The sequence below is a fragment of the Equus przewalskii genome, unplaced genomic scaffold, assembly GCF_037783145.1.
Source record: "Equus przewalskii isolate Varuska unplaced genomic scaffold, EquPr2 ChrUn-12, whole genome shotgun sequence".
Lineage (NCBI taxonomy): Eukaryota > Metazoa > Chordata > Mammalia > Perissodactyla > Equidae > Equus > Equus przewalskii.
This window is the reverse complement of record NW_027228749.1, coordinates 82,674-153,825: the sequence shown is the minus strand read 5'-3', so window position 1 is coordinate 153,825 and position 71,152 is coordinate 82,674. Positions and strand designations below refer to the sequence as shown.

Here is a 71,152-nt window from a genome sequence, read left to right as displayed (position 1 = left end):
TCCATCTCTGATGAAATTCTTCCTCTTGTTCATGCATGTCGTCCACCTTTCCCACTCCATCAGCATTTATGATCAATGGCTTTTTTGGCATTTTGGACGGGACAATTCTTTGTTGCAGGGGACAGTCCTCTGCATTATAGGATGTTTTGAGGCATCCTTGGAGTCTACCTATTAAACGCCAATAGCACCCCCTTTCCAGTTATGACAATTGAAAATGTCTCTAGACATTGCCAAATGTTCCAACAGAGAGCATGCTCACTCTGCTTAAGAACGACAGTATTAGAGTCTTAAAATATTATTGTATAGTATTTTAAAATCCCTGTCCAACATCTAGGCATCTCATTCTAATGACTGCTTTACCTCATGACATAGTAATCTCTGTGTGTATGTGTGTGTGTATTATAAGTTTTTATAGAATGCTAAACGCTGTGTGTAAAAAGAAAATTGAGAGCTATGTTAACAGTATTTATACCTGTAAGTAATTGTGCCTATTCTTCTGTCAGGCCTTTAGTATAGGTGTTTGAATAAATCAAGCAAGCAGTTGAGATGGCATTGGATTTTATTGCTGCCCTAGTTAGCTGCTGTGCACCACAGGCTTCTAGTTCCTTCTTCAGTGCATGGCTTTTACTGTGGGCTTAGTGTGAGACCGGAGGTACTGCAGGGCTTTTTCTCGGCATTTCTGCTCCACTCAGCTCTAATACGCCTGCATTATAGAGGGGTCTCTTGCTGCACTCTTGCCTCTCCTCTAGAAGTAGATTTGATTACTTTTGCTTGTTTTTCAGTCCAAGGCTTCTGCAGGAAAGGGGAGGATTCAGTTCTCCTGTTTTAGCCTCGGTCTTGGGCAGGCTCTGTGTACCAAAACCAAGGCACGTGTGCCTGAACCTCAGAGTTTCTGTGACCTCCCTCTTGTCATAATATAGCCCCTCCACCTTTCAAAGATTGGAAGACTTGAGCAAGAACAAGTCTCCTGCCCCTTATCCAGTGGTAGACAGCTTTACTTCTAACCCTGCCCCAAGCAGGAGCTTGACCTATACTTGGGACCAAGGTTGGTAGAGTTTCTTGCTCCAGCATCAATGGTAGATGACTTTCATGTCATATGAGAGAAATGGCCAGGTTTTGTACCTCTACCACAGTGGTGGCTGATAACGATCTGCATGCGTGCACCACTGGGGGCGACCTTGCGAGAGTCTCTTGCCCTGCCCCCCACTTTTTTTGTGTGTGTGAGCCCTTGGTGGAGGCCTGAGAGAAAGCCCTGGTAAATGGGCAGAAACCTACCTAGTAGCTGGGCCTCTCAGAGATTGTAAACTGTCATGATAGCCCACACTTGCTCTTTCTAGAAAATAGTTAAAATTCCAGTTATTTTCTCCTTAATAACTTATATAGCCACCATCTTTTACTTCCATTATCTGCCAAAGATGAAACGGTTCATGTGTGTGTCCCTCCTTGGAGAGGTTTGTCATGCTTTGGACTTCAGTTTACCCAGTGGCCTTCCAACCTCAGCCATCTGGTGGGCTCGAAATGGGTATGATTTTGTAGCTCATCCAGCTTTTGTCTTGTTTAGAGTGGAAACAACTTTCTCTTACTTACAACTTTCCATATCTTAAGCACATGTGGAATTACACTTCTGTTTCATAGAATGCTCACCTTTTCATCTACTTCAGGACTGATTTTCCCTCAGTACACCACTTAAATCCCTTTAACTCATGACAACTTTTTAGGAGTTTCTTGGGTGGGGATAATGAGCACCTTGAAGATCCCTGCCAATTAGCCTAGCCCTATACACTTAGTGTGGAAGAGAAACCTTGGTACAAGCCAGTCAACAGTTACAATTATCACCCATGGCTCTCATTGAGTTTGTGTAATGGGGCTCTTTTCCTTAATTACCATACTAATCTTTGTACATGGGCAATTGGGGTTAGGTTAGGTGAGATTTTCCAGAGGCAGTTGAGATTTTCTGAGATTCCAGTTTGTGGTCAAATGCGGACTAGCAGAATGAAGAGGACACTCTGGGCATGGAGAAAAGACAAAGAAACATAATATTACATGGACACACCACATCTTTATCATCCTCAGAGAAGTGGTCTGGATGAAAATGGGACTGGTTAAGTGAAATACTCGTTTCTCCAAGCGCGTGATGGTGAAAATTGGAAAAATTGGCTTCATTGTTTAAATGATTGTGCACTCAGATTGCATCTGAAGGTACACATAAGGTGCAGACTCCACTGAAAAAGTTGCTGAGATGTGAAGGTGAGGACAGGATGCAATTATGCAAATTTATATCTTTCCCATCTTCCAGGCTTTTTCATTTTGCCTGGTCTTATGGTCCCAGGCCCAGGCTTAAATGTACATGTAACTAAGGAAGGCAATATCAGTGCAAAAGACACAGTATTCACACCAGCCAATTTGATAGTGCTTATTCCTAAAGGTACTTTCACTTCCCATTATGTAGCCAAATTAGGTGAATGCAGTGCAATTATCAATTATATTAGTCTGCGTGGGCTGCATGACAAGAAGCCACCACCTAGGTGGCTTAAACAACAGACATTTATTTGCTCACAGTTCTAGAGACCAGACATCCAACATCAACGTTCTGGTAGAGTTGATTTCTGGTGGGCCTCTCTTTCTGGCATTTGACAGGTCATACTCACTGTATGCTTCCAGGGCCTTTTCTCTGTGTGTGGAGGTCTCTGGTGTCCCTTAGTCTTCTTATATTGACACCAGTCCTATTGGATTAGGGCCCCATCCTTATCACCTCATTGAACCATGATCACCTACTTAAAGGCACTACCTCCAAATGCAGACACATTGAGAATTAGAGCTGCAACATAGGAATTTGAAAGGGGACACAATTCAGTCCATAACGCCAAGGAATGGGGACAGTGCTATGATCCTTTACCTGTCAAATCCTATGAGATTTGCCTGGTGATGTGTCCAAGAGTTAGCAAAAAGTCTTAGCAAGGCTGCTGTTATTGCTAGTTTTATGTTTAGAAAAGCATCCCTGAGCTGAAAAGCACGGCCATACAGAAAAGAGTGTAGGTCACATAGGTAACAAATGGCAATAGGAAGATTGTAGCCAATAAATGGTGCTCATAAATGGATTGTGATTCCCGGGAAAATTGTCATCACGCTATTTCTAGAAAAGTGTATTTGAGGAAGGGAATAATGCTCTTAGATGATCTCTTTCAGATCTGGCACTGATTAATGCTGGGAGAAACCTATGGACCTTTTTGTCTGGAAAACAAAAATTAGATTCTTGGGGATTTAGGAACAATGCCTAAAATCTCCGGAAGGAGCAAGAGCAGCCCTGCCTGGTGAATCTTGTCCATACCTCTACTTTGATCTTGAGGATAAGCCTGGAAAGGCTCACTTTGAGCCAAGGAAAAGGCACAGAGGATGTCCAACCCAACGATCCTGTGATCAAGAGTGTCAAACCCTAAAGGCTGAGTGAACCCAGAGTCCTGAGTTGAATTAATCTCTTGGCCTTTATCAGAATTGTTTACCAAAGTTCAGAGAGCAGGAAAAGAGATTGTACAGGTCAAAGTCGGCACCTGAGGGCCCAGGAAGACAGAAATCCCTGACTAATTGGATGTAGAGTCTGGTTAAAGACCAGTCGTCAAGGAAAATTGTAACATTTTTTGGCCTGAGTGTATGGAAGTGTGTAATTGGCATCAAGTAGGGTGGGAAAGTTGCAGGTGCAGCAGGCTGCAGGGAGGAAATTGAGAGTCCGGTTGAGGGCCGGGAGCCTTGCTTGAAAGCTTTCTCTCTCCAGACATCTCCATTCCTGCATCTGCCTGAATCCTTTTGGAGGTTGGAGATGCCTTGATCTCTGTGTTTGGCCCCTTGTCGCCCTGGATGCCTCCCCTCCCACCTCCTCCAGGCAACTTGGTCCACCCCATGATGGGCCCTCCACACGTGGAGGCCTCGCAAAGGTGTGTCTCTAGGGCAGTTTTGAGGTGCTGTGGGGATGTGGCAACTCGCTCTGGGAGTGGGACTGGTGGACTTGGTGGGCCTCTTGGCATGTCACTGTCCTGCAGAGCACAGGGTCTTTCGTGTGGGACTCCCTTTTGGAGAAAGCAAGGAAAGAATGGCCTGTGTGGAGGGAAGAGGGGTTGGCACCAGGGAGCCCAGACAAGCAGGATAGTGCCAACTTCTGATGCAACGGACTCAGTTTTTAGGGTTAATTTTGAATTTTATAGATAAAAACTTCATGAAAATATGATTTCTTTCTCGTTATGTAAAGATCTACATAGTATCCTTGATTTTGCCTCTTGGCCCACAAGCCTGCTTTTGTTCACTATCTGGCCCTTACAATCACATTTGCTGAACTCTGCACTAAACAATGCCCAACACTTCCGAGAAAGGACACCCAGGAATCTCTTTTACTCACTTCTGTGTCTTGGACCACTGACCTGACAGCTAGTAAATTCTCTTTCTTGGCTTGAGATGATTAGTATTTGGATTGCTGTCATCTGCAATGAAACATTAATACATACTAGGTAAAATAAATATGTACTTAAAGTGTTTGATTATTAGACATAAAGGGCAATATTGAGATAGAAAATCGTACTGAATCTGAGCTGGGAAGATCTTGTGATCTGGTGTGATCATCTACCTCTTCTGGGAATACATCAGCATTCTTGATAAAACGCTGACAGAGTACAATAAGTTTAAGAGTTCCATCTGGAAACCCTGCTCAGTTGATTATTAATTTTGGGTGGAACCAAATAACCTTGAAGCATTTTCACAAGAAACGTAATTGTCTTTACCCAGACATTCTTCTGCTGTATTCAGGTTCATAATGATTTGCAATGAATCTTTTCATCATCTCTATCTATCAAAACAGAAATATTTGAATTGGCTTAGGTATAAATTTCTTCTCTTGAGATAGGCTTGAAATAAACCTTTGACACATGCCCGTAACCAAATTGTAGGTGAGACTTTTTAAGGAAAAATATTTGACTATATGAAAATGGAGAATGAATCTATGCACATTTAAAACTGGATACCCATTTACAGGGAAAGTACATGTAGCATATAAAAGAAAAACTAATTCGCATCTAGAATACATTTTTCAAACTCCAACAAATCAATAAAACCCAAAGGCTTATATCCACTCAAACTGAAATTTAGGAGTTAGAGATGCTGGGTGATTTGATCTGTTGTTTGAAGTATTTCATCTTCTGACATATGCCAGAGGCTGCAGGTGCCAGAAGAGCCCCACATTGCTTTACTGCTCCTGTAGTGATGTTATTCCTTAAAGGCAAGCACATTAAGGCTAATTTTCAGTCAGGGAAAGCAGTGGTATCATAGATTCCATTGCACAATGTGCACAGACAGATGATGCCTCAAAAACTCCATTAAAAGAAATTTTCCAACATCTCTTGAAGGGTAGGAAACACATTCCACTTTCTGCTGTCTGCACAAGTGTACTGATTTCAGCAAGTTCCAAGGACACAAGAGGGTAGAGAGAAAAAACACTGAAATCTTGTCCAGAACTAAATATGACACTTTTAGCAGGGTATTGGGATTGGTTAACATTTCTGGAAACAACCCTTGGAAAATTATGGAGTGAGGGTGAAAATGAGCTCCTCCGTTACAATCCCTCCTTCGGTTTCTCTTCAGAGTTTGGGGTGTTTCTCTGTGTGCATGTTCTATAATTTGGTTTCTTGTAATAATTTCCATAGGACAGCAAATCAATATTTCTCATGGAAAAAAACATGGTTTCTTGTTACGAGGGTATAATAAACCACTCCCAATGGAAACCGATTTTCTCACCTGCTGAGAAAAAAAAGGAGAGGAAATTATCCACTAATCATGATGAGAAAATATCCTGCACCTTAAACACATACGGTCTCTCATTGAAAGGCTGATGGTGTGCCCAACCAAAGGAGGAGAAAGGAGTCAGAGTAAAATACATCACATAGGACTATCAGAACTTCAGGGATGAAGAAAAGATCCTAACAGCCTCTAAGAAAGAAAAAACAAGACTCCACAGAAAAGTTTAGGTCTCAGAATGTCATCAAAATACTTGATAACGTTAATGCTAGGAAACAAAATCTAGGAATATGACTATTCAGTTACAGTTTTACCCACAGCAGAACTGCAGACATGTGTCAGGGTGTATGACAGATGTTTACTTAAAGTAAAATGAGAGTGGGAACAAAAAGGAAGATGTGACATCTAGTGTTTAGTATTCTCAAGCCTGCTGTGTTCAGGAAATGAATCTGAGATGAACCATAGGTCTAAAAGTGGAAATTAACTATCTATGGCTCCCAGAATTAAATGCAGGATATATATTTATGATCCTGAGGCAGGAGAGATTTCTCAGAGACGAAGGCCTTAACAATAAAAGAAAAAACTGTATAGGTCAATTGGATTTCACAAAAATAATAAAAACTTACACTCATAAAAAATCATGATAAGAAAGTGAAAAGGCGGGGCCGGCTCCGTGGCCGAGTGGATAAGTTTGCACGTTCCGCTGCGGCGGCCCAAGGTTCGGATCCTGGGCGCGGACATAGGCACCACTCCTCAGGCCACCTTGAGGCGGCGTCCACATCCCACAACTAAGAAGGACCTGCAACTAAGATATACAACTGTGTACGGGGGGGGGGGGGGGTTGGGGAGATAAAGCAGGAAAAAAAAAAAAGCTTGGCAACAATTGTTAACCCAGGTGCCAAGTCTTTGAAAAAAAAAAAAAAAGAAGAAGAAAGTGAAAAGGCAAGCCAGACTGGAAGAAATTATTTGTATTACATTTGTCTAACAAATGACTCAAGTTCTGAATATAAAATATTTTCAGACACCAATAATAAAAAATCAAGCCACCAATAAAAGGAATCAGGCCTCTTTGGAGGAGTGGCTGAGATCTAATTTGGGGCAGGAAATACACAAGGTCAGCCCGGAGCATCTTGCAGTGCCAGAAAGCAGACAGAAGAAAACCAAACTCAACCAACAAAAAAACCTCTCCACTACAAAGGGAGTATGTCTAAGGGACACAGAAGGCAACTGAAAGAGCCCATAGTGCCCGAAACTGGAACAATTTGAGCAAGAAAATAAATAAAATAGTATAGATGACGAATGAAATATGCCAATTGTCCATCAACTGTAGTGTATTCACATATTGGTGTAACACTCATCAGTAATACCAAAATGAGGTATTGACACATACAACAAAATGGATGCATCTCAAAAGTGTTATGTTGCAGAAAAAGAAAAAATGAAGCCAGGCAAAAAAGCATATTCATTTACGGGAAGTTCAAGGACAGGCAAATCAGACAGAAATCAGAATATCAATTGCCTAAGTGAGGGTGGTGTGAAGATTGCCGAGAAAGGAGGTCTAATTTTTGGACTGACGTAAATCTTCTACAAATTGACCTAGATAATGGTAACTTTCATGAAAATTCATCAGGTTGTGCACTTAAGATTTGTGCACTTTACCTGAAGTATACTTCCATCACTTACTTGGAGTCAAAAACTTGCAGGAGGGTGATGTTATCAAGTTTCTATTTTACTACATTCTATTTAAAGGATTCAGTTGGAGTGCGAACTGTGTGTGAAGATTGTCTCTGAGCTAACACCTGTGCCAATCTTCCTCTACTTTATGTGGGACGCTGCCACAGCGTGGCTTGATGAGCGGTGCTAGGTCCGCTATATTTGTTATATTTTATTTAAAGTATCCAGTTTGAGTGGGAACTGTCATTTAATCTCATTTGGTCTAAAAAGGCCCTACTGATATTTGAAATATATCAACCAGAAAAATGGGTGTGGAAAGATGCCAATACAAGGTGGCACCATTTGGCGTAGGTCCTGTCCATATTCAGACTTGGAGCAAGTTCAGCGTTTCTCATGAATACTCAAGGTGGGCGCACGGTGGGGTTTCCTTTCTGTTCTCAGTGCAGAGAGCCCCGGTGTCACAAGTAACTGCTCTCTCGCCTCAGGTAAACAGGTAGGGCTTTTTAAAGGTTAGGAATGCGGCTGTTTGTAGGGGGCCAGGGGGCCAGGGCCATGGCCTTGCTGGTCAGCATTTTGCCATTGGCCTGTGTCTGGGGTTGCTTCCAGCCCCAGCAGAGGAGATAAAGGATTTCGAAGATGAGCGTTCTTGGCTGTTTATCTCCATGGTGGATGGCAGACTCTGGCATCAGGAAGCTGAGGAGTTGGGGCCTGGGAAGCTTTAGTTTCTCGATATTCTCTGGACCTTAGGTTCCCTGTAATAGACTTCAAGGTCCTGTGACTAGTTACAACTTTAGTGGGGGCCCAGCGTGTGAAGCCCTCTGGACTTTAACAATTTGTAATTTCTACTTGGTTGTGTAAGACTCAGGGAGTCAGAGAGGTTAAAGAAACAAATATTTACATATGAGTGTAACTAAAGAAGCAGGGAATGGGTTGTGCTTTTGGTTTTAATCCCATATTTGCAGGGTTCAGTGTAGGGGAACCCATATCGGGGCTGGTATTAATTAAGTCTGTAATATCAGGAATTCAACAAGACCTAATAGAGTGCCCTGGTGAGTGCCAGCCCCTGTGTTCAGCAAGGGGGCCCACGGGTGACCATCACCATGACCTTTGCACTCAAGGAGCTCTGTGCTGGACCCAGGAATCTGAAGAAGGAAGCGGCAGCACCCCACTGGCCCGAAGCCCTCTGGGAAGGGTGGGCAAATGCTCCTTCTCTGACTGCTGTATGTCCTTCCCACTCATTCCAGCCCACACATCCACCCCGGGCCTGGGGAGTGCTGGCAATGAAGGGCAGTGGGTGAACAGGGAAGAGCCATCACAGGAGCCCACAGGGTGTTCAGATTTCCTTGGGGCCCACTCGGCTCAGTCCCGGGAGTGTCGTGGTCCTGGGTGACCCCAGGGGTGCCAGCTTTTGAGTCAAGTCATGGGCAAGGAGAGTTCAGGGGAGGCTATTCAGCTGCCCTTCTGCCTTCGCATGGTGGAAGGCACAGGTGTCAAATGAGACGAACAACGCGATTCATTATGGTAGTCTGTGTGGTTTTCTGAGCCTTGGAGCTTGAGGTTTCCCCTCTTCCCTTCTAGGTTCTTTGGCTGGTCTAATGATTAAATTGACACAAGACAGATTAACAGGGGGAAAAACAAATTTTGTACTTTCAGGAGACCCTTAAAAATATGAGACTCAAAGGCAGTTGGGCAACTGAGGCTTATATGTCATCCTGAGCTAAGGGACTGGGATGGGGCCAGGGGCTTCAAAGGAGAGGAGGCTCATTCACAAGACAGTAAGAAGAACAGATGTTTGGTAATCAGTTGTTTGCCCTGCCATACAGATAAGTCTTTCAGATAAAACAGTTCTCTCTGGTAATAGCTCTCTTTCTGGTACAGGCCCCTATTTAAATTCTTTTAGGCAGTTAAGGGAGAGGTAGGTTTCTCCTGAGTCTGCTGAGCAACAACTGCCTTCAGCTCAAAACAATCCACATGCCAGAGTGGCACATTTTAGAGTGGCACACTCTGCCCCTGTCGCCCAGAGAAGTCCCTAAAACATTTTCCATGTCTAATGCTGTGTTTTCAAGTTGTGCTTGCTTATAGGAGCTAAGGCAGAACACTGCCAGATGGCCAAACCGCAGAACCGGTCCAAACCAGAAAGGTCCAAGATAGTAATGGGGGGCCGGGAGCAAGAGGAAATGTGTGCAAAGGTGCTGTCTGCAAGTAGGGAAGATCTGCCCATGCCCCAAATGCCCCCGCCCTGAGTGATGATGCAGAGACCTCCCTCTCCCTTCATACCCCATAAGAACCCTGCTCAGCTTCCCTTTGAGGAAAAGGTGTTTTAGAGCATGAACTCTGCCTCCTCCATTCATTAATCAATAAATAAAGTTTCTGCTCTGCTATTCCGAACCTGGTCTAGTTCTATTGGCAGCAGGGACTCCAAGAAGTCACCAATCCCTTAGGGTTCGGTAACATTCCCTTTCAAGGGGCAGAGACAAGGGGAGAGGGAGTTCTCTGGTGTCTCTTACAAGGGCACGAATCCCATCATGAGTGCCCCACCTTCCAGACCTCATCTAATTCTGATCACCTCCCAAAGGCCCTATCTACAAATACTGTTACACTGGGGGAGGGGAGGGCCTCTGTATGAACGTTAGGGGGATACATTTGAGTCCATAGCAATGGGAAGTAGCCACCAGACCCAAGGAGACCTGCCATCTCAGGGAGGATCACTAGACAGGACCACGGTCTTTGGAGGAGGAATCTCCGAGTGACACCAACCTGAGGCCTGGCAGGGAGGTTGCTGGGGGCTTTAAAAATGCCCTGGCTTCTCTCCCTCCTCTCTGATCTCCTTGCACTGGCTGCACGCACCTGGATCCAGAGGACAAGGAAGACCAGGAAATGCTGGCTGTGGGGGTCAGCCTCAGGCACTCAGATCAGAGGAGAAAGGTAGAGAGGGAATCCGGAAGGGCAGAGAATATCCAGTACAAATGTAGTATGTGTAATACGACAGAGAGAACTTTCCAAAACGTGCAGCTGGTAACATAGGGAACACATGCAAGGAGAAGTGTTGAAAAGCAATTTTCAGGGAAAGGTAAAACCATGACTCGCATAGTTACAACGATGAACACATGTTAAAGGATGTATTTTACTCATACATAGAGGGTAGCAGACGGATGTTAAAAATCCGTCCAAAGGGAGAGTCAAAACAACACAAAGTAAAGTGCTTGGGAGTAAAGGACTACGGAGAGGAATTGCAAATGGAGACTGAACTCTTTCATTCTCTGGCTGGAGGAAGTAAATTATGATAACTGCCAGGAAGGACAAATTTACATATCCATCAGTAACCCACAATTTCCAAAGAATTACTAAAAAGCTCAAGGTCAATGTACAGAGCTAGAATCTGATAACCTGGAAGGATGTGCTGTAGCAGACGCTTACTTCTCCTTGGAAACAAATTTTTTTTTCTCCAGGAGACAACTTAACAATGACGACAACAACAACAACAAGACACCCTATAGTTTAACAGTCTCAGAGGTGATGAAACTATGAAACAAGAACTGGTTGCAAGAAAGAAAGGAACACTTAAGAGAAAAACATAACAGTTGGCTATTAAAGCCATAATAGTAGAAACAGGACAAAACAATTAGAGTTGGAGGATAACGTCAAGAGCGTTTCCCAGAAAGCAAAGCAAGAGCAAGGAAGTAAAAACAGGCATTCAGTTTGATGCCAAACCCCTTAATCTCAAGTTCGTGTGCACACTAAGCCAATCACTGAGACACCAGCGCTTGGAGATGGAGAAAGGTTTATTCGAATTGGCGGAGAAGGCGGGAGGATAGGTTCTCTCAAATCCACCTGAACGAGAGAAGAAAGCAGGGGGTTTTACAGAGCTAAGGGGCTTGGCAGGAGCAGTTTCTCAGGAGAAACCAAGGGGTCACGCGTGTTTCTTTCACTCCTGATAAGCCCTTGGGCAGTCTCACTTCTGGGCATCAACAGCAGCTGAGGGCCGGTTATCTGCTGAGTGGTGATCTCTGGTGATTGGTGATCGTAACTTCCTTGAAGGCATTCTCTTCCTTCTGTGAAACAAGCTCATAAATCCTTGTGAGCCTTGAGTCACCCCTCTGGTTAAACCAAGAAAACGGCAAATTGACAAGACTGACTTCCTTTCAGCTAGGTCTGTGTTGGGGACAAGGTCGAAAGGTCACATTGACTATTGACGGTGACCCTCGGGTCCCCGGGTTCAAGTTCAGGAAAGTGGATGAGCCCAGGAGGTGCAAACATGAATAATGTCAACTGAAATAAAGAATCGTGATAAAAGTTACTTGAAAGAGTTCGTTCAATAACCAAAGGTGAGGACTCGAGCCTGGGAAACAGCTCAACAGAGCGTCCTGCAGGAACTGCTCTGACAGGAGGTCTACAGATCTGAGCACAGTTTATGTGCCTTCTTACGAGGCCGTCCATAAGAGCAGAAAGGGGCTTACTCATGAACAGTCCTATACGCCAACAATCAAACGGCGAAACCCTCCCTCCGTGGCAGGGTACATCTGGTTTTTCTCTCGTTTATAAAGTAAGAATTTCTTGGTTACGTACCCTGGAATGCTGATGTCATCTATGTGGGGAGGGAGGCAAGTCCCAGGGTGGCCGAGGTACCCCCGAACCTAAAGACGTAGCGAGAGGGTATGAGAGCTGGGTACCCTTTCTCTCTTCTGGTTGCAGATCTTTTCTCGCTGGCGTCTTCCGTCACGAGGTGAAGGGTTGCAAGGTCATTCTGACACAGGCTTAAGATGACCTCCAAGGCCGCCTCGCTGTACAGCCTAGATTTTGCACTGACTCTAAGCCTATGCGGCTTGCTTGCCAGTTTTGCCTGTTAGACCGCGGGTCCTGATTAGTCGTTCACCATAACACGTGTCCCAGAAAGGGGATGGGGAAAAAAGCATCCAAAACGCTTTTGCACACCTAAAGATTGAAAGTAACCTGAATGAAATTTTCGATGGACGAAACTGAACTTTCAAGAACGGAACAGCTTTCGCTGGCAGTCGTGATGCTTAATGCGTTTCAATATGATTCAATATGATCCACAGATCAAGGCTGCCCAGGGAGAGAAGCCCAAGGTGTCCTGGCCTACATGCCGATCTATAGGACCCAATGGATTTTACGGTGTGGATTAGGGTTGCCCCAGGGAGAGAAGCCCAGGGCATCCTGGCCTACATGCCCATCTCTATGACCAGATTCATATCTAAAGTTATAGACCACACAGTAACCAGACCCCATCTGCACTGAAACCATTTAATGACTTTTTACGTCATCTTTTCTTTGTGTGGTAGAAATAAGTCAGGTACCCATGCCTTATAAGTTTAGCCCCAACTCTCAACACACTGCAGCAGCTCTTCACTGCCCATGGGTCCTGTCCCTATGCCATTCCCATACTATTCTCTGAATAAAAGAGCACTACTGCCAGACCTTGAGAGTCCAAGAAATCTTTCTTTCGACTCCTGGACTCACCGAGCCCGCATCAAATAGACACACACACACACACACACACACACACACACACACACACACACAGCGCTACATCACAAAGATAAGTGGATTTGAAAGGAACCGGTTTCCTCTGTAACGGGAAGCCATTACTTCCAGAAGGGCGCAGGGGTTGCACCGACCGCCAGACAGGCGCTGGGCAGGGCTAGAGTTAAGGAAAGTTCGCGCCGCCCCAACAGGTCGGAGTGGGAGGAAGGAGGGAGAGGCCGACGTGACTTCCCCCACCGGCCGCCGGTTCGCCGGCTGACCGGCTGGAGGTCGCGGGAGGAGGGAGGAGACGGTGGCGGCGGGGCGTGGGCTGGAGGGAAGGGCTGTTTGTCGTGACGTCACGGACAGGGCGGGACCCATGCAGATATGGCAGCGCAGGGGCTGCTGTGTCGTGATCTGCCGCTTAAACACAATATGCTCTCCCGTGGTGTGGGAGCGAGTCCAGGGCTGTTGCTTGAAACCGCGTGTGCGAGCGGTGTGGAAGGGCTAGGGAGGCTCGGGGAGCAAAGTGACCCTGTGTGTACAGTGCGAGGCGTCTGAGCGTGGGCCGGGGAGGGAGGTCGCGTTCTCATACTTACCTGGCAGGGGAGATACCATGATCACGAAGGTGGTTTTCCCAGGGCGAGGCTTATCCACTGCACTCCGGATGTGCTGACCCCTGCGATTTCCCCCAAATGTGGGAAACTCGACTGCATAATTTGTGGTAGCGGGGGACTGCGTTCGCGCTTTCCCCTGGTTTTCGTCGCTGTCTGAAAAGCAGAAGGACGGAGGCTTCGGAGTTAAGTATCTGCGGTTTTCCGCTTTTTTTTCTCAGCAGCCTGCAGCGTTCTCCAGCGTCGTCGCGCTTCGGAACAGGGCGTCTGCGTTTTGCTTAGCTGGGCGTAGGTGCTTGTTCTCTTGGTGTCCCAGCGCGGCCCGCTTCTCGGCGTCAGCGAGTCTCTGCTGCGTTGGCGCACAGGGACGGATAAGGTCTTGCTCCGCGCCCTACTCGACGCGGAGCTCAGGAGAACGGCGCTGGGGCATCCTCCTGTGGGCGGCGAGGGCGTGTGCTCGCCCTTGTCATGGTCTGAGGTAGGAGCTGCCTACAACTGTTCCAGGTGTTGTCCCCGTTGAGTTGAAGGCATGACACGCTTGTTTTGTGTGGGGAAACGGCGCCGTCCTGCTGCCTGGGACATCTTGCACGTATAGGCCACGCAAGTCAGAACCGCAGTCGGACCTGAGTCTTGCCAGGATAGCCTGCCTGTCATCCTCCCAGGAATGGACGATAGGAAGTCTTGGGAGGAGCCGCGACCAGTTTCCCATGTGCCCAGCTACTGAGAGGCCGCAACTGCGCAGCCTTCCTACCCATCTCCTGCCCTTTCAATATCGACTCTTTCCTCAGACTTCGTTTCTTGAGTGTCAGCTGCCGTGCTTGATGTCTTGCTTCTGCACCTTACACCGTTGCTGGCCACTTCCCAAGACGCCGTCCCCACCCAGTCCTCCCCACCCCAAAGCAGCCTCTTCCTATGTCGGCCTCCAGCTTCCTCTCCCCACCCCCCCCCACCTCTTCTCTCAGCCCTCTCTTCTTACCTCCACAGGCACACAGCAGGAGCGAGCTCTCAGCCTCCAGTTTGCACCTGCCATGCTTCAGTAGCCTGGAGAATTAGGAATCCTCCTTGATATCCCTTCTCCTTAAGTGGGAGTAGGAATCGTAAACAACACAACCTCCCCACTCCCACCCCCATGCCCACCCCACCGTCAGAAGTAACTTTAGTTTTTCCCCTGTCCCAAAGTGCCGGGATATTGTGAAACCGAGAACGAAGAAGTTGAAAAGACTCTTCCCTGGCCTAGAAGAAGAGAGAGAAAAACAAAACTTCGAGATAAGCTTTTGCTAACTGCAGCTGTGCATACTCAGCATAATCAACTGTGGTTCGAAAACAACCAGGTCTTTCTGTCCCTCCTTGGTCTGGCAGGGAGCTGTCTTTCCCCGGAAAGTCAAGGTCCAGACATCAAGATTCTGCCTCACAAGCCCAAGCAGGCTGAAGATGAAAACTAACCAGAAAAGTCCAGACAGTTAGGGGAAGACAAATTCAGTCTTCAAGGCCAAACCCAGGCTGGTGGCCACCCACGCCCCCTCCCTACCTAAAACCCCTACCTTTTTCCCTTCGAGGAGACGGATCTAAGTTTTCACTCTCATCTCCACGTCTGGCCGCCTTTGGATAATAAACCTCTTCTCTTGCCACAAGCCTGGCGTTCCAGCGACTGGCCCTCGTGTGCGGTGGCGAAACGATCCTGTGTCGGTGTTCGCTAACAACTGAACTACAATCCGGAAGAAAACCCCAGATCCGGTGTTGGGAGTCGTGGGCATTTGGCCGACCCCTTTCCCAGGACGTGTCTGTTCTCGTACCTCCCTCATCCTCGCTTCTGATCCCCAACGTCCTGGCGGACAGAAACTCCCCGGCCAAAGAGTAAAGGCGGGGACCGAGGCGGGGTGGACGATCGCGCCCCCTCGTGGCCGGCGCCCGCTCGGCCGCAGAAGCTACCGAGACCCGCGCCGGGCTGGCGACGGGGTGCGGGCGGGAACAAGGGCGCGTCCAAAGAAAACCGACTGAAAAGCACAGGATGCCGAGGGAGCGTTCAGGACGTTGAAAGCAGAGGTCGCACGTCCTACGGACGGATCCGGTTCGATGGACAAGAGCCGTGAACCTCTCTTCTCCCCGGCAGCGGGAGGTCTCCTTGCTCAAAAGGGGAATATCCGAACCAAGACCGAAGCCAACTCTCAGTGCCTTACTGACGGGAAAGCTTGGGTTTTTAGAGTGCCTAACGGACTTCCCCAGCCTTGAGGCCGTCAGCCCTGCTGTGCCCCGGAGCCCTGGTCGAGGAGCTTCTGAGCGAAAGGCGCCCGGAGGAGGACGCCGTCCGCAGCGCGGGAGGCCCGCGGTCGCCCCGCCCCGCGCGTGCCCACGGGGCGGGAGAGCTGGGGCGCGCCTCCGCCCGCTGCCGGCCTCGGGCGTCTTCTCCGCGGAGCCAGGGGGCGGCAGGACGCACGGGGAGCCCGCGGGCCCGCGCCTCGGAGCTGCCCGCGCTCGGCTCACCCGCGGCCCCGGAGGAGCCCGGGCCGGGGCGGCCGGCGCTCGGGGACCCCTGGTCTCCACCGACGCCGGGCTCCGCGGCCCGGAGTCCTGGTTCCGGCGCAGCTGGGGGCGGAGGGAGGAGACCCCCGGGGGTCGGGCTCCGAAGTCGAGTATGACAGCGGCCTTGAGCGTCCCGCGGGGACTTAGGAGCTGGACGTTCTGACCGCAGCCTGAGTGCGTCAGACTTAGAATAAATGAACACTCTGAATGAAACGGGTCGTTTAAAGAAAAGACGGCGCCTCCAGGCCGGGTCTCGAAGCGTCGACCCCGAAACCCAGACACCCTGGCCGAGGGCCGCGCCGGCCGCCGCCTCCCTCCCCGCGTCTCCCGCGGACCCTCTCTCTCCCACCAGGAGCCCGCGGGTCCGAAGACAAGACGGACCGCGCGGGGGCCCCTCGTGGTGCGGGACGGAGCGGACGCCGCCTCTGCCTTTGGCCCCGAGGCCCGAGAGTGACCCTGCCGAGGGGCTGGCCCTGGCTCGGTCGCCGGGACCCTGGGCGGCGGCGCCGGTGCCTCCGAGGCGCCGCGACTGGCGGAGCTGCGCGGGGCCAGAGGGGGCACCGCAGGCTGGGAGGGACCCCGCCACGCCGGCCCTGTCCGTGTGGACGCGCCCGCACAGAACCCGGTGTCCGGGACCCCGACTCCCGCGGAGGAGGCGGGAGAGAGCGGGGGACGCGGCGGCAGGAGCGGGAGGGGGGAGGGACCGGGAGCAGCCGTTTGAAGAGTAAAAAGTGGCCGTCATCCTGAAGGGAAGGGCAAGGTCCCACCGAGATTTGAACTCGGATCGCTGGATTCAGAGTCCAGAGTGCTCACCATTACACCATGGAACCCCCGCGGGAGCCGCGCCTTCCGCGCTCGCCAGAGCGGGCGGGTGAGTCCTCCCCGGGCGCCCGCGGCTCCCGCGCACACTCCCAAGGCTTCCCTTCCCGGGACAGTGGAGCTGCGTGCGTGGCCGACCGCCTCGCTTTCTCTCTGCGCCCCCCTCCTTTGATTGACTTCTCCTCACTTCACTCGCACCTCGGAAAAGGAGGTGAGATCCACTCTTGGGCTTTGGGCCCGGGAAGAGGAGCCCTTGACGCCTCCCTCCTAAGCCGCCTATTCCGCCTCAGTTTACCAGAGTCTCCTGTCCTGAGGTGACATTTCTGCAAACAGTAGCCTTGCTTTCCTCTTCGTTGCCTTCTCACTTTTCCCATGGCCCAGAGAGGGCAGACGGTTGTCAGGGCGGGACTTGGGACTTCCTGGGTCCCTTGGCCGCGCAGCACCCAGCACGTCCCAAAGCCGCCACCGCCTCCTCCACGTCATATATACGACGGTGTGTCCGCAGTGGAGCGGGGTGGGGAGGCGGGGGAGCTTTCCTTTTCTTCTTCATGCACCTCTGGGGGTTTTGTTGTGGTCGTTGTAATTCTTTCTTACAACAAACGCATAGTTGTTACATTCACGATACAAAGTTATCAACCGTGTTTAACGTTTATATCAAACACTCCGACCAACCAGACCATACTCGCCTGCGGTGTCTCAAAATCAACCGCCCACCGTGGAGGCCACGAGGCAGGGCCCTGACAATTATACAGCCACAGACTCTCTTCTGAGAGCTTGGCCAAGTCAATTCCATTCCACCTTCTCAATATATCACGACCCGGAAACTGCACGGATTTAAAACATGTACACTAACAGGGCACCCAAGAGCACTCCTCACTGGGTCATAGGGGATGTGGACCCAAGTTGTCTTAACAGTACATACAGTATTTATGTACACAAAATACCACCACACTACATATTTACATGTGTAAGAAATGTAAATTCATATTATATCTCAAAATCATAATCTGTGTATTCCATTTTCCCCTTTATTTCTTCATTGTGTCCCAAAGCCGTCTCTTCCCTGATCCAATACACGGAACAGAAAAATTAGCATTAACAGGAAAAGAAAGAAAAGAAGCTGCTGACCCAGTGTTGCTGGAAGGTGTATTTTGTCCCAAGCGACTGGGTGAGAGTTGAATCAAGGAGAAAGGAGGCAAAGGAGCTACTCTTCTTATGGAGAGGAAGTTGTTCTTCTCCTCAAAGTGTGAGGGGATGCCAAAATGTCCTCCTGGAAAACCAAGAAGTTGAGCAGCAACAAAAAACACAGAGCACTCCTCCAGGAGAACTTGAAGGTCAGTCAAGGTTTATGACTGCAAGGAACAGAAATGGACTCTGGCCGACGGTAAGCAGAAAAAGAATCTGTTTTCTGTTTGAAAGGATGTTCAGAGATCACACAGAATGAAGGGCCAGGAAACCCAGAGAACCGAGAACCGGGCTCAGACAAGGGGCAGGGAGAGAATCAAATGAGGGTAGAACCATGACGGGTGGAGAGACTGTCCTTGAGGGGCGAAAGCATCTCTCCTAAGTTTACATCAAGTCCTCCAGCTTCACTTTTTAAGGCTTCAGGAAAAGGGCAGGTTTAGTTTTCAATGATTGCAAATGGAAATGATGGAAAAAAATGGAAAACATTATTTTGGAGATTTGTTATTTCAGATATTTCAGGAGACTAGACGAATTCAGGATCCAGTCCAGATTACAGCTATAAAACAACAATTTCAAAGATGATTAATGGAGCCAGAATCTAATATTCATGAATGTGTATTTTAGTCTGTATTGAAACATAATTTTTCTCTCTAAAATTACCCTCCATTTTACCAAGCTCAGCCAAATGAAGAATAACTGGGTTGTAAAATAAGTTTAGTTTTAATAAATTTGGCCCAATTATATACATAAGTACAGCAAGAATAGCAATTGATCCTATCGGCTCTTTTAAATCTGTTTGGCTGGAACTTCTTATAAGGAATCTCAGATTGAAGTTTAAAGGCTTCTCAAGGCTAAGAAAGCCAGACCAAGCACTTGTCATCAGATTCCGTGTGCAGTACTTACAGGTTTGGGTGAATTCCCCTCTTCACATGGTCCCCAAAATATTGAGGTTCCTTGTACCTGCCAGAGGGAGTGACATTCTTTACTTGACCTTCCCAGGTTTCTGGGAACCCATAAGCAAGGGACCAGGCCAATATTTCCAAGTGTCTTTATGCCAGGAAGTCAATCTTTGTTTCTCAAAAGCTGTTTGGTCATATCTGAGCCCCTATGTTTTCTCAAATATGACGTTCCAGTCAAAGCCTTGGAATTATAACCAGTGTTTCCAATTGTGTCCTGTTATAAGAAGGACAGGTTCTTATTGAACTTATGCAAATAATTATAAAGCCACGAAAAGAAGAATACTTAGTCATCAGGAGTTTTTAAATTCTGGAGGGATCAGATAGGGAGAAAAAGACAAACATTTCAGTTTTGCTTACAAATGTATAATCTCATCAAATTGCTATAAGTTTTACTTAGCATAAGAGAAAAGAAGAAAAGATTTCCTTAAAGCTGAGAAAACAAAATGCAAATCATTTTTAAAAATTAGCACGATTTTAAACACAAAGTCATAAAGTTATAATTATCCCTATCAGTTTACTTAGTTTTATGTAACCAATGCTTGATTTTCTGGCGGCAGTTTCATAAGGCCATCAGTTTTCCCATTAGAGTTCTGCAATGTTTTACCCAGTTTAGTTTTATTATCTGAAACTTTATCAGAAACCTGTGTTCTAGAGTAAGCCCCAGAATCCTTTCCGTGAATTTCTTTAAAGATGAAACGTATTTGTAAAAACATCAGAGTAAAATAACAACTGTCTGTAAATAATAAAAGACTTAAAAATGGCAATTGACAAAGAAACTTGGCTATTTTTGGTGACACATGACATTCCGAGACAACAACCAGAATTATGGCTGACAGTCAGGACAGGTCAGAATTTTAGTAACTTTATACAATTTTTAAAACATTTGCATCAATGACATTTACCCATGTAATATCATAGGTCCCTATGAAACGATGTTTACTTATCCCTTTAACCACAGTGACAGTTAAAGAATTTTAGGTGAATGCAGAGAATGAAATATTTGTAAGAACAACCCTAGTGTCTGTGATTAAGGACCCGACAAAAGCAACATAGGAAATTTATTTTGATGAAACATAAAATCTTTATCCTTTTGCATCTATTTAGTTTACCCGTTCTCAACAGTTATATTTACATCGTCTACAAAAACCTCATGAGACATTAAACAAAGTCAGCTGTTACTCTAAGTTATTACTCTTGTTGACAAATTTTGTAACAGAGAGAACATGAGCTCATTTGATGAGTAAACCCAGGCTGTATGTCTGCATTACATCCACGGCTGATAACTCTGAGAACATGTCTATTTTAAATCAAACCAGCAAACTTAAACAGGCTTTTATTTACCAAAGTTCACTTTATATCCTGTTAAATAGCTTTGTCTTTTAGAAGGTTCTGTATGTTAATTAAAGACCGTGTTCCGTTATAAGAGATTTTGAATCCTCTCTTTGAAGGGTGACCCCTCAGGTGGACTCATCTGAAGCAGAGGTTCCCCAGAGTGGCCATTATAATTCCAAATTATCTCAAAAGTTTACCTATTTTCAGTTGTTTAGTTTCAGATCGGCATTTTGGGGGAGTTGAAGTGGCAAATCTCAGTGAGAGAAGAGAAAGAAGCAGCAGGCTTGGCTTCTGCCCTGGCATGTTTAATCATTTAATTATTTTTCTCTTAAAGAGGCAGTAAAATATTTCTTATTTTCTCCAGAAGCATCAAAAGATTAAAATAGGCTTCCTGTTGTAGCTGGCTTGTTCCGATTGCATGTATCTGTTTGAGTAAACTGAAAGTGCCTCATTTTGGCCATTGTAAAGTGAGATCTCCTCTACATGTTCGATTCGCAGAGCCTGAAGGGTGGGTTTATGAGCTCTTGCAATATCAGGCAAGGGACACGTTCCCCAGCGACACATAATGTTTATTCCCACAACAGAATCTATAATACAATCCAGCAAAACAGATGTAATTGTTTTACAGAAGGTCTATTTACATATACCAACGTTGACAAACCTTTATCTTAAATTTTTCAACTCTTGTACCCCTAATTATAACTTATATTAGAATTTCATTCACAAGTTTTGGTATGACAATATTATGTAGGGAATGCATTCTCAGCTAGGCATAATATTTATTCCCTAAAAACATCCAGGCAAAGTTGACATAACCTCCTCATATCATATTAGGGTAAACACTTTAATCTTTATACTTGTACCAACCTGAGCAGCCTAATTGTTGCCCCAAACAAGTGTTGATAGGTTTCTCGCTGTGATTTCTGCCTACTGACTTTTAAAAATTTTTTCAAACTGGAATAAATAGAACAGGTTTGTCTGATATTCTTTAAGGTTGGGGGCCAATAGGGGGTCCCTTTAGCCCATCCAACCTTAGGCAGTGTTTTAGTAAAAGCTTCCTTTTGACTGTATTTGTGTCTCTTCTATTCACCCTACTCTTTCTTTTTAATGACTAAAGATTGCCATCCTGTTGGAGTGAGTTCTGTCACTCTTCCCTTCTTCACTTCTCTTTGTTAACTTGATGTTCCCATCTGCATCTGTGAGACCACAAGAAGAAGCTGAGACCCCAAGTTTGATTACGTTTTTAGAGATTAGTCGTTGTATTTTCCTTTTAATTTGGCCTTTCCATAGGTACCAATAAAACAGCGCTTTATGAAGAGAGCTCTCTAAAAGTTTTCTAACTTAAGGATCCATTGTTTGGCCATTTTCTCTCCAGAATTTAAAGAATATTGTGGTCAAGCAGTGTCACGAAAGAATATCACTCCTTTCAGACATTGGCTTATAACTATAATTAGACCATCTACTCAGAATTAACCCCAATGAGCTCTGCTTGGCGACAGACAGCATGTTTCCCATTCCAATACACAGAGACGGACAAACACTCAGATCCAGACACAGGAAAACCAGACACCAGTGAACCAGTTCCCAGATGGAGGGTAGAAAGTCCTACAACTGTTCCCACTCCAAATGCGCGCCCAGACGGCCCCTCCGTGAATGGAAAGGACCCGAGATGGCCCTTCCATGAATGGAGGGGACCCCAAAAGAAGGGAAGGAAGTTCATGGGCATCTCTGAGGCAACTTACTCTACTTCAGAGTCCATCGACTTCCCACAAGGAAGAAGAAGCAAACAAACCAATCTAGAACCTGTTTCCTTGCCATAAGAAAATGGGCCTAGGGTCAGTGGCTCCGAGGCAGATGGAAAGTACTGGGGGCAGTCCCTAGGGCAAATGACCTAGGTGGCTGCAGGACTGCTTCCCAGGAAATCCCAGTTGGCCTGGGGCCATGGACCCATGGGCAAGAGCCTTCTGGTTGGCTCATCAGATTTTACCACCTACAAACATAGGTTCTTTACCCGCCACACAAGAGGGGCCCAATAAAAACTGGAGCACCAGGCTTATGGCAAGGAAAGGGTTTTTATTTCGGGTGACATGAGCCAGGAGATGAGAGCGAGCCCTCACATTTGTCTCATTTCATCTCATCTCACCGAAAGAGGGGAGGAGAGGGGCTTTTAAAGTTTTGTGAGGATTGTGGCTGCTTGTAGATGGTGGGGGGACTCAGTAGCCTTGCTGGTCGGATCTTTCCCACCAGCCTGCATTCGGCCTGGGGACACTGTTTGCAGGGAGGAGGAGGAGATGATAGGGAACCCAGGTGGTTTGTCTCCATGGTGGATAGAGTATTCTGGAGCCAGGGAGTAAGCGGGGAAAGAGTGCTTTGGTTTTAGCCCCACATATGCTGGGTTTAAGGTAGGGGAACTGATATCAGGCTGGCATCAGCAGGTCACCATACATGTGCCAGAATTCTGCTACAATAGCTCCTTGGGGATATTCTCACAGAAATCTCCATTAAAAATCTTATAATCTATGGTTCGACTCTTTGCATGTTTAAATGGTCTCTTCTGTGCCACCTTAGGAAATGTGATGTCCTAATCCAAGATCAGGCTCAAGAGCTGGCCCAGTTATGGCAAACGATAGAGAAAGGCAGAGAAGTCTCTGTGCTCCTCAAGCAGCACCTCAGGAACCTCCTCACCCACGCTGACCCTACCAACTTCCAGGGTCAGGGCTTTCAAGAGCAACTGGCTGAGGGATGCAGGCCGGTGGAGCGCCTTGCCCGAAAGCTCAGCCCAGGTAAGGCGGTCATAGGCCCTGACTGCACTGAGCTGCTCCAAGAGATTCCACTCACAAGGATTTTTTTTTTAACCGGTGGTTCTGGTTTCCACGTCCCATTTGGGGCCATCACAGGACCAGCACTGTCGGGGTGGCAACAGAGAGGAGAAATGCACTGGGTACAGGCCACAGTGATCCAACTAGATGTTTCTTTCCTGATGGACGGTGAATCACATTAATTGATTTTTGAGTGTTGAACCCCTTTTTCATAGCTGGAATCAATCTCACTTGGTTGTGGTGTATAATTCTTTTTATACTTTCTTGGATTCAATTTGTCAAATCTTGATGATTTTTGCACCTATGTTCGTGAGACTTATTGGCCTGTAGTTTTCCTTTTCATAACATCTTTGTCTGGTTTTTGTATTAGGAGAATGCTGACTTCATAGAATGTGTTAGGATGTATTCCCTCGGTTTCTATTTTCTGCAAGAGATTGTAGACAACTGGCCTAATTTCTTCCTTAAATATTTGATAGCATTCACCCATGAATTTATCTGGGCCTGGTGCTTTCTGTTTTGGAAGATTCTTTGTTGTTTCAATTTCTGTAGTAGATATAAGCCTATTCAGATGATCTGTTTCTCCTTGTGGGAATTTTGGTAGATTGTGTGTTTCAAGTAATGGATCCATTTCAAACTTCAGGGCACAGATTCGTTCCTAACATTCCTTGATTATCCATTTGATGTCCATGGGATCAGTAGTGCCAGTCCCTCTTCCACTTCTCATATGAGTAATCTGTATCTTCTGTCTTTTTTCTCATTTCTTCTCAGCATAGTGCCTGCCCTAGAGAATGTTCCATGTGAGCTTGAGAAGAATCTGTGTTCTTCCCTTGTTTGATGAAGAATTGTAGAAGTGTCGATTCTATCGAGTTGATTGATGGTGCTGTTTATTTCAACTATATCCTTCCTGATTTTCTGCCTGCTGGATCTCTCTGTTTCTGACAGAGGGGTGTTGAAATCTCCAACTGTAATACTGGATTCATCTACTTCTCCTTGCAGGTCTCAGTTTTTGCCTCAGTCATTTTCGTACTCTTCTCCTAGGTATCATGGAATTACTCCAATTTTTAGCAGTGAGGGTCGTTCAAGGACCTCGTGTTGCTAAATTATTCCCTTTTGTTTCCCTCACCAGTAAGCATTGTTAATAGGTATAATTGCCTCTGTTTCCACCTTAAATAATGTTACTTACCACAATTAGTTCCTTTAGAATACCCGGTAGATTGATGGAATTTTTCTCTTTTGTGAATATACTTTCTCAAAAACAAATCAGAATACTTTCTCTTCCTCTGGAGAGAATATACAAGTATTTCAATTGATAAAATTTTAAATTCATGTGTTCAAGTGAATTAAATATACCAGACAATAGCTCTAAAAGTGGGTAAATTCTTGTAATTCTAGAAACCAGAGGGGCTTAATTGTTTCACTTACAATTTTTGGTAAATATTTTTAGCTATGATCTATGATTCCATGTATACCAACATATGATTCCAACATTCCTATGTTCCAACTTGTGTCAGCTTACCTTATAGTTTCAAGATATATAGTTAACTTTAAACATTTGATTAATATTAAATTCATTTAATTAATGATCAATCTTTGCCTGCAAATTCTCTCTCTCTCTCTCTCCTCTTTGCACTAAAGTCCTGATATATTGACTGACAACAAAAGTATCATTTTACTTGGGGAGTGCTGCTGTTTGCTGAGTTCCCATAGATTTCCATACTTTGTGGGTATGTGGCTGGCACTGTGGATGTTCTTATGGGTTCTCTTGACTCTCTGCAAAAGTCCAATAGAGCGGTTTGTTGTTTTCAGTGTTCTGACATTTCAAAATCGTATACCTTGGTGTTGTGCACTACACAGCTTCTCCAATTACCACCTTCATTTCCTATTTGACATGGATTTTTTGCATGGTACTTTCTTTTTATCACAGCAACCACCAAAATCCGGCTTTGCAAAGAAATGATATCATTGAAAAATATGTAGTGTAATCTACTGTTGGTGAATTTTACTGTATGTAACTCTCACCTCAGTAAACCTGCCCCCCAAAAATGTCAGTCCAACATTTGGACTGACCATTCCAAATGTTGACAGGCTGGGGAGCCCTGGAAACTCTCATTCATTTCTGGTAAGAGTATAAATAAGTTCAACAATGTTGGAAAAATTTTTGGAAGTATCAACTAAGGGTCATACATACACAGTTATGTGCTGTGGCCCAGAAATTCTACTTTTAGCTCTATACCTTAGTCCTGTGCCGTCCAATATGGTAGCTTGCCAGAGTCTAGCTCTAGTAGAGTCCAGGTTTCTTGAGGGATGGACGGTGTCAGCGAATGAGAGGCAGTGAGACTGGAAGTGACGTTTCCAAGTCTGATTTATTCGAAGCATTCAAGCACTTATATAGGGTCCAGGTCACGCGTTTATGATTTCATGGAATTGTCTCAGTACATAATTTTGGCAAACAAAATGGGTACATAAGCATATCTTGTTGTAATATTAGCACAGTATGTCCATGAGAAGCAAGCAAACTTTGTTAATTATAGATATTGACCTTTTCTATATGTCTACTAGGTGTCTAGATGTCTAAGACTGATTGCAAAATGGGGTGTAACATCTAGACTCAGTTCCCCACGGGTCGAATGGCCCTGAGCCTCTATCTTTATTCCTATAATAACGAAAGCAGGAGTATTGCAAAGTATAAGGGGACCAAGTATATACAGGCCCCCAGCTCCGTCTGATCGAAAACCACACAGGCACAGTGTTTGGGGTTTCTCTTTTACCATTAACTATTTTATAGGGTTCCCAATCCTCATCATAATCCCAGTTCCTCTGTGTCAATATATTATGACATTTTTCTGCAACTTTATCAGCATCATGAGTCGCCTTAGGAAGGGATAGTTTTTGTATGTCTCTGCTCCTGGGTGGGTGCCACCATTTACCTCCTGTCCTAACAGGCCTAGGATAATCTCTACCTCCTAGAAGGACCTGAGGAGGGAGGTTCTCTTTTGAGGCTGTTTACTGGAAGGCTTCCTCCTTGAGGGCTGTCCAAGCTCCCTTTTCCGCCTCTCCAGGAGGGGTCACAACGTTTTTTCCCTTCAGGCTGCTGTTCCCCTGAACCCTCCCTAGAAGGCCAGGTTACACCAGCTTCTTTCCCCTGCGTGGAGAGATTTTCCCCAAGATATCCCCATGTACAGAAAAAGAACAGCAGGAGCAATATTGCTAAGATTAGTAGCATGAGTAGGATCAGGAGCGGCCGACCGCCATCTTCTGAGGGTCCGCCGTGCGTTCCCTCATCTCTCTCCCGGACCGTTGCCCTTGGCTAGAGGCTTAGCAGACTGCTGGGAGGCTCCCGGCAGTAGCTGCATGTAGCCATTGAACAATTCAAATGTTGCTAGTGTCACATGTTGCAATGGTAATATTTTTGGCATATAGTAGGTCTCATGAAATATTAGTAAAATTGATTTCCCCTCTTTCAGTTTACTTTTTAAAATGTATCTACTAGAAATTTAAAATTCCGGTGACTGGTATATTTCCATTAGAATGGGCTGCCCTAGAGAAATGTGTATGTCCACCAAAAGACATATAAAAGAATGTTCATACCGATTCAAAATATCCTAAACTGGAAATAACCCATGTGCCCAACAACAGCAGAATAAATAAATATGTTGAGATATATTCATACAAGGAACACACACAGAAACAAAGAACTACATGAAAAGCACAGATAAATTTCAAAGATGTAACGTTGAATGAAAGAAGTCAGACTCATGCCCCTCTCCCACAAAAAAGCCAGTACATACTTTATGATTCCATTTATATCAAAATAAAAGGGAGGAAAAACTAACATTTATTGATAGAAGTCAGCAGGTGGTGAGAGTGGAGATGACTCTGTGAGCTCTTGCGTGGAAAGAGTCATGAGGAAGCTTTCTGGGGTCTGGAAATGTTCTGCACCTCAGTCTGGGCGCTACATCAGTAGTTATTCAGGTTGATCTACATTGGTAAAGGTTTTTGAACTGTACATTTTTCTTCCTTTATATTTATTATTCCTCAGTAAAGAAAGTTGAAAGCTCCTTGGTTATTGCTAAAGTGATGTTGATACTTATTCTTCTGGTTTGGCCTAGGCTGGGATGCAAAGTAAGTTCAAAATATTTACTGTGACATTTTTGCTGTCCTCAGGTTTTTGACTTTCCTTGTTTACCAAAGAAAAGAAAAATACAATTCCCCATTCCCAAGCTGTCCCTGGTGTTTTCTTTCTCCTCACTTTTTGTCTCTTTTCTAAATCCTGTTTTATTCTTTGTTTAATGACATCATTCTAATAACTGTTTCCCATTTTTATGAGTAAATGTGTGAGATAAGTCATTCAAAGTCTCTCATTTACTACTACCATTTAAATATAATTTTCGTATTGACATCTGTATACACATCATAGCTAGCTTTGAAATATGTTCAGGAAATATGAAATATTTCCATGAAAAATTTAGCACTTGCATCATTGGAAGACGGGTCCTTCCTAGTCTTTAAGTAAAGCCAGTTAGCCATTGGTGTACACATAACGAACCCGTTGTAATTCTCTCTGTGTCTAAACCTCTTTCCTCCTCCATTCTGGTCCTTGTGTCTCACCCTCTGCTTCTGGTGGATCTGGGAAACCTGTTGTGCTTTTGCTTTGTTCCAGGATGCTCCGTTGCTCTCAGGAGGCACTTGGGAATTAAGGATAATGGCATCCGGATCCAAGCCCCTGAGTTGCCAAGTCTTCCCTGGGCTCGGCCGTTCGGCTCCCATTGAGGGTCAAGATCTCTCCATCATCGTTCAAGTCCTACCTCAAAACTTTTTCCTCACTTGTTCTCTAAGGCCATTGTTTCTCTGACTTCCATGCTTATTACTGCTGTTTTCTCTGTGCAATAGAGAAATCTGCCTTGTGAAAATTCATTAAAATGCTGTTCTTGAGAATCAAACACAATATCCTGGGCATGGGACAAAAGTTCTACCACTGTCGCACAATTGCTGACGTGACAGTCTTACTCCTACATCACTTAAATCACACAAAGTTTGCATAGCTCTTTGTGGTCTCCCAACAACCAGAGCCTGGATTCACTCACTTGCCCTGTGTCTTCAAAAACAGAAACTCCTCAGTGTACAACATTTGGGCCAACACAGTGCTACAGCAATATCAGTCAAACTTGAGAGGGAAGGCATGAAGCTACTATTTGGGTAGAGCTCTGCGACCAGCCAAAACAGCCGAGACCCCATCTGTGAGAGAACATGACTGGCTGAGGCTCTCAATCCCTTGGTGGAGGTGTGGGGATTTATTGAGGAGGCAAAGGCAGCGGGAGAGACGGCCCCAGGGCTGAGCTGACATTCAACTGTATCTAAGCAGGTGGAGAAAGCCATTCAGAATTGTTATTAAGTGTGAGATCTTATTAAATTTGTTTATTGCTACAAGGAAATAAAGCAGATGATTTTATGGCATAATGGATATTCTCTAACCTGTGCTGTCCTATACTGTAGCCACTAGCTACATTGGCTATTCAAATTCAGATTAGTTAAAATTAAGTGAAAAACAAATAAATAAAAAACTCAGGTTCTCAGCACTAGCCACATTTCAAGCACTCAGTTGCCACCTGTGTCTAGTGGACACCATCTTAGGCAATGCAGATCTAGCTCATTCATCTAGCCAGATACACACGAGATATTTTGCTTCAAGTTCCTGACTTCTTGCTCAGCATGAGATTCATTTTAGTCTATTTATTTCATCCCCAGTGCCAGCAGCTCTTGGGTCTGTACTGATCTCTAGGTGGTCCCTGAGCTTTGATTGAGAGGAGGACTCTAGTGTGGGTAAAGAACCATTGCATGCCCTTGCTTTTTTGGGGCAGTGATAAACAGGGCATAACAAGGGTTTTCTGACATTGATTACTCCAGCCCCAGCATTGCTCTAGTCTACTCTAAAGGCTGCTAATGCCGACCCCTCAAGGGAATGCTTGTGGAAGCTTATGAGGTCTGCTTATTAACTCTGTTATTAACCATAACAACGCTGGGGCTTTTTTCCCCTTTGTCTAATTTTACAGTGGCATCCTACTAGTGGCAATTCATACTGGCATTTTTGTTGTGGTAAGGATATATAATTAATTTTAAAAATAAGTTTTCCACATAAAAGATATAAATCAATGCAAGGAAAATATTAGGTAATCAATGACACAGGCACATGGATATGGCTAAATGTGAAAGTGCTACGTTCATTAATTAACTTTGCAAAACATGATTTTGGCTCATTTTTATAGCACATTGCCCCCACCCCCCACCCCCTTGTCACTCCAGTAGTGATCCCTCTTGCTCTAAGTCAAGAAGGTAGGAGTGCTCAGCTGTCCTCTCTGCACTTTGAACACAAAGGCACTGTCACCTTCTCCCATGAGCCCCTCTCAGGAACTCCCTTGTTCAGACCATTAAGAAGAATGCAGGCCTTGGCATTGGCCTTAGAGATGACTTTATGGATTTGACATCTAAAGCAAAGGCAACAAAAGTAAAAATAAACAGATGGGACTACATCAAACTAAAAAGCTTCTGCACAGCAAAGGAAAGCATCAACAAAATGAAAAGGCAACATAGTGAATGGGAGAAAATATTTGCAATTCTCATCTCTGCTAAGGGGCTAATATCCAAAATATATAAAGAACTCATACACTTCAACAACACGAAGACAAACAATTTGATTAAAAAATGGGCAGAGGATCTGAAGCGACATTTTTTCCAAAGAAGACGGATGGAGGGCCAACTGGTGTGTGAAAAGACAATTGACATCACTAAGGATCAGGGAAATGCAAATTAAAATCACAATGAGCTATCACTTCCCACCTGTTAGAATGGCTATCCTGAAAAAGACAAGAAATATCAACTGTTGGTGAGGATGTGGAGGGAAGGGAACCCTTATGCACTGTTGGTGGGAATGTGAATTGGTGTAGCCACTATGGGAAACAGTATGGAGGTTCCTCAAAAAAGTAAAACTGGAGCTATTGTATGATACTTGTGGGTATTTATCTGAAGAAGATGAAAACACTAAGTCAAAAAGATATATGCAACCCCGTATTCATTGAGACCTTATTTGAAATAGCCAAGATAGGGAAACCTAAGTGTCCATCTACAGATGAAGGATAAACAAAATGTGGTGTATATATATATAAATATATATATATATAATAGAATATTATTCAGCCATAAATAGGCATGAAATATTTCCATTTGGATGGACAACATGGATGGACTTTGAGGGCATTGTGCTAACTGAAGTAACTCAAAGACAAATACCACATGATTTCACTTATCTGTGAAATCTGAAAATAAAAACTAAAAACAAACCAAAACTGAAAAGCAAGCTCTTAGATACAGAAAACAGATTTGTGGTTGCCAAAGGTGAGGGGTGGAGGTGAGTCAAATGTTGAAGGGTGTCAAAAGGAACAAACTCCTAGTTAGAAAATAAATGTCATCAAGATATAATGTACAGCATGGTGACTATAGTTAATAGTACTGTATTGCATATTTGCAAGTAGCTAAAAGAGTAGATCCTAAAAGTTCTCATGACAAGAAAAAAAATTCTTTAGCTATGTACAGACGCAGCTGTTAACTAGACTTATTGTGGTGATCATTTTGCAATATATACAAATATCAATTCATTATGTCGTACACCTGAAATTAATATATTATTGTTTGTCAAGTACACCTCAATAAAAAAAAATTGCAATTAAAAAAAAAGGTTCAAGGCTTATAAACACTTCTGGTTAGGAGATGTGATTGCATCATCCCTGGAGCCTGGAGTCTGTTTCTGGGGAAGACTAAATGGTTTTCTTTGCTCTTTCTCCTCTTCTTCTCTATCTCGCTAATTAGTTCTGAGTATTTTCTAGGCCTTACTTTTAATCTTCTTTTTCTCTTAAAATCTTGGAGGTTGAGCAAGAAGGAGGGAATGTCAAACTTAGTGAAGTCTTCTCCATTTTCACTGAGCATTGATGGCATAGAGGAAGGGCTTTGGAGGTACACTGCCTGGATCTGAGTGCTAGCTCTCACTGTCACAGGGCTGGGACCCTTGGGAAGTTAGCTCAGCCTGTCAGTGCCTCAGTGTCTTCCTCTGCAACAAGGGATCTTAAGACTTCACTGTCTCAGTGTCGTTATGAGGACTAAATAAATTATTACACAGTAAAGCACTGAGGAATCATGCTGGTCACACAGTAAAGCTCTGGAAAAGCTGTTATTATTATTATTATTATTATTATTATTATTATGTGTTTTCTTTCCATTTCTAACTGCACCACTGCTGACTTTCAACATTCCCCAGAATAAATTAGGACCATATTAGCAAACAACTTCTGGAAAACTGGTTGCTTGATGAGTTCAATGGTGATTTAACTGACAGTGAAGACACTGCTGCTGGTTTGGATCCAGCGTCATCAAATTCTTGGACCCTAGACAGATATGACGATGGCTTAGCTCGCAGTAGACTATCTTTTGCGCCTTCTTCTAGTAAGAGCATTTTTTTTTGTTTTGTTCTGAGGAAGTTTAGCCCTGAGCTAACGTCCATGCCCATCTTCCTTCACTTTATATGTGGGACGCTTACCACAGCATGGCTTGCCAAGTGGTGCCATGTCTGCACCCGGGATCCGAACCGGTGAACCCCTGGCTGCCAAAACGGAATGTGCGAACTTAACTGCTGTGCCACTGGGCTGGCCCCTAGCAAGAGCTTTTAATGTCCAGTCATACTTACCCCAAGTATTATAAGAAACATCCAAGTATGTCCAATAACCCCATCTTTTTGTTGTTGGGTTTTTTAGAGGGGAGAGGTGTTTTCTTTTTAAGAAATCAAAGGAGGAAATATAATTTTTCTGGAAGTATAGAAGATTTCTTCTGTCAGTTATGATGGAGTATTTGTAGCAAACCAGCATTCATCCTGAAGACAACTAGATAAAGTATGGATTAAAGGAATTCTGTTTGAAGCCTTTGGAGAAATACCAATGCAGCTAGGACCCACAGGATCAGCTCCAGAGAGAGAGAGGAGCTCATTGGAATGAAAGTACTTCTCTCCATTTTCCCCTCAGGGCATTTGCCAGTTCTTGGCAAGGAACAAGAGACTGAGAACCTGGGGAGAGGGTACCTGCTAAGAGTCAGAGAAAACAGCAGCACATTGTCATCTCATGGATCTGGAGAGAAAAGAAGAAAAAAAGAGACATGTGGAGCTGTCCAAGTATTCAGACTTGAGGAGTCAAGAACCTGGAGTGGGTTGTAAGTGAGCTGGATGCTTGGTACAGGATTTGCCCTGAAAACATTTGCAAATTAAGCAACGTGCATATAAGAGGGTACAAACGCAAGAAAAGTGTGGCAAATAAGAGTGGAATTTTCAGCAATATCATGGTGCTCAGAGGATAAAAATTGAAGTTCAGGACTCATCAAAGAGGAGGGGTCAAGGAAACACCCCAAGGTCTCAGGTAAGAGCCTTGGCAGTATAACAATACAGCAGTGTGAGCAACTAGCTGCAGACTGACACCTTCCTATGAGTGCAAACAAGCTGCAAATTGGCTTATTCAAGGACTGGATTGGACTGAGGTGATCTGCCCTTCTGCTGTCTGCTGGGGGAGAGGGTAAATAATCTTCAGAGAAAGCTGATGTCATTCAACCTATCCATCATTTTTCACACAGGTTCAACATTCAATGACAATACTCTAGGACTGTAAAGAAACAGAAGCAAGAGAAAGAAAGCAAACCATGGAAATTGATTCACAGGTGATTGAGGTATCGAAGTTAGCACATAGAAATATAAAATGATACACTTTAGCTCTTCAGAAAATAGACAACATGATAAAAATTGTCACCAGGGAAAGAGAATCTATTTTAAAAATCAGTGGAAATTATAGATAGAAAATATGTAATACTCATCATTTTAAAAAGTCAGTAGTTCCGTATATTAGCAGTTTGGACCCACTTGAAAAGAGACAATAAGCCTGAAAATATGTACGTAGCAAGAAACTCTCCATAGAGTTGAGGCATAGAGAGCTAAAAGGAGTAAAAATTAAGAAAAGAGGGAAAAAAGGGTGCAGGTATGTCATAAAGGTCTAACAGAAATGCAGCTAAAGTCTCAGAGGTTAGAGTGGCCAGAAAATGGGACAAAAACAATATTGAGAGATATTATGGACAATTAAGGAAAAAACAGGATGATCTATCAAACCACCTGTGCAAGAAGATCTATGGACTCCAAGCAACATAAGGACAAGACAACCACACCTCAAACTGCTGAACACCAAAGATAGATGAAAAATTCATAGCAGCACCCAGAGGGGGGCAATTCCTATTACACCGTTATAAGATTGGGAGCTAAATTCTCAGCAAAAAACAAGGAAAAGAAGACATTATTGAAGGGCTAAGGCAATATAATTTCCAACACACCACGAGCTACTAATCTCTGACTGAATAGCTTGCAAAGGAAAGTGAAGTGAAGACCTGACCACATAAGCAGCAGACCCTAACCAAAGGAAAAGCAAAAGGTCTCTCTTAAGGCGGCAGTTAAATGATCCCCAGGGAAACGTGGAAAAGGAAGGAAGGAATGAAGAGCAATGGATAGGTTAAATATGTGGTTAAGTCAAATAAACATTACTATGCAAATAATATCGTCTATGTGATTTAAAATAGGTGTTGAAGTAAAGTTAAGGCCAATTACTCAAAAATCAGGAGGAGAGTAAATGGAATTAAGGTGTTTCAAAATGCTAGCACTGTCTAGGAGATGTTAAATGTTCTAATTTATATCAGTCTTTTGCACAGACTTTACAGAATACACAAAAGTGAAAAAATATATATGTATATCAGAGTAAAACTGAATTAAAATAATTATTCTTTTTGAGAATTCTCTAGTTTTAAAAATAATTAAATTTATTTTTGATGTTAAAAATGTAAATGTAAGAAGCATACAGTATAACATGATAAATGTATAAACCGTTGTAACTATGAGCCAGACGAATGTATAGAACATTTCCATCAACCCAGGAAATTTCCCTTCAAATTTTCTCAGAGGGAACCACTCTTTTGTTCTGACGCTTCATGGAAGTCGACTTCCGCAGGAGTATCAGAAAGGTACCTTAAAAGAGATATGTTTCAGGAGTTGAAAAGCATTTTTTTTGATAGGCATCTTTGGCTGAACGTACTGTTTGGGGGGATTATGCATGTTATTGCCTGATACGTAGTTTGGTTGTTTTTACTGTGGAGTATTAATCCCTTATATGAGTATACAATGGTTTGTGTATCACTTCTCCTGGCCATGGACATTTGGATTTTGTCCAGTTTTTGCCTAGCATAAATGACATTGCTATGAACAGTTTTGTAGAAGCCTTTTTCAATGTATGCATTCATTTTTCTTGGGAAGTAAATAGAAGTAAGATTACTCGGTAACAGGGTAGGTATATTTTTAAATTCATGAGAAACTCCCAAGTAGTTGGAGGGTGATTGTGCTAAATTACAATCCAATTAATATCACATAGTCATGTCATTCACACTCAGGTAGGGACGGAGAGAGAGAACAACTTTGAAAATCAATTTTTCTCTTTTTGTTTCAGGTTACTGCTTATATTCTCTTCCTCTCTATTTTACTTAGGTCATATTGCTTTTTAACATTGTGTGATTCAGGTGTACATTATTACACGTCAGTTTCTGTATAGACTGCATCATGCTCACTTCAAAAGTGCAGTTTTTATCCATCACCATACATATGTGCCCCTTTACCCCTTTTACTCACCCTCCTTCCCCTTCCCCTCTGGTAACCACTAATCTGTTCCTCTTATCCATATGTTTGCTTATCTTTCACAAATAAGTGAAATCATATGGTGTTTGCCTTTCACTGTCTTGCTTATTTCATTTAACATAATACACTCAAGCTCCGTCTATGCTGTTGCAAATGGCACAATTTTGTCATTTTTTATGGCTGAATAGTATTCTGTTGTATATATGTACACTACATCTTCTTTATCCATTCGTCCCCTAACGGGCACTTTGTTTGCTTCTATATTTTGGCTATTGTGGATAATGCTGCGATGAATATAGGGGTGCATAAATCTCTTTGAATTGTTGATTTCAACATCTTTGCATAAATATCCAGTAGTGGGATAATTGGATCATTGATATTTCTGTTTTTAGGTTTTTGAGAAATCTCCATATTGTTTTCCATGGTGACTGTACCAGTTTGCATTCCCACCAGCAACGTATGAGGGTGCCCTCTTCTCCACATCCTCTCCAACATTTGTTAATTTTAGCCATTCTGACGGGTGTATGATGATATCCCACAGTAGTTTTAATTTATATTTGCCTAATAACTAGTGTTGTTGAACATCTTTTCCCATGCCTGTTGGTCATCTGTATGTCTTCTTTGAAAAAGTGTCTGTTCATATCCTCTACCCATTTTTTGATCAGATTGGTTTTTTTGTTGTTGTGTTGTATGAGTTCTTCATATATTTCAGAAATTAAATCCTTGTCAGATACATGATTTGCAAATATTTTCTTCCAGTTGGTGGGTTATCTTGCCACCAACTTGCAGAAGCTTTCTAGTCTGATGTGGTCCCATTTGTTTATTTTTTCTTTTCTTTCCCTTGCTGAGTAGACATAGTGTTGGAAAAGATGCTGCTAAGACCAATGTCAAAGAGCGTACTGGCTATATTTACTTCTTGAAGTTTTATGGTTTCAGGGCTTACCTTCAAGTCTTTAATCCATTTTGAGTTAATTTTTATATATGCTGTAAGATACTGGTCTACTTTCCTTCCTTTGCATCTGGCAGTCCAGTTTTCCCAACACCATTTATTGAAGAGATGTTACTGTCTCCATTGTATGTTCTTGGCTCCTTTGTCAAAGATTAGCTGTCCACAGATGTGCAGTTTTATTTCTGGGTTTTCAATTCTGTTCCATTGATCTGTGTGTCTGTTTTTGTGCCAGTACCATGCTGCTTTGATTACTATAGCTTTGTAGTATATTTTGAAGTCAGAGATTGCGATGCCTCCAGCTTTCTTCCTTTTTTCTCAGGATTGCTATGGCTGTCCGGGCCTTTTGTTGTTCTATATAAATTTTAGGATTCTTTGTCCTATTTCCATGAAGAATGTCATTGGGATTCTAATTGGGATTGCATTGAACCTGTAGTTTGTTTTAGATAATATAGACATTTTAAATGTGTTTATTCTTCCAATCCATGAGCATGGAATAGCTTTCCATTTTTTTTGTGTCATTTTCGATTACTTTCAATAATGTGTTGCCGTTTTCAGTGTATAGGTCTTTCACCTTCTTGATTAAATTTGTTCCCAGATATTTTATTCTTTTGTTGTTGCAATTGTAAATGGCATTGTATTCTTGACTTCTCTTTCTGCTACTTTCTTATTAATGTATAGAAATTCAAACATTTTTCATAGGTTTATTTTGTACCCTGAAACTTTGCTGTAGTTGTTGATTATTTCTAATAGTTTTCTGTTGGATTCTTTAGGGTTTTCTGTATATAGAATCATATCATCTGCAAGAGCTTTACTCCTTCCTTTCTAATCTAGATACCTTTTATTTCTTTTTCTTGCCTTATTGCTCTGGCCATAACCTCTAGTACTATGTTGAATAAAAGTGGTGAGAGTGGGCACCCTTGACTTATTCTTGTTCTCATAGGGATGGCCTCCAGTTTTTCATCATTAAGGATCATGTTGGCTGTGGGTTTGTCATATATGGCTTTTATGATGTTGAGGTACTTTCCTTCTATGCCCATTTCATTGAGAGTCTTTATCATAAATGCATGTTGGATCTTGTCAAATGCTTTCTCTGCATCTATTGAGATGATCATGTGATTTTTAGTCCTCATTGTGTTAATGTGGTATATTGCACTGATTGATTTGTGGATGTTGGACCATCTCTGCATCCCTCATGTAAATTGCATTTGATCATGGCGTATGATCCTTTTAGCACATTGCTGTATTCCATATGCTAATATTTTGTTGAGGATTTTTGCATCTCTGTTCATCAGCGATATGGGCATGTAATTTTCCTTTTATCTGTTGTCCTTGTCTGGTGTTGGTATCAGGGTGACGTTGACCTCAAAGAATGAGTTAGGTAGTGTCCCATCTTCAATTTTTTGGAATACTTTGAGAAGCTAGGTATTAAATCTTCTTTGAATGTTTGGCAGAATTCTCCAGAGAAACCATCTGGTCCTGGACTTTTGGTTTTTGGGAGGTTTTTGATGATTGTTTCAATCTCTTTGTGATTGGTCGCTCTTGTGATTAGCCTATTCAGATTCTCTATTTCTTCCTGATTCAGTTGTGGGAGGTTGTGTGCTTCTAAGAATTTATCCATTTCTTCTAGGTTATCCAATTTTGGGGCACATAGTTTTTCATAGTATTCTCTTCTAATCCTTTGTATTTCTGTGGTATCCATTGTAATTTCTCCCTTTCATTTTAAATTTTGTTTATGTGAACGTTATCTCTTTTTCTCTTAGTGAGTCTAGCTAAGGGTTTGTCAATTTTGTTCATTTTCTCAAAGAACCAGGTCTTAGTTTCATTGATCCTTTCTATTAAGTTTTTAGTCTCTGTTTCGTTTATTTCTGCTCTAGTTTTCACTATTTCCCTCCTGCTGACTTTGGGTTTTGTTTGCTCTTCTTTTTCTGGTTCACTTAGGTGTAGGTCAAAATAATTTATTTGAGATTTTTTTGTTTGTTTGTTGAGGTAGGTCTGTGTTGCAATTAATTTCTCTCTTAACACCAATTTTGCTGCATCCCATGAGAACTGGTATGTTGTGTTTTCACTTTCCTTTGTCTCTAGGTATGTTTTGATTTCTCCATTGATTCAATCATTGTTCAGTAGCATGTTGTTTTGTCGCTGCCTATTTGTGACTTTCCCAGCTTTTTTCTTGTAGTTCATTTCTAGTTTCATAGCATTGTGGTCAGAAAAGATGCTTGATATGATTTAAATCTTCTTAAATTTATTGAACCTTGCCTTGTTTCCCAACATATGGTCTTATGAGAATGTTCCATGTGCACTTGAGAAGGATGAGTATTCTGCTGTTTTTTGATGGAATGTTCTATGCATATCTATTAAGTTTATCTGGTCTCCTGTTTCATTTAAGACCCCTGTTTCCTTGTTGAATTTCTGTCTGTACAATCTATCCATTGATGTAAGTGGGGTGCTGAGGTGCCCTACTATTATTGTGTTGCTGTCAAGTTCTCACTTTAGTTCTGTTAGTAATTGCTTTATACACTTTGGTGCTCCTGAGTTGGGTGCATATATACTCATAAGTGTTATGTCCTCTTGGTGGAATGTCCCTTTTATCATTATATACTGCCCCTCTTTGTCTCTCATTATCTTCTTTATCTTGAAATCTGCTTTGTCTGATATCAGTATGCTACACCTGCTTTCTTTTGCATACCTTTTATTAGAGTATCATCTCTCATCCCTTCACTCTGAGCCTACGTTTGTCTTTAGAGCTGAGAAGTGTTTGCTGGAGGCAGCATATTGTCGGGTCTTGAAAATCTATTTTTCGAGGTTTTTCTTCTTCACCTTGTTCCAAATACTTAATGGCAGCTCTGAAGGTGGCTGTGGTCACACCAAGTGTCACCACCAGCCTATTCAGGTCTGGCAGCAGAGCCATAGAGAGATATTCCGAGGCAGACCGCCCAAGTCTCAGACTCATGGACGCCTGGTCGGAATAGATGCCCATGAAATGAGGAGGGTCAGGTGATCCCTGCCTCCCCAGTCATGGCTGTGCCACTCTTCAGCTCTATACCACTAAAAATGCTTTCTTGTGTCTGCTCTCCACCCCTCCATTCCATGGCCTAGATTTTATCAGACTCTGTTAGATAGCCGTGGCCACAGGCCTCTGTCAATGGCTTCAGAGCAGCCTAGGCATGACCCAGAGGGACACCTTTTACCCAGAGAGACCCCATTTGCCGAGGGCACAGCAGAGAAACGCTATGGAAAAAGGGCCTGCAAGGAAAGAACATGTAGGACTGGTACATTGGAGCAGAGGGGAGGGCAGGGAGAGCAGGTCCTAGGATTCCTGGGTGAATTCGAAGCACTGGTCATTTGCTGACAACTGAGGGCAGTGAACAATGGGCTGTGAAAAGGGCCACTGAGGTGCAGCCCCACACCCCTGGTGGGGTAACATCTACACTTCTCGGGGACAGGGGGTGCCTGGGGCTCAGGCGCACCCAAGCTGCCTGCTCCTGCAGCTTCCAGGAGCTGGGATTAGTGGGGAGACTTCTGCACAAGGGTGCTTAGTTCTGGAAATGGAAACCCTGTGTTTGATCCAGGATCACGAAGCCAAACTGTGGGTCCCCAGGGCCCTGGTTTGGGAGTAGGTACGGAACCCTGAGCCAGGGTCTCTTGGGAGCTGCAGTCTCCTTGCCTGAGGGATCGTTGGTGCTTCCCGGAGTCTTTTTCAGTTAAAAAAGTACATGTCTGGATTGGTTGTGGCAGGACCTAAGGTTTTCATAGATACATCTTTATATCCCGATACTTGTTTCCGTAGTGTAGTGGTTATCACATTCACCTCACAAGTGAAAGGTCCCCAGTTAGAAACAACTTCATCTTCCTGAAGTCTACCTTCATGTTCAAAAAAGTACAAATGGAGGAGACCAGGCATGGAGCTGCAGGCGCAGCTACATTTTCGATTCACAAGAAACATAGGAGAACTTCAATTACAACCTGAAAGCCTACTCAGCACTAGGAAACAGGACTTGTGTGTCTGCTCTGAGTCAGATTGGAGACCAGGACACAGTCAGTTAGTCAAAGGAGGGCACATGACTAGGCTGACTTCAGCTTACATTTAGATCGAGAAATCCCCTAACCTTCTCATCTATGGCCTAAATCTTCTCTACAGGCTGACAGGTATCATGTCTCTAAAAACCAAGAGTTTCTTTCCCACGAAACACACTTGGTTTTCCCATGCACACTTGCAGAACAGGTTGATTTGCATGACGGAGCTAAAGAAAACGAACCAAAGCCTGCACTTGGGGCTTTAGCCAAAGGCACATAGATGGAGACTCATGCTCCACTGATTGAACTGATCTGGGCATGAAAAGGAACCTGTACCCCTTTTCTGTTATCAGGAGAGCCCCTTGAGCCAGTTCAGAGATCAGGGAGCAGACAGACTCCGCTCCTCACCCCCTGAGAGCCAAGTCCGACCTTACTCAGAAGGAAACCAAAGTTGTGCCACACACCATGCTAAAGCTACACTAGAACGGAACACAGCCCAGTTCCCTTGTGCTCAGGCTTCAGAGCCCAAAGCACCTCAAGCATCGCCTGGGCTGAGAGAGGTGAAGGGTGATGAGCAGCAAGATAAGAGCTGGGAGCCTTGCATAGCTGCATTCAGCACTGGGGGGTTGGGAATCACCTCCACTTCTGCTTCCTGTTCTCAGAAATCTAACCTTTACTTTCAGAATTTTCATCTGGAGAGGCCAAATTAGCCCTTCTATGACCCCCCCGGTGGCCTTGGGCTAGGATCTGGTGGTTTCACTACCACTCCCAGATTGATTCCGGACCGACAAAGTCTTTTGGCAACGCCTCCATATGCAGGAGTCTTCCTCTTCATCCCCAGAGGTGTGGTGGGCCTCAAAGTCCAGATGCAGAGAAGAGCCTCTGTGCAGAGGCCAGGCCACAGGGGCAAGGCATCTCTCAGGCCTCGAGAGGTGAGATGTGATGGGCAGCCTGCACTCCTTCTCCCTTCATCTCAGAAGCCTAATGTCTCACTTTCAGACTTTTCACCGAAAGAGTACTTGAGTTTCAATCACTCCTTAAAAAAGTAAGAGAGAAAGAAAGAAACAAAGGAAAGAAAGGAAGGAAGGAAGGAAGGAAGGAGGAAGGAAGGATGGAAGGAAGGAAGGAAGGAAGAAAGAAAGAAAGAAAGAGAAAGAAAGAAAGAAAGAAAGAAAGAAAGAAAGAAAGAAAGAAAAGAGGGAAAACATCTTTGCCTGGAGATTTTCTAATTAAGAGTGAAATAAAAACACGGTGTTACTATAATGCTACTGCATATTTTTATAGATTATAGGGTGAGTGTATGTTAACAGGTTAAGAGGAGGTGTTGGTACCCTTAGGGGAGTTTGGTGAGCCCTGCCATCACTGTCACTTCAAGAAGTGTAACGCACGTGCAATATCTGCTCCAGGAAGTAAGGTGCTGTCACTGGCAGCATGCTGATTTCCTGAGGTGCTTGTTCAAGAAAAAAAATTTCCTGTTTCTTGGTTTCCTGCCTTCTAGATCTGAAGTCATCCATTTTCCCATTCAGCGCCATGCTTCTCTCGTGGCGATCACTGCTAGCGTCCCTGGGCTGGGGCTGGCGGAAGCACCTGGGAAGGACGTGGACCAGCGGCTGTGCTCCCGTGTACCTGCACCCCTTTTTGATGCCTCCAGATGTGGGGGCCACAGGGACAGACCTTTGGTTTGCTCACAGTGCAGCATCTCTCCAAGAGCAGGAACTGGCACCTGTGAGCACCTAATAAATGCCTGATGATTGAAGGCATTCTAATTTGAGGTTCTGGAAAGCTGAAAAGGAGGAGAAGAAAGTGAATAAGACTGGGGGTAGCCTAGAACGTGAGAGCCAGAAAGAGAGAGAGATAGACATGGATACATGTGGAGAGAGACAGAGACAGAGAGACAAAGAGTGAGAGAGAGAGAGAATGTTCAAGAACCAGATTTAGTGTGTGAGAAATGTGAAGAGGTGTGATATCAGACTGTGGTAAGTGGCAGATGTATGTTATAAATCCTAAAGTATTTGCTGAAATAACAAGGAGTTATCCGAGGGGAAGAAAATGAGGCTCCAGTGTGTCTAATAAACCAACAAAGGAGAGAAAATGAAATCGTATAGAAACCATGTAAACACTATGATAGAGCAACTGCTCTTCCAGGACTCTACTCTAAAATACTAGTACAAGTGGCCCAAGATATGTGTACAAGAATGATGACTGCAGCAGTATTTGTATCCATCAAGTCACAGAACCAACTAATTCAAAAAGTACATGGAAAGGGTTAAATAAATACTAGTACGAACAAACGATGTTCTCCCGAGCTCTTCTGTGAGGATCCGTGATGATCTTATGATCTTGGTTTACATGCTCCTGTTACACACAAAATACAGAGAACAGGCGTGTAGCAGTGGGGGAGACGTCTCTCCACCCTTACTGAGAGGATGTGCAGAGTAGTGATGCAAGAAAATGTTGTATATTGAGGTGTATGGGGAAGGCATTCTAGTTTAAACTTGATTTGGCCTAAATTTTATTTAAACCAAAGAAGCCTGATGTATGGCCTGCCAAACATTCATTGTACATCTGCTTTAATCATTATCCCAAAGTGAAGAATGAGCTCTTGGAAGATAAGAATTGCTGCCTCCCTTCTTCTGATGCCAGTACTGTTTGAAGGTAAATTTTCCTTCGCATGATGTCAGGGTCATGTTGACACGCTGTGTACCTGCTAACCTGTAACAAAACATCTCCTTGAATCCTTGAGGAACGTGCCCCTGTCATGCTTAGTGTGCGCCTCTTTGTTTGGAAATGCTGTATAAGGTTGCCGGAAAGCACTCAGAAGAAGAGCTCTTTTTTCCCTTGAGAAGGATGCACTCCCTGAGCTATAGTCCTCAGCTTGGCTCGAATATAACTTTCTGTTATAGGATGATTATTGATTATTTTCCTCAACAGTAGAAACAACCGGAAGCTCTTTTAGGACAGAAAAGGCGAGATGCGTCCCTGAGTGGGGTTGAACCACCAACCTTTCGGTTAACAGCCGAACGCGCTAACCGACTGCGCCACAGAGACACGCTGCAGCATGGTTTCCTTCCCCTCCGAGAGCAAGCACTATTCAACGCTAGGCGGAGTCATCCGCTTTTTGCAGGATTTGAAGTTGTCCAGGTTCCAAATCCTCGAAAACCGGAGAGGCGGAGTCGACGCAGCCAGTGTTTTTGTCTCCTTGGAAACCCTTGCTTTGGGTGATTCCGAAGGTAAAGTGCAACCGAACGGCCTCGCCTGGCCTTGGTCCACAACCTCCTCAGATGCCAGCGCCACAGAGACGCCTGGGGCCGCGACCCCTCGGGCCTGGGCCGAGTGGGGCCCAAGGGAAGCTGAACGCCCGGTGGGCTCCAGTGGCGGCTCTTCCCGTTTGCTCCGCCTTCACCCGACCATCTGCGCCCCCGGCGCTCCTCTCAATCCACTCGGCTGCGGTCGGTTCGAGGAGGGAGCCGGAAAGAGGGAGAGGAGGGCTCAAAAGCGGCAAATGCAAGGAGGCGACAAAGAGGAGGGGGAGGCCAGGTTGCAGACAAGGAGACTTCCCAAGAGTCCTGTGCAGAGGCGCGGGCGGGATTTGGCAAGATGAGGATTGTTGTTGTTTTTAAAAGCAGGTATCAGAATCGAGAGGATGGGAGGGGAAAACGGAGAGCGGGCAGAAAAGAAAGAAAACGAGTACCTGCACTGTCCAAGAAAAACCAGCGCAGTAATTAGAGGGATATGACGTCAAAATTCATAGAGCAAGGAACAAGGCCGCCCCCGGGGCTGTGGCGCGCCGTGATCGTATAGTGGTTAGTACTCTGCGTTGTGGCCGCAGCAACCTCGGTTCGAATCCGAGTCACGGCACTGTTGTCTGTCATGTCTGGCTTTTTGCTTTTACTTTGTTGAACCCCGCACAGGGTTGCGCCCCTTGCCTCGGGGCCAGGGAGCAGCTCTTTCCGCCGGCCACTAAGCGCGAGGAGGGCAGGAGAAGAGAAGGAAACGCTACAGTGCGCTAACCTTGGTGCGGGTGCGTTCTCCGTTCCCGTGCCTGACCAAAGTACACTGGAGTAAATTATCTTCAGTGGTGCTCCAAAAGGGGAGCGTCGTTGATGCCCTATTGGGGAAAAATGTTGTCTCTCTGTTGCTCAAGATCTAAACGGTCTTAAAGACCAGATAAAATTTTTCATCAGATTAGTGACACCTCTTCCATAGACCTGCCTAGCTGGATAAACCTTGGCTCCTGGCAATCTGTGCTCCCTGAGACTTTTTCAATCCTTGGCTACTGTTCTCCTTAGAGCCATCATATTAAACTCTCTGGTACTTTGCATACTCTCAAGGATTCTAAACGCCTGTTGGCAGCCACTCACAGGTCAAATGGTATCCATCAAAATCGGACAACTGGAAGAACTCAACAATAACCACATAAATGATGATGATGGTGACTAGAGGACTCTCAGCCCCGATGACTCATCTAGCAGAGACAGTGAATATGTGACTCCTGGGCCTGGGGACATTCACAGTGGTAACTGAGAGTAACACTATACTGGATGGTCATGCTCTGGGGGTAAGATCATGACCAAAAGGGGAGAATTGCTCAAATCAATCACAAGTGGAGATCAGACTTGAAAATTATCTGAGCAGACCAAACAGTTTAGTCATACAAGCCGTAGCTAATGTAGCAAATTTTGCAAAACCAGTGGAACTTAAATAGGGCCACTTCTGGTTAATGCCTCTGAAAATCATAAACGAAACTTAAACTGGTCCCCAAAATTGATATGAGGTAACCACTTTAACCAATTCGCTATCACTAGTAAACCTCTAATGGTATAGACCAACACTGTGAAGAATAAACAGCCACTGACCCCTCACTCTATGAGCTGCTTTATAACAATATACCTCTGTGCCTCATTCTGTATTCAGTTTGAGTGCTCCCAGTTCCCAAACTGTCTTTTTGCACACAACGAATTTTTACTTATGACTATTTCAGTGATCCAGTGGTTTTACTTCTGCTAGTTCTGAACTTTGGGCAGGGCCTCAACATTTTCATCTGCCAGATTGGGCCAACAAGAGAACTCCATACTGTTTTTGACATAGAGTCCCATGGAGGGTCCCTAAATTGCTAAGCTGATCCTTGGGTTCCCTGTTGCAGATTGGAGGCTGAAGGAGAGATGACTTTTTTCACATAAGAAAAAAGAGGAGGAAGAGGCAGAGATACAGAGAGGGGGCAAAAATAGACTAGAACCAGAAAACCGATTTTAGGGTCTGGCACTGGATGTCATATTTTGGAGAAAGAGAAGACGCTGATGAGCGTATCCAGGGAAGAATAACTTTAGTGGAAGCAACAGACACTTAAGGCCATTCTATGATGTTTTCCATTTGTTTATGTGTAATTCTTCTCCTTATCTTTGTAGAAAAGGCACAGGTGAGCTCGATATGTTTGTCTTGTGTTTTTGGAATGCACGCTTACACAAAAATGCCTGCCGTGATTCAAATATTCTCCTGTGGACCTTCTAGACTTCTCTTAGGTTCCACCACCTGTACAATAAAAGCAGAATGGGCCCGACATGGGGACTCTACCTGGGAAAGTGCCATTAAAATTAAAGGGGTGTGAGAGGAATGTGACACTCTCCACAAGAGTTGCTTTCCTTGCTTTGAGGTTGTTGCACATGCTTCACACCAGATCGACCCTTTCTTCGAATGAGAGCAATTGGGAAAACAACCAGCTGCATCCACAGAAATCTTGGGTAGGGAAGTTCAAACACTACCAAGTAGCAGACCAGGGATGGCCTATTCACCGGTGTGCAGGTCATCGTCCTCTGCTTTGACCACTTTGGCAAACTGGAGACGGGACTCCACTCACCTTCACCAGTCCTGAGAGATCGCTGTTCCAGAGGAGGTCAACAGCATGGTACCAGTAGATCCCAAAACTTCACAGGATTTTTCTCCTCTTCCCTTTACTCTCTCTTCCACCTGCCCAATAAGGGAGGATCCATCGCCTTTCTCTCCTGTCAGGACGCTTTCTGGCTCCCTCTACAGAACTGAAGCGGGCAGCCGGTTTCCCCTAGGTGTCCCTCCTGGCCTGGTTGTCTCCCAGGACATCACTCCCCAAGGGCGGGACCGGGGGAGCCTGGAAAACTGCATGCGGGTCGTGGAGGTCGGGCATCGAGGGTCCGGCACCACAATCAAAGCCCATTCTTCCACCTGCCCCACGCACCTGCTCCTTGGGGATGCCGGGGGAAGTCGAGTAAAGTGCCCCCTAAAGCTTCTCTGCAGGCTGAACCAAAAGAGGTGTGAAGTTCTAGAAGGGGAAAGAGGAACCTCAAGGAGCCAGACTACCCCCCTGCCTGGCTGGCCATTGTAGACAGGCTCAAAAGAGGCTGATTTCCAGGACAGAGCCAAAGAAAAGTCCAAAGGGCACAAAGACCCATGATCTTGAGAGGAAAAGTCTCAATTCCTAACATCCACTTGGGCCCAGGGGCCCAGAGTTGAATGGATCCCCGCACCTTGATCAGGAGAGTCATCTGCACAAGTTCAGAGACCAGGAACAGGAGGGACTATGCACGTCGTGGTTCTCAATCCGGGCTGACATGCGTCCTTGGTCCACGACCCTCGTCCCGCTAGTTTGTCACCAGGCCTAGTCTGGAGACACTTTTGATTGTCACGCCTGGGGGGAGAGGGGGAAGCTTTCCTCTGCCATCAAATCATCAAAGGCCAAGGATGCCACTAAACATCCTTCAATCCACGGGTGGAGCATTCCCCTGGAAAAAGATGATCGGATCCTAACTGTCAACGGGGCCGAGGTTGAGAAAACCCAGAGCAATCAATGTCCCACACACGTGACAACAAAACAAAACTTCCTGACTAAAGGGATGTGGGGTCTCAGAAAAACTCCGGTGGCGGAGAGAACGCCTAGGCTTTTGGCCTGAGCATATGGAAGGATGGAGCTGGCATCGACTAAGGCGGGAAAACTGCAGGTGCAGCGGGTTGTAGTGGGAAGATCCGGAATCCAGTTCAGCCGCCTGGGACTGAGACTTGCTAGAAAGCGTTTCCCCTCCACCGTCTGTCTCCGTTCCTGCACCCACCTGAGTCCTTTGGGAGGTTGGAAATGCCAAGCTCTCAGGTCTCCGTGCTCGGGCCCCTTCTAACTCTGGGCGCCTCCCCACCCACCTCCTCCCACGAACCTCGTCCACTCCCCGGCCCCCGCGACCTTCTCTCCCCGCAGTGGCGCGTCCCCGGGGCAGTTCAGAGGTGCCGCCGGGACGAGGCGACGAGGCGACTCGCTCCGGCACGGGTGGTCCTGGCGGGCCTCCGGGGCTCTCGGTGCGTCGCCTGCGGGCTCCCTTTTCCAGAGAAAGCAGGGAGGGAAGGGCTTTACGAAAGGATTCCTGGTTTAAGACGCGCGTGACTGGCTCCCAGAGCCCAAGGCTTCCCAGAGCACAGAGCAAACCTCCCTCTGGGCGGAAGCAAGGAAGAGAAGCACCAGTGTCCACTTCCCTGGTGGTCTAGTGGCTAGGATTCGGCGCTTTCACCGCCGCGGCCCGGGTTCGATTCCCGGCCAGGGAATCCTTTTGCACCGTCTGTCTGCACACACGAACCTTTCTTTCCTCTGTTGAGGGGTCCTGCTCTCTGCTCCTCGCACCCAGTCTTCAACTCCTGCAGAGGAAGGGGAACAAGGGTGGGCCCCTTCTCAGGGGACACCGCTCTTGCTTGTCTCCACGTCAGCCACCCGCAGAAGCGCCTTCACAGGGGTGCTAAGCATCTTGCCCAGGTTTACACAGCCCTGCAGACCTTCAAAGCCCTGTGGGGCTGCACCTGAGGTGGCGCGGATCTGGCTGAGCTCTCTGTGACCCAGACGCGGCCAAGCCCAGGCGGCCTGTTGGTGCGGGCCCTGCAAATGGGCCAGTCGGCTGGGATTCCCCTGCCCAGTTCACAGATAAAACGCTTCCAAGGCCTTCGGACGAAAGAGGTGCCCAGAGGTGCTGCCCGCGGGGGTTGAGGGGAAGGTGAACGTGGGGTCAGGTCCTCGAGGGCTGTCCCGTTTGTAGATTAAAAGTGTAGGGAGCTGATTTTGACTGACCCAACAAAGGCAGCAGGTGAAGTACCCATAAAATGGCAAACTCTTACCGCTGCCATAAGCAGAAGACAGGAGTAAAAATCAGCACCAGAATATCAAAACAATGGTACCACAGTCAAATCCCACAGCTATTTCTACAACGGCTGTAGCATGTAAACTGTGTAGACTCCACCAAGCACTCTGCACGTTTTCCACTTTCCCTTCCACACTCTCTCCGAAGGCCTGTGAAAAGTCAGGCCACAGAGGGAGAGAAAATATTTGCAAAACATATCTGATTAAGGACTTGTATCCAAAACATGCAAAGAACACTAAAACTCAAAGATAAGAAAAATTTAAAAACCCAATTAAAAATGGGCAAGAGATTGAACGGACACCTCACCAGAGATGACATACAGATTATACAGATGAACAGATGGCAATCCCGTATATGAAAAGATGCTCAACATCGTATGTCACTAGGGAATTGCAAACTGAAACAATAATGGGCTACCGCTACACACCTCTTAGAATGGTTAAATCCAAAAAACGAACAATACCAAATGCTGGTGAGTTGTGGAGCAATGGAAACCATCATTCGTTGCTCGGGGGACTGCAAAATGGTACAGCCACTTGGGGAGAGAGTTTATTACAAAGCTAAATATACTCTTGCCATATGATCCAGCAACCGGGCTTGCACGTATATACTGAAGTTTGTTGAAACCTTATGCCCATACAGAAATTTGCACAGGAATATTTATAACAGCTTTTTTCATAATTGGCCCTATCTGGAAGTGACCAAGGCATCCTTCAATAGGTGAATGGTTTGAACAAATCATGGATTCATTTTGTGTAATAACAAGAAATGGACTATGATGACAAGGCATGAAAGAAACTTACGTTCATATTGCTAAGTGAAAGATGCCGGTCTGAAAAGACCACACACTATATGATTCCAATTATATGAAATTGTGGAAAAGGCAAAGCTAAAGACACCACGCACTGTATGATTCCAACCATATGACATTTGTGGAAAAGGCAAACGTAAAAAAGATAAGTGGTTTCCAGGATTCAGAGGGGAAGGTGAGAAAAATGATTAGGTGGAGTACAGGGGTTGTTTTAGGGCATCGACAGTATTCTCTGTGACACGGTAATGGTGGATACGTGATGTCACCAATTTGTCAAAACTCATAGAACTGTAAAAGAGAGTGAACCTTAATGTAAAGCATGAACTTTTGTTAAGAATAATGTATTAATATTGGTTCATTGGTTGTAACAAATGTATCACATAAATGCAAGATGTTAATAATAGGGGAAGCCGTGAGCAGGGAGGGAGTGAATATGAGAACTCTCTTTGTTATCTGTTCAGTTTTTTTTTTTTGTAGTCCTAAAATGGTTCTAAACAAAAAGTGTGTTAATTAATAGAAAAACGAAGATCTCCTGACCAGAAGATTTGACTGGCAGAGTGTAAAACAAAAAGGCACGATAGAAACGATTTTCTTGTGGGTGCGACTCTCCATCTGGGCTCATCCTTGTCCTCAACTTTACCAAGACCAGCAAACTAGGGCCTACGTCCATAGGAAGGTGAGAGGCCCCACTACCCAACTCCCCTCATCTCCACAGGAATTTCTCCCCACAAGCCTCCCCCTTCCCTGGGCCCCTGATGCTTCTCCCAGCACAGCTTCTGTCCTTCAGTGACCTCTTTCTTGATTCCAGCTCCATAGTGCCATGTAGCCAAAGGATGGAATAGGACGAAAGATAATAGTAACAAGGGTTTTGGTTTCAAGTATTCCAAACCGCAGAGACCCACCAGACCCACCTGTGGCTTCAAAGACCTGCTCTGGCCAGGTGGTGGCTGTGCTGCAGGATGAGCACTAAAGCACGGGTGATCATTTCGGGGCCTGGGAGCACTGCAGAATCCCTGTTTAGATCAATTCCTTAATATCTTCTGCCCCAGAATTAACTCAAGGTGTATAGTTGCCCTTTTCTTCCCTTTACCACTGCTGCCACTCCCAGAGGGTGGAAACCACCCCTCTTGCCTGTGCAAAAGAGAACCTAGCAGAGAAAGGTACTCACTGGCTGGGAATCAAACCTGAGTCTCCCCCAGGGGAGGCAAGAATTCTGCCATTGAACCACCAAAGCCCTGCCCCTCCCCATTAGATTGGGTCTCATCAGGAAGAGTCTCAGGAAGGACTGGGAAAACACCATTCTAAAAAGAAGTTCATACAGTCCTCTTTGGTAGACATGCAGAACAAACAGAAAAGACACCCAGAGCACAGGCTTGCATAGGCAACACCATAAACCTCTGGCATTCAAATCATAATACTAGAATTCAAATTCAAATCAAATTTCCTCATCGATGATGCATTCTCTTTGCCCTCACATTGCTTGGTGCCTCCCAAACGCTTTCCTCTCAACCATGAGACAAACAGCAGCTCTTTCCCTGAACAGGCAGTCCGGATCCAGGGATTGTTGGGGAGCCTCACGTTTGGGGATGTGCCTGAGTTACTCCGGAAGAGCTCAGTGATAACTGAGCTTCTCTCCTCCTGTGCCTCTTTGGAGTCCTTGGAAAAGGCCAGGGATCAAATGGTTCTGCTTTTAAACTCTTACATTTCAGAGGGACCTACCAAAGGGTGAATAAGTGAAAACGTCATTCTAAGATTTCATCCCCTTAACTACACCCTCACTGGCCACTGGAGGAGGCCATGTCAAGGAATAAGAATTCAATTGGATTCTGGGTTTCTGCTAGATGGTTACTCTTCCATACAGTGTACAGCTTTTTTTTTTTTTTTTTGTCCTTTACTTTTGCCTGATGTTCATATTTTCACTCTTTGATTCTTTTGTTCATGATTAGCCTGGTACAGGCCAAGCAGTAACCCGTGCACAATCGCCCCAGGGCCCCAGAGCCTCCCTCCTCCGGTGCCTCTTTTGAGTTCCTAGAAAAGCCCAAGGATCAACATGATCAGCTTACAGACTCTGGCGTCTTACAGAGATCTACACAACAGTTCAAGTATAACTTTCTCTCCAAGATTTATTCCCTTCACCACACCACACCATACCCTTCCCCTCTCCTTTCTGGCTCTTGAACTTTTCTAACTTTGAAGCTCCACCCAAGATCCTTTTACTGTCTTACATTTGAGCAAAAGTTTATTCTTGATCACTGTATTCTCTACCCTTTCCAATTGATCTGCTGGAGTTGTTCTACATTGTGGATTAACCATTCTGCTGCCTATCTTGTGAAATTTATTTTCTCGTTTGTCTGTCTGTGACTGTGTGTGTCTGTTTGAGAGAGAGAGAGAATGTTTCCTTATTTGTTTCTCTCTCACACTCTTTCATTGTTTAACAACCTGAGACTATTGCGTATGTTAGGCAGTGTGCTATGTCTGGAGAATTTTTTATTTTTATACACAAACTTGGTTTCCCAGGAACTATGAATCTTTTTCATACGAAAATATGTCTTTGGAAGACAGAGTCAAGTAAAATGTGACTTCATTAGAGCACAATTCATGCCAAAATAAAAGGAGAACATTTCATACTGAATTCAGACAGTCAGGAAAGTCTTTCCAGAGGAAAAGACTTCTGAACTGAGACCTGAAGGATGAGAATGATTTTGAAGAAGGAAGAAGAAGTTGTGAGAGACCATCCCCTGTAGAGAGAAGCAAGTGCCTGAAAGTGAGAGAGTTCCTGACGTGTCCAGGACTTCACTGTTGCTGGACTTGAGAATTGGCAAGAGACATGCAGATGATGAGGATGAGGGAAGCCTGGGTTCATGTCATGAAGGTATTAAGACTGTTGAGTGGAGGAATCTGGGGACACTATGTTGTTTTAGGCTACAGATATGTCCTGATGTAGGCTGTGGAAGGATCACTCAGGATGCAATGTGGCAAAAGGATTGGAGTACACTAGACTGGCCGCAGGGAGGCTGGCTTTTTATCTGGGTGTATTAATGGGGATAAGAGTTGATGGATGGAAGAGTGCAGTCATAAAGTGGCAGTAAGCCAGTGGTGCAGCCAATAAAGTTAAGCACTATATATTTATTATGACAGACATAAATTTCTGTGCGGGGGAGATGAGAGAGTGTATACAAACAGAGTAGCAGGATGTGCTTCAGGCAACAGGGTGGTTGGTGGTGAGGGTACATATATTAGGCAGGATTAGGAAAAGATTGGGCGTTGTTTTGGGGATTGATTGAAATACTTGGGACAATGCACTACAGTTTGGGAGACACTGTGCCTGGTCTAATCCAAGAATATTGAGGTAGAGGGTGGTGGGTGACGACAGGGAATTCACAGGTGCAGTGAGTTTTAGCATTTGTGACTCTGAGACACATACGAGGCATTGACTTGTGAATTAGGAGTTGTGAGTTGGAAGTACAAGTTTGTAGTATAGAAAGAGATGTGGGAATCAGTGTAGATCTGGTTGATGGAGGTGGTATTTGAAAGCATGTTGACCAAAGCTGGTGTGTGTCTTGAGTGTTGGGCAGAGGACGGATAGAGCCAAAGCTCTCCAAGGTCAAAATGACAGTCATTTTCCTTGGTGAGCCCAGGTTTGTGACTCAGCCTCCACCCAGCTCAGCTTCTCAGCAAGAGAACAATGATTGCAGGTCTGCAGCTGCTGTCTTCAAAACGTCATGATTTCTAGTCTCAACATGTAGGGGAGCTCTCCCGCTTCCTTTCTTCAGTTTAATTTCCCCAGGAATAATTGGGGAGAGAAACCTCTGCATATTTCAATTTCATCCAAGGACCATTATGTTAACATTTCAACCATTAATATTTTTCGGAAACTTGGTCTGCTCCTTAGACAACCCATACAATAAAGCCTATGCCTCATGTGCATCTCAGAGTCACAAACGCTAAACCTCAGCACAACAGGGAGTCCAATTTAGGAGATTAGAGTCTCCCGAACAACTAAACATTGACTGCAAACTTAACAGTAATTAATCTTTTAATGATTATGATATGACGTGTATCCATCCAAATGCTTTGAACACCTTACAAAGCAGGCAGGTACTGCTGATACAATGATTAGGAGGCTGACTCATTATTCTTGTACGAAAAAAACAGTTAGAAAGAACCAATCCCATTGACCAAAATGCATGTCTTCATTATCTCTATTTTGATTCTGGCCCTTTCCTTCTTTTGATTCCAATCTAATTCTGCTTCTGCTTCTCATTTCCTCCCTGGGTTAGACTTTTACTTCCCTCCCCTAGCAAGTTAGATTACTTCCTGGGACCCTCTAAGGCAACAGTTTGAGCTTGACAGTTGGTGGTTCAGGATCCTAAACAAGGGATCTGGATGAATTTCCAATGTTTTTCTGTTACAGGCCTGAAAAGAGCCTTTTTCAGAGTTGTGGTGTGAGCTGACAAAACAGATGTTTTGATACTTTAATTTGAATGTCCCGCCTTTATCCTGTTGCCTGACAGGAGTAAGCCTCTTCCACAAGCCTTTGCTTCCAGTGCCTTTGTGTTTGTGAGCTCTATCCAAAGACAAGTGTGTAAGCCTATTGGGGAACTTTTTGGTTCCCCTGCCTCCCATCCTCCGGTGACTGTCAAGATTCTTTCTGGAGACCCATCGTTGGCCCCAACAGCAGGAAGCATTGGTCGTTCAGTGGTAGAATTCTCACCTCCCACGCGGGTGACCCGGGTTCGATTCCCTGCCAGTGCATCATGCCCAATCTCCTTCTATCCAACCCTGTCTTTTTACGCATTATGCCCAATCTCCTTTTACCCACCCCGTCCTTTTATGACTCCTTCTTGCTTGCCTGTAGCACGGGCGAGTCTGGTCATTTCCTGGTTCTGGCCGCCAGGAGTTGGAAAATGAGAACTGAAATCCCTAGGGCAATTCTGAGCAGAGCACGGTTTTAGGGGTCCGCCTAAACTGGGACTTTGCAGTGCCCTGGGGCTGCGACGTGCTCGCGTATGTGGAGCAGCATTTGGCGTGCAACAGAGTCACCACGTCATTCGCGAGTTCGTACCTTTCAACCCGCAAGTGTTTCTGGAAGTCTGCGATGTTGAATATTTGGACCTAAGACCCTTGTGACTTTCATCCTTTCTCTTTGGAAGAGCGCAGGAACCCAAAGAGCCATCAGGTCACTGATTGGCGGGCTGGACCGTGGGCTGACCGTTGGGCCACGTCTCACCAAGGAGCGAGGAGCAAAAGATGAAGGTCCCGGAAGGCAGTCACCGCAGTGGCAGGGGAGGCGTCAGCGGCCGAAGGAACGGGGAGGATTGTGGGGAGGAACCAGCGTGGACAGGAGGGGAGCTGCGGAGAGGGGGCCTCGCACAGAGGTGCCGAGAGGCCCCTGGCGTCTGTACACCAGACGCCGTGAACCGAGTTTATTAACATCGTCAGCCACCGCGCCTCGGTGTGTCCCCACCGTGGGCCCATCGGTGTTCCGGGAAGGATTCGGCGTACCTGGCAATGTGTGTCAACAGGTGTGAGCCTGAAAATTACACTTTTCAAAAGAGGAAATGAGCGACAGAATCTGGGAACTGTTTATCCTGTTTTGTTTCTCTGCTTGGACGCTCCCTCGAAAGCACTGCGATTTGAGGGTGACTGCGTTAGAGAGACTACCAGTGATTACTTTTCACCCCAAAATCTTGGGAGGATTCCCCTACCTAACTATAGTTTCAAAGAGCAGATCAGTGACATCCGGGCAGTTTTTATTCTCTTTCGTTTTTAGAGATAACCTTGATTTATTCGATTTCAAGTTTCCTTCTGAGATTGTCATTCTACATTTTGTGTAGAAAACGATGGCCCCACTATGTTTTATACATTTCTTTATTTTTAAACTCTCTCAGAAATCTGAAATTTGAAAGAATAGATTCTGAACCGTGATACACAATTTCTCGTTTTTGACCATTTCTCTGTAAACAAGAATCCGGATTTAGAAGGTGGGGGTCAGGGGGACGAGGAGTTCTGATCTATGTAAAGGAAAATGGTGGATTGCTACCGAATTGGAATAAAGTTTTTAAGGACTGTAATGTCCCCAAATTACCCCTTTACTGTTTGCTGGGGGGAAAAAATCTGTCTTTGAATCCCTTCCTTATACCCAGCTTGCGAGAAGCTTCCTCCATATTCAGGTCATCTTCTCCTCCTTCCCCTCCTTCTCCTTCTCCTCCTAGTCCTCCTCTTTCTCCTCCTCATCCTTGTCCTCCTCCCCTCCCGCCTCCTTTTCCTTTTCCTCTTCTTTCTCCTCTTCCTACCTCTCCTTTTCCTCCTCCTTCAGTGGAGAAAGTGGGGTGGGAATGAAAATCCACAAGACAGGGAACGCAAGAGAATTTTGTTGGAGAGCTTGGAGGAGAGGAAGGAAAGACTAATTGTGGGTTCTGAAACAAGCATCGAGAAAGCAAAGGAGAGTTGGGGATAGCTATGATTTGGCCTGCAGCCTTTTCAGAGTAGTCAGATAATACCCTCTAATGATACACCTAGCATAGTGTGTGTGTGTGTGTGTGTGTGTGTGTGTCTGTTTGTGTCTTATATCAAGTATGTACTGATAGGAAACTATCCAAGATATGGATTTTTCCCCTTAAATGTGACATATAAAGAAAGTGTGTGGACCTCTGCTTCAGGCTTTTGTAACATTTGCATGAATTCTGTGTTTGTGAATGTAACATCCATTCACAAAATGACTTAGTATTAAAGGTAAAAAAATTAAAATGGCATTTATAAAACATATGACCTCAAAAGGGACTTGTTCATAGCAGCTTTGTTTCTAATAGTCCCCAAACTGGAAACAATTCAAATGTCCCTCAAGAGGTGCATGAATGTAATTGTGGTACTAGAACACTGATTGCCTGGGACAGGGTTGGTGGGGGGATTGATCTCAAGGGGGCAAGAGGACATTTTGGTGTAATGGAAGTGTTCCTTCTTCTTGAACAGGGTAGTGGTTACAGGGGGGCATCAATTTGACAACAGTCATTGAACTTGAAGTGGATGCGTTGTGTTACTTACAATTTACACTTTAAGAAATATGATTTTATAAGCATAATAAAATCATCCCAAATTTTAATCTTACTTTAATAATAACAATTACTATTATTGGCCTTAGAGGGTTCTTATAGAAAATCCTCTCTTGTCATGAACAATTTGATTGAAAGTTCACCAACTTCTTCATTTTTGTTTTTGTATCTATTCCTTCAGTTAAATTCCGGCACTAATAAATTGAATCACTTTAAATTAAAAAATAGAATCTGTAAGAGCCCAATTTTATAAAAGCATATTTATATATAGACTTCTCTTTCTAGATATACCAAAAATGACTCCATCAATATTTAGCCAATGTTAACAAAAGCTATCTTTGAATTTAAGATTTTTTTAGATTTTACAAATTTTGTTTTTCTGTATCATTTGAATTTTGTATAATAAGCAGGCATAATTTTTTGCAAAAAAATTAGATAAAAAACAGATTTGAAGGAAAATATGTAAAGATGTTAACAGTAGTTAATTCCAGGTGACTGCTTGTTAATTGCAGGTGACTGCTTATCTTCTTCTTTATGTATTTTTCATATTTTTAAATCTAAACAATGAATGGTCCAGAAGGAAAAGAACAGAATAGATATGGAAGAGGGGTAGGGTAGGTGAGAGGACAATGCAAAGGGGAGGAAAAAATGCAGATGTGGCAGGAATTGTGTCTAAGTTGAAGACTTGAGGGAGCAGCTGCTAGGATACCAAGGCTGTTTGGGAGGCAGATGGGTCATGAGGACCTTTGGGACAGCCGTATGCCTGTTACGTGGTTCCTACTCGGTGTTTTTTTTTTCTTTTTCCAAAAGAAACTTACAGGCTTAAGTTTCTTGTCAAACTCTTTTCCCGTTTGTGTTTCTCTTTTGTTAGGAGCGGTATAAACACAGTGGTTCTGAGCATATCTTCTGGAGCCAGGTTGCCTTCAGCTCAAATTCCTGCTTTCAGATACTACTCAGTGGACTGAGTGACTGGACAGGTTGCTTAACCTTTCCGTGTCTCAGATTTCTCATATGTAACATGAGGACGATAAGAGGATCTAGGCCTGTTGTAAGGATTAAATGAGTAAACCACATGTAACACTTGTGGGACATGCCTGGCACATGGCACTCTGCATATATACAGTCATTGAGCGTTACCTCTTGTATTTTGGGTGCTACACTGCGTCAAGACTGGGTGGGAGGAAACCGATCTTATTTAAGTCACATCAGTGATACTTTTCCGTGACTGTGGACCCTCTCAGGGAGAGTTAAGTAATCCTCTGTGGCCAGGCAGAATTTCCTGGGCGAGGAGGATCTTGGAGTTTATTAGTTCATCTGTTCAGCTCACTAAAAAGGGAAAATTGATCCAATTACTTACTGTGACACTGCCCCCAATACAAAATTCATAGTTTTACAGTGGAAGACATTTCTACACAGGACACAAAACCCAGAATCTTTAGAGCAACACATATGATTACGTGAAAATTTAAATTCAAAATACCAACGATGTACCTTAAAAAGATCATAGGTAGAAAGAAATTATTATTATTATTATTGTTTTAAGATTTTATTCTTTTCCTTTTGTCCCCAAAGCCCCCCAATACATAGTTGTATATTCTCCGTTGTGGGTCCTTCTAGTTGCGGCATGCTGGACGCCGCCTCAGCGTGGTTTGAAGAGCAGTGCCATGTCCTCGCCCAGGACCCGAACCAACGAAACACTGGGCCGCCTGCAGCGGAGCGCGAGAACTCAACCACTCGGCCACGGCGCCACCCCCAGAAACGATTATTTTTTTAATTGGTATACATTTTATCAAAGTTACAAATGCCCAAAAACTTTTTATGGAAAACAGTTGCCCGCTGATCCCCTCTCGCATTTCTTCTCTCCCAGGATAACCACTTCCAACTCCTGTAACCAACTATTTGGCTGTTCATCCCCTCGTCTCTAAATAAATTCGGTTATTGCTGGATTTTCAGGTTGTCCACCCAGGCCCCGCAGACCGGCCCACAAAGGGAAGAGGAGTTTGTGCGTTTCCCTACCCGCCGGTCATCTCCGAGGGAGCCAACGAGGACTCTCCCTCGGCTTCCGCTCACTCGCGAACCGATGTAGCCCACCTCCTCGAACTAGGGAAGGAAACTTGGCAGGAACAAAGGCCAGGCAGGCAGCTGGGTGATTTCTGGCAGATCTGGGTTCGCCGGCGGATCAGTGAAAGGTGGGAGCGCCCCAGAACCAAGAGCAGTGGTCGCCCAAACCCAGCGACCGAAACCGCTGCCGGGCTCGCCCAGCTCCTCTCCCAGCTCCTCTCCCTTCCATTCCCTGTTTTCCCGCTTCTTCTTGGTCATTCTCTGCCCTTGCCTGTCTCTCTCCATTTCTCGGCTCTTTTCTCTGGCCCCACGTCTCTTCCTCTTCGAGTCCTCCAAAGGGGAGCCTCCAGAAGACAGCTAGCTTTTTCTGTCCTTCGTCATCGCTGAACATTCTGAAATAGGAGACTCGGAGAGGAGGAGGACGCCGTCCGCAGCGCAGGAGGCCCGCGGTCGCCCCGCCCCGCGCGTGCCCACGGGGCGGGAGAGCTGGGGCGCGTCTCTGCCCGCTGCCGGCCTCGGGCGTCTTCTCCGCGGAGCCAGGGGGCGGCAGGACGCACGGGGAGCCCGCGGTCCCGGAGGAGCCCGGGCCGGGGCGGCCGGCGCTTGGGGACCCCTGGTCTCCACCGACGCCGGGCTCCGCGGCCCGGAGTCCTGGTTCCGGCGCAGCTGGGGGCGGAGGGAGGAGACCCCCGGGGGTCGGGCTCCGAAGTCGAGTGTGACAGCGGCCTTGAGCGTCCCGCGGGGACTTAGGAGCTGGACGTTCTGACCGCAGCCTGAGCGCGTCAGACTTAGAACAAATGAAAACTCTGAATGAAACGGGCCATGAAAAGACAGCCCCTCCAGGCCGGGTCTCGAAGCGTCGACCCCGAAACCCAGACACCCTGGCCGAGGGCCGCGCCGGCCGCCGCCTCCCTCCCCGCGTCTCCCGCGGACCCCTCTCTCTCCGCAGGAGCCCGCGGGTCCTAAAACAAGACGGGCCGCGCGGGGGCCCCTCGTGGTGCGAGACGGAGCGTACGCCGCCTCTGCCTTTGCCCCCGAGGCCCGAGGGTGACCCTGCCGAGGGGCTGGCCCTGGCTCGGTCGCCGGGATCCTGGGCGGCGGGGCCGGGGCCTCCGAGGCGCATCGATGGGCAGAGCTGCGCGGGGCCAGCGGGGACACCGCAGGCTGGGAGGGACCCCGCCACGCCTGCCGTGTCCGTGTGGATGCGCCCCGCGGAGAACCCGGTGTCCGGGACCCCGACTCCCGCGGAGGAGGCGGGAGATCGCGGGGGACGCGGCGGCAGGAGCGGGAGGGGGGAGGGACCGGGAGCAGCGCGGGCCGAGGAGCTTCCTTTCCGGGGCCCCGCACCTTCCTCTGCGACAGCGGGACGCGAGGGCGACACCGCACGCGGTTTGAAGAGTAAAAAGTGGCCGTCATCCTGAAGGGAAGGGCAAGGTCCCACCGAGATTTGAACTCGGATCGCTGGATTCAGAGGCCGCAGTGCTCACCAGTACACCATGGAACCTGCGCGGGAGCCGCGCCTTCCGCGCTCGCCAGAGCGGGCGGGTGAGTCCTCCCCGGGTGCCCGCGGCTCCTGCGGATACTCCCAAGGCTTCCCTTCCTGGGACAGTGGAGCTGCGTGCGTGGCCTCGCTCTCTCTCTGCGACCCCCCCCCCCCTTTGATTGACTTCTCCTCACTTCACTTGCACCTTGGAAAATGAGGTGCAATACACTCTTGGGCTTCGGGCCAGGGGAGAGCCCTTGATGCCTCCCTCATAAGCCACCTATTCTGCCTCAGTTTACCAGAGTCTCCTGTCCTGAGGTGAGATTTCTGCAAACAATAGCCTTATTTTCCTTTTCGTTGCCTTCTCACTTTTCCCATTGACCAGAGAGGGCAGATGGTTGTCAGGGCGGGACTTGGGACTTCCTGGGTCCCTTGGCCACACAGCACCCATCACATCCCAAAGCCACCACCGCCTCCTACACGTAATATAACTGATGGTGTGTCAGCGGTGGAGCGAGATGGGGAGGCAGGAGAACTTTCCTTTTCTTCCAGATACACCGCTGGGGGTTTTGTTCTTGTCGTTGTAACTCTTCCTTACAACAAATGTATGTTTGTTAGATTTACCATACAAAGTAATCAACCTTGTTTAACGTCTATACCCACCACTCAGACCAGCCAGACTATACTCACCTGGGGCGACTCAATATCAACCCCACGTCATGGAGGCCACAAGGCAGGGCTCTGAGAATTATACAGTCACAGTCTGTTTCCGAGAGCTTGCCCAAGTCAATTGTATTCCAACTTCTCAATGTATCATGACCCGGAAACTGCACAGATTTAAAAAAAAAGTGCACACGTATCACGGTACCCAATAGCTCTCATTGATGGATCATAGGGGATGTGGACACGGGTGGTCTTAACAGTACACACAGTATTTATGTACACAAAATACCACCACACTATTTACATGTGTAATAGATATAATTCATATTTTATCTCAAAATCATAATCTGTATTTCATTTTCCCCTTTATTTCTTCATTGTATCCCTAAACCATCTCTTCCCTTGTCCAATACCGAGAACAGAAAAATTAGCATTAACAGGGGGGAAAAAGCTGCTTGCTAAAAAACGGAGTCAGAAAGATCCCCAGTGTTGCTGGAAGAGGTATTTTGTCCCAAGAGACTGGATGAGGGTTGAATCAAGGAGGAAGGTGTCAAAGGGGCTGCTCTTGTTATGGAGAGAGGTTGTTCTCCCCAAAGTTTGAGAGGATGCTGAAACGTTCTACTGGAAAACCAAGAAGCTGAGTGGTAGCAAACAACACAAAGCACCCCTCTAGGAGAACTTTGATCAGTCAAGGTTTATGACTGCAAGGAACGGAAATGGACTCTGGAGACATAAGAAGAAAGGAATCTGTTTGAAAGGATGTTGAGACATCACGCAGAACGGCCAGGAAACCCGGAGAACCGGGCTCTGACGAGGGGCAGCGAGAGAATCAAATGAGGTTAGAACTAGGATGGGTGGAGAGACTGTCCTTGAGGGGCGAACGCACCTTGGGTCTGAGAGCCCAAGGTGAGAGGTGAGGATATGGTGGTGGTTGGGGGGTGGGGGGAGGACCTGGAGTGAGGGTGGCCAGTGAACAGCACTACCCTGGGAACGACTCCTCCCCCTCCTCTTTCTGTTCCTCCTTCTGCCTCTTCCCTCTCCCCTCTTCGCCCATTCTATTCCTCCTCACATTCCATTGCACACCCTGTCTCCTCTCCATCTTCCTCGCCCTCTTTCTTCTCATCCCCTTTCCGCAGCCTTCCTGTCGTCCCGCATCTGCTTCTTCCTTCGCGATCGCCCCTCCACACTCCTCCTTCCCTCGCACGGAATGAATGCCATCAGAACATCGCGATGGGTTTCCACAGTCTGAGAGGAAGGTGAGGGAATAGTTTTCATCCACGCGAGAAGCACAAATGCGTTTCTCTGTGGTCAGGACTCATTGCGGGTCTTTGCGAGGCTGAGTGAGGTGGCCCCAAAGTGGGGCGACTGAGCGACCACAACCGGTTCCTTGGAGTCTGGGCAGCACAAGCCTTAGGAGACCCAGGACGACCCTGAGGCGTCAGTGACTAAGTAAACGTAAGGAACCTCTGTTCCGGCACCAGTCGCATTTGACCGGGCATCAGCTGGAATCTTCCCTTCTAGCAACTCAGGTAAGAAAAAGGCCCTGGTTCCCGGGCGGGACCACCTGGCCCCCTGGTGGCCACCTCGGGAGCGGCGCACGGGGATCCGCACAGAAGCTGCAGGCACCAGGAATGCCAGACAAGGTCAGTTCCAAAGAGAACCAAACATGCACACATAAAAACATCATGTCGTAGGAAGGAAAGTAGGAGGAAGCAGGAAGGAAAGGATATTTCAGGGAGAGCATTCTCCCACCCCGATCTATTTCCTATTCCTTCAAAAAAAATCATTGAGATTGATTGAGAATAGGTGCGCTATGGACTTCGCATAGTACAAATGTATTATTTGATAAGTTTTGACATGTGTATACACTAGTGAAACCATCACCACCATGAATATAGGGAGCATATCTGTCACCCGCAGAAGCTACCATGTGCTCCTTTGTAGTCCCTTCCTCTTCTTCTCCTCAGGTGACCACTGATCTGCTTTCTGTCACTATAGGTTAGGTTGGAATATTAATTGTGTTTTATATATGGAACGATACGTTATGTACTTCTTTATTTGGTTTATTTCACTGAGCAAAATTATTGTGAAATTCATTCATGTTGTTGCATGTGTCAACAGTTCATTCCTTTTATTGTTTTATTTTTATTGCGGTAATATTGGTCTATAACCTCACATAACTTTCAGGTGTACATCATTATATATTATGATTTCCCCGTAGATCACAACATGCTCACCACCTAAAGACTAATTACAATCCATCAAGTTCATTCCTTTTAATTGCTAGAATTCCAGCGTATGGCTATACCACAATTTGTTTATCTGTTAACTTGTTGGGCATTTGGGTTGTTTTCTGTTTCAAGCTATTAAAAATAAAGCTGCTATAAATATTCGTGTATAAGTCTTAGTATGGACATGTATTTTCTTTCCTCCATCTAGAAGTGGAATGGCTGGAGTCCAGCCATTATGTCAGGTGTATGATTTACTTTAAAAATATCTGCCAAACTGTTTCCCAAGTTGGTTATGCCATGAGCAGGGTATAGAAGTTGTAGTTCCTCAGCAGTGTCGTCAGCACTTAGTGTGGCTGATCCTTGAACTGTCAGCCATTCTAGTAGGTTTGTAGCAGTGTTTCACTGTGGTTTTAACTTTCAGTTCCCTAGTGACTAATGATGTTGAGTGTCTTTATATGTGCTTATTCAACACACGTATATCTACTTTGTGAAGTGTTTGTTCAAATCTTTTGCCCATATTTAAACATTGTGGGCTTTTTTTAACTTATAGAGTTTTAAGGGGATTTTTTCTTTTCTTTTTTTCCTGAGGAAGATTCTCCCAGATCTAACATCTGTGCCAATCTTCCCCTATTTTGTATGTGAGCCGCCACATCATGGCCACTGACGAGTGCTGTAAGTCCAGGCCTGGGAACTGAACCCCGGCCAATGAAGCGGGGCCCACCAAACTTAACCACTAGGCTGTGGGGCCAGCCCAAGAGTTTTTTAAAAATATATTTTAGATACAAGCTTTTTTTTTATCAGATATAGGCTTTGAAAATCTTTTCTCCCAGTCTGTGGCTTGTCCTTTCATTCTGTTAACAATGTCTCTCAAAGAAGAGAAGTTTTTAGTTGTTTAAAATGTTATTGAGGTCACAATGGTTTGTAACATTGTGAAATTTCAGGTATATATTATTATTTATCACTATTCTGTATAGACTGCATCATGCTCACCACCAATAGTCTAATTTTTATCCGTCACCATATATATGTGCCCCGTTACCCCTTTTGCCAACCCCTCAACCCCATTCCCCTCTGGTAACCATTAATCTATTCTCTTTGCCCACGTGTTTGTTTATCTTCCACATATGAATGAAATCATGTGGCGTTTGTCTTTCTATGTCTGGCTGATTTCGCTTAACATAATACCCTCCAGGTCCATCCGTGTCATTGCAAATGGGGTGATTTTGTCTTTTTTAATAGTTGAGTAGTATTCCATTGTATATATATATACCACATCTTCTTTATCCATTCATCCATTGATGGGTACTTGCATTGCTTCCACGTCTTGGCTATTGTGAATAATGCTGCAGTGAACATAGGGGTGCATGGGTCTCTTTGAATTGTTGATTTCAAGCTCTTTGGATAAATACTCACTAGTGGGATAGCTGGATTGCACGGTATTTCTATTTTTAATTCTTTGAGAAATCTCAATACTGTTTTACACTATGGCTGCACCAGTTTGCAGTCCCACCAGCTGTGTATGAGGGTGCCCTTTTCTCCACATCCTCTCCAACTGTTGTTATTTTTTGTCTTGGTAATTGTAGCCATCCTGACGGGGGTGAGGTGATATCTCATTGTAGCTTTGATTTACATTTCACTAATAATTAGTGATGTCGAACATCTTTTCATGTGCCTGTTGGCCATCTGTATATCATCTTTGGAAAAAGGTTTGTTCATATCCTCTTTCCATTTTTTTGATCAGGTTGTTTGTTTTTTTGTTGTTGAGTTGTATGAGTTCTTTATATATCCTGAAGATTAACCCCTTGTCAGATATATGATTTGAAAATGTTTTCTCCCAGTTTGTGGGTTATCTTTTCCTTTTGCTCGTGGTTTCCTTTGCCTTGCAGAAGCTCTTTAGTCTGATGTAGTCCCATTTGTGTATTTTTTCTTTCTTTCCCAAGGCTGAGTAGACATGGTATTGGAAAAGATGCTGCTAAAACCTATGTCAAAGAGTGGACTGCCCATATTTTCTTCTAGGAGTTTTTATGGTTTCAGGTCTCACCTTCAAGTCTTTAATCCATTTTGAGTTAATTTCTGTATATGGTGTAAGATTATCTACTTATTATCTACTTTCATTCTTTTGCATGTGGCTGTCCAGTTTTCCCAACCCCATTTATTGAAGAGACTTTGCTTTGTCCATCGTACGTTCTTGGCTCCTTTGTCAAAGATTCGCTGTCCATAGATGTTTGGTTTTATTTCTGGGTTTCCATTCTATTCCATCGATCTGTGTGTCTGTTTTTGTGCCAGTGTCATGCTGTTTTGATTACTATAGCTTTGTAGTATATTTTGAAGTCAGAGATTGTGATGCCTCCAGCTTTGTTCTTTTTTCTCAGGATTGCTTTGGCTATTCAGCATCTTTTCTTGTTCCATATAAATCCTAGTTTCTTTTTTCTATTTCCATGAAGAATGTCATTGGGATTCTAATTGGGATTGCATTGAATCTGTAGATGGCTTTAGGTAATGTGGACATTTTTACTGTGTTTATTCTTCCAATCCATGAGCATGGAATATCTTTCCATTTCTTTTTGTCTTCTTCGATTTCTTTCAGTATTGCCTTACAGTTTTCAGTGTATAAGACTTTCACCTTCCTGGTTAAATTTATTCCCAGATATTTTATTCTTTTTGTTGCAGTTGTAAATGGGATTGTATTGTTGACTTCTCTTTCTGCTACTTCATTATTAATGTATAGAAATGCAACTGTTTTTTGTAGGTTTATTTTGTACCCCGGAACTTTGCTGTAGTTGTTGATTATTTCTAATAGTTTTCTGTTGGATTCATTAGGGTTTTCTATATACAGAAACATGTCATCTGCAAACAGTGAGAGTTTTACTTCTTCCTTTCTAATTTGGATGCCTTTTATTTCTTTTTCTTGCCTAATTTCTCTGGCCCAAACCTCTAGTATTATGTTGAATAAGAGTGGCAAGGGTAGGCACCCCTGTCTTGTTCCTGTTCTCAGAAGGATGGCTTTTAGTTTTTCACCATTAAGTATGATGTTGGCTGTGGGTGTGTCATATATGGCCTTTTTATGTGGAGGAAGGTTCCTTCTATACCCATTTTGTTGAGAGTCTTTATCATAAGTGGATGTTGGATCTTGTCAAATGCTGGCTCTGCATCTGTGGAGATGATCACGTGTTTTTTATTCCTTATTGTGTTAACGTGGTGTACCACATTGATTGATTTGTGGATGTTGAACCATCCCTGTGTCCCTGGTATAAATCCCACTTGATCGTGGTGTATGATCCTTTTAGCGTTTTGCTGTATTTGATTTGCTTATATTTTGTGGATGATTTTTGCATCTATGTTCATCAGTGATATGGGCATGTAATTTTCCTTTTTTCTGTTGTCCTTCTTTAGTGTTGATATCAGGGTGATATTGACCTCACAGAATGAGGTAGGAAGCATCCCATCTTCAATTTTTTGAAATAGTTTGAGAAGCTCGGTATTAAATCTTCTCTGAATGTTTGGGAAAATTCTCCAGAGAAGCCATCTGGTCCTGGACTTTTGTTTTCTGGGATGTTTTTGATGACTGTTTCAGTCTCTTTACTTGTCATTTGTCTATTCAGATTCTCTGCTTCTTGATTCAGTTGTGGGATGTTGTATGATTCTAAGAATTTATCCATTTCTTCTAGGTTATCCAATTTTTGGCATATAGTTTTTCATAGTATTTTCTTCTAATCCTTTGTAATTTCTCCTCTTTCATTTTACATTTTATTTATGTGAGCATTCTCTCTTTTTTTCTTAGTGAGTCTGGCTAAGGGTTTGTCAGTTTTATTTATCTTCTCAAAGAACCAGTTCTTAGTTTCGTTGATTCTTTCTACTGATTTTTCGTTCGTTCATTTGTTTCTATTTCATTTATTTCTGCTCTGAATTTTGTGCTTTCCCCCCTTCTGCTGCCTTCGGTCTTTGCATATTCTCCTTTTCTACTTCTAAGTGTAGTTTAAAGTTACTTAGTTGAGATTTTTCTTGTTTGTTGAGATAGGCCTGTATTGCTATGAATTTCCCTCTTAGAACCACTTTTGCTGCGTCTGATAAGAGTCGATTTGATGCATTTTCATTTTCATTTGTCTCCAGATATCTTTTGGTTTCTCCTGTGATTTCTTCATTGCTCCAATGGTTGTTCAGTAGCATGTTGTTTGCTCTCCATATATTTGTGACTTTCCCAGCTTTTTTCTTGTAGTTAATTTCTAGTTTCATAGCATTATGGTCAGAAAAGATGCTTGATATGATTTCAATCTTCTTAAATGTATTGAACCCTGCCTTGCTTCCCAACATGTGGTCTATCTTTGAGAGTTTTCCATGTGCACTTGAGAAGAATGTGTATTCTGCTGTTTTTGGGTGGAATGTTCTTACATATATATTCTAGTTTTTCATTTAATTCCATGAATTCCGTGTTGTTGACTTTCTGTCTGGATGCTCTAGCCATTAATTTAAGTGGGGCGCTGAGGTCCCCTGCTGTTGTGGTGTTACTGTTAATTTCTCCCTTTAGGTCCATTAATAGTTGCTTTATGTACTTTGATGATCCTGTGGTAGGTGCATATGTATTCATAAGTGTTATGTCCTCTTGGTAGAATGTCCCTTTTATCATTATATACTGCCCCTCTTTGTGTCTCATTGTCTTTTTTATCTTGAAGTCTGCTCTGTCTAAAATAAGTGTGGCAACACCTGCTTTCTTTTGTTTGCCAGTTGCTTGCAGTATGGTCTTCCCTCCTTTCACTCTGAGCCAGTGTTTGTCTTTAGAGCTGAGATGTGTTTCCTGGAGGCAGCATACTTTTGGGTCTCCTTTTTTAATCCATCCTGCCACTCTCAGTCTTTTGATTGGAGAATTCAATACATTTCCATTTACAGTTATGGTTGATATATGAGGGCTTATTACTGACATTTTATCTCTAGATTTCCAGTTGTTCTATATTTCGCTTGTTTCTGTGCTCATGTATTTCTCAATGCTATTTCAGTTTGGTGATTTTCTATGATGGTTTTCTCTTTGTTTATCATTTGTATCACTGTTCTGATTTTTTGTTTAGTGGTTACCATGAGGTTTGTAAAAAAGGTCTCGTAGATGAGATAGTCCATTTTCTGATAGCCTGTTATGACCATTAGCCTGATCAGTTTCCATCTCTTTCCTCTTCTCTGTCTAGGTTATTGTTGTCACAAATTATTCCATTTTCTCTTGTGAATTTGTGATTAAAATGAAGGGTTATTTTGAATGCTTTCCTTCCCTTTGTCTTCAGTGTTATAATTAAGTGTTTGCTAACGTGTTCTGACAGAGACCTGCAATTTTCTAATTTTGTCTGTCAATTTATCTCCTTGCTCAAGGCTTTATAAACCTTTTCATTTTCTTTTCAGGTATGAGGGCATTCTTGATCATCTCTTGTAGGGGGGCTCTTGTGGCAATAAACTCCCACAGCTTTTGTTTATCTGGGAAAGTTTTTATTTCTCCAACGTTTCTGAAGGATACTTTCGCTGGCTAGAGTATTCTTGATTGAAAGTTTTTGTGTTTCAGTGTTTTGAATATGTCATTCCACTCTCTGCTGGCCTGTAAGATTTCTGCTGAGAAGTCTGCTGAAAGTCTGATAGGGTTCCTTTGTAGACTATTCTCTTCTGCCTTGCTGCACTGAATATTTTTTCTTTGTCATTGACTTTTGCCCATTTTATTAGTATATGCCCTGGAGAAGGTCTTTTTGCACTGATGTAGTTAGGAGTTATATTGGCTTCATTTACTTGTACTTCCAGGTCCTTCTCCAGGTTTGGGAAGGTCTCAGCTGTTATTTCTTTGAACAAGCTCTCTGCTCCTTTCTCCCTTGATTTTCCCTCTGGAATACCTATAATCTTTATGTTGCATTTCCTAATTGAGTCGGATATTTCTTGGAGAATTTCTTTGTTTCATTTTTTTAGTCTTAGTTCTCTCTCCTCCTCCACCTGAAGCATTTCTATATTTCTGTCCTCTAAATTGCTAATTCTTTCCATAATGTCAGCTCTGTTTTTTAAGGATTCTAGACTGCCTTTTATCTCATTCATTGTGTTCTTCATCTCCAAGATTTCCTTTTGCTTTTTTTTTGGAGTTTCAATCTCTTTTGTGACAAACTCCTTGTGCTCATTATTTTTATTCCTGAGTTCATTGAATTGTCTTTCTGAGTTTTCTTGTAACTTTTTGAGTTTCTTTATGATAGGTATTTTGAATTCTCTGTCATTTAGGTTGTAAATTTCTGTGTCTTCAGAATTGGTTTCTGCCTTGTCATTTTCCTTCTGATCTGGAGCATTAATGTATTTCTTCATGGTGTCTGATGGACTTTTGCCCGTGCGTAGTAGTAGTGTCTGGTTGCAGACTCCACCAGTCACCATGGCGGAGGTGGGGAGGAGTGTCAGGAGCTGTGTTTTCTAAATGTGCTGCATCTGCTGGAAGTAGGGTCCATCTGCTGGAAGTTGTGCTGGTAAGGCTCGTCTACATTTGTGGGCTGCCTATGCTTGCCAGGTCCCACTTGCAGACACAGGAGCACTGGTGTGGGTCTGCTGTCCTGATCCACCAGCCGAGCTGGTGCCCCAGGTGAGAGGGGATTGGATGGGCATTTCTTTCATATGCACCCACTCTGCACTCACTGGCAGACATCTGGGCTGCTGGGCTTTTGGGGAGTGTCCACGTGGTGGCCTAGCTGCCTTGGTGTGCAGCTAATGGGCTCCAATGGGCTCCAATGGGCTGAGATGTAACTCTGAAAGTGAAAGTGTTCCTGTGGTGGCCTGCCTGCTCCCACATCTTCTCCCAGAGTTGCATGCCGGATGCTGTCTGAAGTCCTGTGCCACAGATTGCTGCTACTGTAGAGGGTGAGGAGATCCACTTACCTCCATCCACTGCATCCTGGGATCCAGCACACCTAGCTTCAGATGTATGGCTGTGTGGATCTCTCAGATGTCCTATTCTGCTGTATGGGTGTCCTCCAGAAGTCTTTAGTTTTGATGAAATGCAATTTACTGATTTGTTCACTTATGGATCACGTTGGTGCAGGAGTTAAGAAAGACTTATCACCTATGCTTTCTTCTAGAACTTTTTTAATGTTAGCATTTATATTTTTAAGTTTATGATCCATCTTGAGTTAATTTTTCTATTTATTGTGAGATACGAATCAAAGTTAGTTTTATAGGTAGATAATTGTTTCAGCACCATTTGCTGTAAAGACTATCCTTTCTCTACTGACTTGCCTTTGCACCTTTCTCATACATCAGTTGTCCATATATGTGTGGGTCTACTTCTGGACACTCTATTCTTTTCCATTGATCCATTTGTCTATTTTGATGTAAATGTCACATTTTCTTGATCATCATATCTTTATAAGTCTTGAAATGAGGGAGTGTTAGCCTTGAAACTTTGTTCTCACTTGTCCAAGTTGTTTTCCTAAGTCCTTTGCATTTCCCTATGAATTTTAGAATCAATTTGTCTATTTTTACAAAAAGCTTTGCTGGAATTTTGATTGGGATTTCATTGAATCCATAGATCAGTTTGAGGAGAATTGACACCTTAACAATATGGAGTCTTTTCTTTTCAGCAAAAGGGAAGCTTTATTGAGGCCTCAGGGCCATGGGGCTCAGGCAGGAGGCCACGCTTCAGGCAAAGGAAAAGCCAGAGGAGGCGCCTTATATGACCTTCTTTGGGCACAGTTTGTTGGTGTGGCTGTACTTTTCTTGTGGCAGTTGACAGAGTGCGGGTGCAGGTGAGCATAACACTTGTAGCAGAGCATCTTGTCATAGCTGTATTTCTAGGTGAGCTGGCAGAGGGAAGGCTAGATGAAGTGACCCCACAGGTGAAGCACCAAGTGTAGGATGGACTCCTTCTGCATATTGCAATCTGAAAGATTGTGGCCATCTTCCAGCTGTTTGCCCAGAAAAATCAGATGCTGCTGGTCAGGCAGGAGGCCTCCCTTATCTTGGATTTTTAGCTTTCATATTCAATAATATTGAGTCTTCTGAACCATGAGCAAAGGATTTCTCCCCGTTTATTTAAGTCATCTTTAATTTCCCTTGGCAATCCTTTGTAGTTTTCAGCACGTAGGCTATTCATCTATATTCGTTCTGTTGTAACTGGGTTTTAGAAAAATTCCGTTTTTGTGATTGTTTGTTGTTAGCATATAGAAGTACAATGAATTTTCATATATTGATTGTGTATCCTGGAACCTTGCAAAAACAAGTTACTAGCTGTAGTAGATTTTTGCTTTGCACATTCCATTGGGTGGTCTGCATAGAGGGCCAGGTTGTCTGTGAATAAAGGCAATTTGACTTCTTCCTTTCCAGCCTAGATGCCTTTTGTTTCTTTTTCCTGCCTGGCTGCATTGGACAGAACTTCCAGCAAAATGCTGACTAAAAGTAGTGAGAGCATACATCCCTGTCTTCTTCCTAATCTCAGATAGAAATTATTTACCATTAACGAAAATATTAACTGTAGGTTTTTCATAGATGTCCCTTATCAGGTTGAGGCATTTCCCTTCTCGTCCTAGTTTGCTGAAAGCTTTCCTTAGGAAGGCTGTAATCTGTCAACTGCTTCTTCTGTATTTGTTAAGATGATTATATGTGAAATATATTTAATACATGTATCATATATATCCTATATTTGTAGCGTTTTTAGTACGGCAATATGTCAGCCAATGAAATGGATTGATTTTTAAATATTAAAACAATCTTGCATTCTTGAGACAAACCCCACTTAGGCATGAGGGATTATCCTTTTTATATATTGTTGGATTCAATCTGTTAAGGTTTTGTTTAGAATTTTTTTCATCTATGTTTACGAGGGATATT

At 44.6% G+C, this 71,152-nt stretch overlaps 2 long non-coding RNA genes and 6 other non-coding genes across 9 annotated transcripts; 4 read left to right on the top strand and 4 right to left on the bottom strand.

Moving 5' to 3' along the window:
• Positions 1–11,213: 11,213 nt before the first annotated feature.
• Positions 11,214–12,066, bottom strand: LOC139081522 (uncharacterized). Its single transcript, XR_011536673.1, has 2 exons — positions 12,016–12,066; positions 11,214–11,546 (listed from the first exon to the last, which is right to left on the bottom strand). It is a non-coding gene; the product is annotated as an uncharacterized lncRNA (long non-coding RNA).
• A 16-nt stretch (positions 12,067–12,082) lies between these two features.
• On the bottom strand, positions 12,083–15,378 carry LOC139081520 (uncharacterized). 2 transcript variants are annotated; one of them, XR_011536672.1, is made up of 4 exons: positions 15,086–15,378; positions 14,521–14,585; positions 13,530–13,700; positions 12,083–12,289 (listed from the first exon to the last, which is right to left on the bottom strand). It is a non-coding gene; the product is annotated as an uncharacterized lncRNA (long non-coding RNA). The 2 variants fall into 2 exon arrangements; XR_011536671.1 differs by lacking the exon at positions 13,530–13,700.
• LOC139081530 (U1 spliceosomal RNA) lies at positions 13,522–13,686 on the top strand. Its single transcript, XR_011536681.1, has one exon. It is a non-coding gene; the product is annotated as a U1 spliceosomal RNA (small nuclear RNA).
• A 1,444-nt stretch (positions 15,379–16,822) lies between the features above and the next one.
• On the bottom strand, positions 16,823–16,894 carry TRNAQ-CUG (transfer RNA glutamine (anticodon CUG)). Its single transcript has one exon. It is a non-coding gene; the product is annotated as a tRNA-Gln (tRNA).
• A 25,970-nt stretch (positions 16,895–42,864) lies between these two features.
• TRNAN-GUU (transfer RNA asparagine (anticodon GUU)) lies at positions 42,865–42,938 on the bottom strand. The gene has a single exon. It is a non-coding gene; the product is annotated as a tRNA-Asn (tRNA).
• Positions 42,939–43,676: 738 nt separating this feature from the next.
• Positions 43,677–43,748, top strand: TRNAH-GUG (transfer RNA histidin (anticodon GUG)). Its single transcript has one exon. It is a non-coding gene; the product is annotated as a tRNA-His (tRNA).
• A 3,627-nt stretch (positions 43,749–47,375) lies between these two features.
• On the top strand, positions 47,376–47,447 carry TRNAE-UUC (transfer RNA glutamic acid (anticodon UUC)). Its single transcript has one exon. It is a non-coding gene; the product is annotated as a tRNA-Glu (tRNA).
• A 6,079-nt stretch (positions 47,448–53,526) lies between these two features.
• TRNAG-CCC (transfer RNA glycine (anticodon CCC)) lies at positions 53,527–53,597 on the top strand. Its single transcript has one exon. It is a non-coding gene; the product is annotated as a tRNA-Gly (tRNA).
• The last annotated feature ends 17,555 nt before the right edge of the window (positions 53,598–71,152 follow it).